Raw genomic sequence first — 64,195 nt, 5'->3', positions numbered from 1 at the left:
CACAGATTTCTTAGGGCCTCTTTCAGCTGTGAGCCACAATTTAGCAATAAAATCTCAATGCAAAATGCAGAAACACTACAAATCATGAATATTGTAGATGTAAAGCGGTTCACTCGTACCAGGCCAATGAAAAAGTTTTAATAGGCCTGGTAAAATGGAAAATTACTTCTTCTTTTTTTCTTTGTTTTGTTTTGAGTGGTAAAACGTGGTATCAGGGAGGGTCTCTGAGCCAGCCAAACGCGTTCTCTCAACGTTAGGAGGTGTTGGTGGGGAGGGGGAGGGGAAGGGATATCATGACATTATTAACTTTTAATATTATTTGTACCCCACTGGTGCACTGTGATGTAGTCAAAAGGTTTTAGAGTTAGGCAAAAAAAATTGCGGGAATTTTGTCTTTTAAATGATATGAAAATGGTGATATGAAAAAGTTTTCCTGCTGAAACCTGGATAACAAAAAAAAAACTTGCATTTTTTTTCTCTTTGAGGTCCAATTTGACATTTGTGTAGTTTCATGAACCAAAAACAGTCGCCATCTTCTCTTCATCCCTTAAAATTAAACAGGCTGTGTTTGTTACTGTGCCTCATTCAAAAAGCACTCTGGGCTGAAACACTCCTTACAACTTCAGCGTAAGTGGGCCGGGCTAAACTGCTGTAGGCTGAATAGATGGATACATGCAAATGTGTTGGTTTTCGTGACATCGCAAAAACAGTAAGTTCAAAGCAGGCTGTTCTACGCCTTAGTTTCCATATATGGACTACATGGACTGAGGAGTGAATGATACATTTTGAAACTTTAACAGTGTTTACATACTACATGAAACACCTTTATTGAAAAAAAAAAGTGAGGAAAATGGTTTTTCCATGATGTGGGTCCTTCAAGAAAAAAAAATGATGTGCAGTATATTTAGAATATGCTTCCTCTGCTCACTACTGCTATTCATGATTTCAGAATTGTGGGTTTTTTTGTTTTACAACACATACAAGAATGTGATATTGATTTGAAAGAAATATACATGTCAGTTGAAAGATTAATCATACACAGAAAGAGAGAGACGTCACGTGTGGTTTGGAGTGACTAGATTCAGAGATTGAATTACCCACAGAGAAAAGTTTTCCTTTGACTGTTCATGTCAAAGCAACATATTTCCATTCCATGCTAAGGCAGTCGCTTCTCTGTGTACAGCTCAACCAACAACATTTCTCAGAAAGTTCAGAGACAATTTCTGAGATTTGAAGCTGAAACGTTAGTGTGGTTAGGTAATTTCTTTAAGTACAACATAGAGATTGCTAGATTTACAGGCCTGGCTTTTTCCCTTGCACATGTATTCCCATGTAGGGTGCACGCAAAAATGGAACCTTTCGGAAGAGACATGTACTTTTGGCGAATCGAAAGCTAAGCCGGACTTGAGCTCGGGCCAAATTCCGCTGATTCCATCCCCAGACGCCAACCCGAGAAAAGCCTGCAGTTCTGCTCAGCTTTTGCGGAAGTGAAGCGATATTTTCCGTCAAGACGTTTCTTAGTTCCCTTTTCAATATAAAGTTTATATTGTGCTAAAATTTCAGCATGACCCCTGCGTACGGCGCTGACTTTACAGCTTCCTCGTGATCTAAAAGAAGAACATGTTTTACAGAAGTGAGAATAACTATGCTGTAGTCAGGGGATATTGGACTTCAAGATAGATGTGGCGATATTCACCACATGCCCAGAAGAATACAGGCACCCTTTCAGCTCCAGCTACTTTGAGGTGCACCAGTTGCTGATACAGCCCTGTATAATCTCCATAGAACAGCACTGCCAGAATGGGACGCCTTGGAACAGCTGAACATTGAACTGTGGAGCAACTGCGATCTCCAAAGTGATGGAGCTCCATCCAATAACGTCAGGATGAGTGTCCAGAACTGATCATCCAACATCAGTACCAGACCTCACTAATGCTCTTGTGGCTGAATGCAGTCAGATCCTCACAGCAATGTTCCAGCATCTACTGAAAACAAATTGGACAGAGTGACAAGATGGGCAGACAAGTGTAAAATATTTCTGTTAAATTTCTGTGAGATGATGATTCTGATCTCAGAAGATAGGGGAAAATGTACCATGTTTTTTCTGCTGAAACTGAAACTTGGGGTGATAAAACAAAAAAAAAATCCCCAAACGGTCATGTTGATTTCTCTTATTCCAGGAAATGGAGTTTGACACACAGCGTTACTGTTGAGGTCAGAGTTCACCAGAGAACCATGCCCAGAATTTCTCCCTTTTTATAAGAAAGGCATAATATCTAGTTTGCAATGTTGGAATTTTTTTGAAAATACAAAAACCAGGAATATCAAGCGATTTTCTCGGATCATGACAAACTGAACTTAAGATGCATTTCATTACTCTTAAAGCAGATTATGCAAAGTTTCTTCCTTTAAAGTGTGCATAAGTTCTTCGCACTCATACGTCATTTACAAACCGTTTCCTACAAAACCATCTGTTGAAAGCTTTCAGAGAACCAAAGGTGGTTCTTTTGTGGAATTGCACAAAGAACCCTTTTTGACACCTGATTTTTGAGTGTACAGCTGAGTAGCTCTCATTTAAATTGAGCCACCAGAGAGCCAGAAATTGCAGTCGTGTGTCATCTTCCCATGGTAGGATTGAGATAAGTCGAACCACATCCTCGGGTCCTTGAAGTAACCCAGCTCAACTCAAGATGAAACTCAAGATTACTGGTTTTCGAGATTTTTTTTTATGATGCTAAATGAATATTGAGCATGATATAGCAGAGGAAACACGAATATCAGAATGGTTTTGGTGTCATGTTTTGACCCATGTGCTAACCACAAGCACTGCTGCGTGTCACAGTGGTATGCTGCCCCCACACGTCTCTCAGAATAAACATCTGTGGACCAACTACACTCATTTCACTTTTTTTGTACACCAATCTCTACATTGGGCAGTTCCCACCGATTTCTATTAATATTCAAAACCATCGAAATTCTTGTTTGAGACAACCTCAAATAGTTTGCCACAGTAAGTCACACTTCCTGTATTCACGATTGTCTCTGCTCACCTCTCTCCAGGTTCAGAAATGAAATAGCCGTTTTGTAAATTTTTTTGACTGTAGTACATTTTGCATTTTTGCAATTTTGTTATTTCAAGTTTTTGTAAAGTTTTGTGGCATTTTGTAGATTGTTTGTAAAAAGTTTTGTTTTATTTATTTTTAAAGTAGTTTTTTAAAGGTTTTCTGACAAATGAAAGAGCCGTTTTGTAAAGTTTTATATTTATGTAAATTGTATAAAAATGTAAAGTTTTTTGCCATTTTCTATCTCTCATAACTTTTTTGTCAATTTGTAGTGTTTTGCCATTTTAAGAGGTTTTGTTTTTTTTCCCTAAATTAACTGGCCACTTTGTGAATGTTCTATAATGTAGAATGTCTTTTCAAACGCTGTTAGTTCACACGCTGAAATGTCAGTGGGAGTCACACCTCTGAGCGAAATAATCTATTGATTTTTATCTTTGCAACTTAATTTTTTCCACTGAACGTACTTTCATCTGTTAATCAGGTTCCCCAGAATGAGGCAAAAAAAAACCACACACTGCTTTCTCGTTTAAGTTCCTTTATTTCAGATTTCTAATTAAAGTTACAATTTTCCACACACTGATTTAAGCTATTCACAATGATCTGCTTAAAGAACCGGGCTCCTGCTGGCAGGCAGATTAACTCCGTCCACATAAGCTAAGGTAAAATTACATCCTATTCACTCAGTTAGCCTCCTATTGGCACAGCCCTGGCAGCTCGTTGTTGTTGGTGTGTGTGTGTTATCCTTAAAAGCTGTGCAAAAATATGGCAAAATTGAGTCTAAATCTGTTGTGTCTCAATCTAAAAACAAGCAATGTTGAGGGAAGCCTCCCTTTTGGACCCAAAGGCAGAGGAAGAATAACAGAATTATGGTTCCCTGAAACTTAAAGACAAAAAAAGAAAGAAAATCACAGTTTTTTAAATTGGCAGGAGGCTACAGCACTGAGGACCTCCAGAAGTCCTCAGGAATGCTTAGAAACACAGTAAGATCACAGATTACTCGTATTGTTCCCTAGGTTTCTAAAATTCCTGCCACGTATCAACGCACCAAATTGGAATAATTCAAATCCAGCCGCACATTTCACACCACAGCACAGCAAAGCATCCATGTTCAGGCCGAAATGCTCGTGGCACTTCAGCTCAGGCTCCTTGGAGAGGCAGAAAAGGCAGAAAAACAAGGCAAAAAACAGGACCATAATGATTCTGTAGGTGGTGGCAGCACCAAACCTCTCTACTCCAAATCATCAGTCACACTGCTTTAAGGTACACTACGTTAGTAAAACCTGAAAATCTCAACTGCTCAAACAGGAATGGTTCCAGAAAGATTGGGAAACGCAAAAACGTGTTGAAGACACAAGTGCTAATTTGCTTTATGGAATATTCAAGGTGGAAATGATTAAACATGAACAGTTTACTGCATATACACACAATAAAAAATGTTCTGGGGTCCTCTTTTTAGAGTTTTCTTTTGGGCCAGTGCGGGTCTTAAATTTTTAGGTAATGTCTGATAAATCGTTAATATCTTGAAATGAAATCTTAAAAAAAGAACATTAATTCATGGAATATCTTTAAGTGAGGGTTCAAATGCCTCCCCCTGGTTCCAGGAGGAACGTCTCTTTCAGTGGTCCATGATTTCAGTCTATCCAATCTACTATAATGGACTCATCCCCCAACCCCCAATGAAAATACTGCCTGGGTGGGGCAAGTCGATGTTGTCCGGATGTGTTTGAGGGATCCGCTGTTGTTAGATGAGCTCGACGTAATTGGCTGGAAACATTCCAAAATGGCCATCAGGACCGTAACCTCGCCACCAGCCTTCATCGATCATTTCTATGCCGGTGATAATGTCGTCAGGGTCAAAAGAGATCTCTGTGTCATCAGCTACGGAGAAAAACACAGAATCAAACATGGAGCACGTTTATAACTTGTAAGATGAAGACTTTCAATAAGTCACGTATTCACAGATTTTCTTATCGTAACTGATATCAAGCAGTTCTGTACAGACCCAGTGACCAAGAGCTTATTCATATCTGTCCTCTCATATTTTGCTTTTTTTCTTCCATTACATGAAACGGACTCCAGCCAGTCAGAGTGAAAGCACTGCTGTAAGGTTAGCATTTGCACCGAGTCGCTTCCAATTCCAACTCCTGACCGCTATGATGGCATTTGGGGGAAAGTTACCTGTCCAGAGTAGAAGCGTTTTCAGAGTTGTACAATATAGTTTTAACGTTTTAGCCAATGTAATTATCTTCTGCTGAATGTTATTCTACTACTTTTTAAACGCTTTTTTTCCTTCAACTATTGTAATTATCAATCCTTTGTACAAATATTGACTCTGTTTAAAACTGAGTGCATTTACATGCAGAACAACAAAACATCAATATCTAATTTCGCCTGTTGTCTGATTACTCAAGTGATCCAAAATATCAATTTTCTTAGATCGGATTAAATACGCCTAAAAAACAAGATGTCGCTTGATGAACATGTCTCTATTATTTATCTTAAGAATTTACAGCTGGAAATTTACATCTGCATTTTGCAAACTGTAAAATTAGGGTCTGAAATTCAATTCACAATTACAGATTTTTTGTATTTAAACCATTTAAACATTTTATGCAGCTCATTTATGGTAAAGGGAAAATTAAGGCCAGAATTCACTTTTTATGCAACTGGATGCGACCTGTGTGCTACATAAAGAACAGTGGCCAACGAAATATTAATTAAACAAATAGACTTTCCAGGAACTTGCAATCTTGGCATCACAAAAATTCACGCAAATTCAACCAATCCTCGCGGTATTTCCCAGAGCTCACAATTTTACCCAATCGCAGCATTATTACCGTTCTAAACACGTAACGCTTTCAAAATGAAACGTACAGCTTCTATGCTATGTGCTGGGAAGCTGCAGTCTCAGTGTGTGATAATTATGCTAAACTGGCCACAGCTTTCGAGATTTTGTCAGTTCCATTTTGACTGCCTGTCTTCATGTCCGTGTGAAAACTCTTCCATGTCTTTTGTGAGCCGCTCACTGTGTGTTGTGACTAAGACATTCGTAAAAATTATGAAAATTAAAAATAATGTGGCAAGGAGTTTAAATTTTGCATCACATGCTGCTTTTTTGTGAGTTTATTGGCACGTTGCTATGCAACAGTAGTGGTGAACAATGAATATTTTGAAAGAAATCTGGTTATTAAGACAGTTATTGTCAGTTTTCTAAAGTGCCTCTAAATGTGTTGAATGCATTACTGTGATTTTAAAGGGGAATTCCACTGATTTAAATTTTTTTTTTGCATATTTCAGTTGTTGAGATGTAAACAAAGTCATTCAGAGTGGTTTGATGTAAAATGGTTAATTGTAGAGAAACTTACAGACTACTTACTAATTTACTGTTGTTTTTTTTAAACAGTGGTGGTGATAGGAACCAGGGGTCTATAACACAAGTATAACCATTTTATTTATCATCCAAAACGACCAGTGAACCTACGTCTTATTACATGTAATGTTAATAACGGTATAATAGTCATAAATGTGAAAAAAAATAGTTTTCTTTGGGGACTATGTTGCTTTATCTCTGCCAGGAATGTATTTTAAAAACATGTTTTGGACCAACATCTATCATTAAAACAACCCCAAAACATCAGGCACTGTATTCATAACTATTTCATATAATAACTTTCTCTGATGCAGCTTTCAGAGACAAACACTTTAGATGTCTGATTCAGTATGTTTCTCTAGAATTAAGCATTTTGCATCAAACCATTTACTGTTTACACCTTAATGATTCAATTATGCAGATATTCTGGTGGAATACCCCTTAAAGTCTGCTTTGCAGTGCCTAACAACACCTTAACCGTGACAAATCCTGCAACACAAGTGGCTTTACACTTCAGTAAGGCACTCAAACATCACCTTGCTAAACAGCTCTACTCGCTGTGGTACTCACCAGCCTGGTAGTCATAAAGCGCTCGAGCGCAGGTGCCGCGATCGCCTGCATCCTCATACGTGTTAGGCTGCTCCACCTAACAGGGAAACACCACGTTCATCTACTGAATGTCCTCACAATGCAGAATTACAAAAACGCAACACTTCTACTACATAAAAAACATGCTATTTGGAACTGTTTATTAGCCAAGCTTAGTATTGGAGTACTAAATATACCAAATGCAGGAGGTGGACTGATTAGCTGCTGTGTACTTCTGTTTTCACTGATTTTTGCTGTTCACACACAGTTCTGGTCACTTTTGGTTTTAAGCAAAGCCAAACTCAGTGCAGATGCAGAGTGACAGATTAAATAGCTTTTACAAGGATGTGTACTTTCTAAGAATTTCCGATTTTGGTGTTTTCAACTGCTTGTTTTCTGAAAAAGGCTTTTACCAACCACATTCATCTGTTTGTAGGTCACACCACTGAGGCATTTGTAAGCATTAATACATATTAACCCACCCATGTTCAGCAACTAAATGTTTACAGAACTTGATCTGAGGCCTAAGGTGATGAAATTTTGGACCAACAGCTAACAGCTTTATTTTTGATTGTTTTGATAAAACTCAGTAGCCCCATGTGACCAAAAGGGGCCAGATTTACTAAAAGAGGCGCTAAATACCGACAGTCTACCAACACTTAGCACTGGTGGGGGTGGCTAATTTAGTGGCTTATCTAATAAGAACATCCATCCAAATGAACACAGGCGCAACTTCGTAATCAACATATGAGCAGCGCAATATAACCGCGAGTTTGACTTGAGTGCTTTTTCTACAGATGTCTCTTTCCACCGGGCTGCGTTCCAAACCGCATACTACACCCCTAAACAGTGTGTAAAACCTGTACATCACCATTTGAACTGCACTCATTAATGTAATATATGAAGTATAAAAATGTTTTTATTCTCCGATTCTGGTTCAAATAGTAACTCATTACTTTGAAAATGTCTCAAGATTATTTTGACCGACTAAATCAAAATGACATATCGTTATTTTAAGAAAATAAAATATTTTGATATAATATAAAATTGAGACAATGAGTAATTATTTTGACTGTCATTTGGTGGTTTTTGGCACATTTACAATTTGTGTGAAATTGTAATATCTCTGTTTAATTTGACAGAGTTTCCTGCTCTTATGATTTGATTGCAGTGATGCTTCCTCTCAGCTCTCTGCTGTTTACATATCTGAATGCAAAATTACAGCGTTGCCCCTTTGTCTAATTAAATGAGCTAAAGAGCCAATGTGCCTTTAGTAAATCGTGACAGCCACTTTCTGATGCCAAAACAAGGTTTGAGATGGTGCAACATGCCAGTAAATCTGCCCCTAGAATGAATATGAAAACTGATGTAGTTAAAGACTAGAGAGCTGGAGTGAATGTTTGTGTGCTGGTAGTGTTTGCTGGACCTGCGGCGGCTCCTCGTAAATGTTGTCCGGCTCTTCTACTGCTTCATACTGCGACTGCTGCTCAACATGAGAGTTATACTGAGCACTGACCACATCTGAAAGAGAGAGAAAAGAAGAGAGGGGACAAAAAGACAGAAAAAGAGAGGGAGAGTGAAAGAAGAAACAAAGAAACACAGAAAGAGAGAAAAAAAAGGCAAACGGAGAGTGAGTGAGAAATATACAGAGAGAGGGAGAGGAGAGAAACGAGAAACAGAAATAGAAAGAGAAAAAAAGAACAGAAAAAGGGAGACGACAAAGAAGAAATAGAGAAAAGCAGGAAGAGAAAATAAGCAAATAGAGAGAAAGAGAAGTGGCAAATAGAGAAAAATAACAGCGAGAGGAGGGGAGAGAAAAACAACACAGGAAGAGAGGAGATGGAGAAACAGAAAAAAAGACAGTGAGAAAAGAGAGAGAAAAAAAGGAATGGAGGAAGAGAGAAAAAAAGACAAGTCAGTCAATTATTCCGCACTGTTGTCTTTTGTCCACAAGGTGGCGCCTCAGCAGTTGTTACTGATGTATGAGGAGACACAATGAGGACGTAATAACAGAAATGAATGAAGCTTGAATGGCTGTTGTCAGGCAGTGCGTCTGTGTGTCCCACCTTCATACTCTTCGTCCTCTGCTGTCTCTGGTTCCTCATACTCAGACGCTGGAGGCTCCTCAACTTTGGGCTCTACTTACAACACACACACACACACGCATGCATAGAATCACACACTGTTTTCACTCAGGTTTGTGGACTCGTCGGTCAGGCCTCTGCGTCAGGGTGAACTCCGCCCAGCAGGGGATTGTGCAAAGCAAACAAATCCACTTTCTCTTTCACACAAACATGCGCAGCCCTATAATCTCACAAAGTAAAAGCCACACAGACTGGCCTGGTGATCAACACCCACCACATGCTTTCATTTTTACATTTACTCTGATTTTTTTGTATATGTGATGTTGCATATGAAGTGTTAGAGCCCATATAAACATGTAACATATTGTAAATAATTCGTTTTTTAATCAATCAGTGTTGGGGCGACGTTGGGGTGACGTAACGAAGTACTGCAACACATTACAGTATAAGTTCTTGTAATCGCATTACAATTACTGACTTCATAAGAATTACGTCACTTGCGTCATTCCTGTGTCTCTGTCACTGCGTGTCAACTGCGGAATTCCTCCTCCACTTCCTTTACCAGTGTCTCACTACTTGAGGGGCGTGTCTGTCTGCAATGCAGGACGCCCAGAGAAATAAATGGATTTCAAATACATTTCAAATAAATTCATATACTCATAAATAAATTCATTCTACTCATATCGGCTACTTTTCTTTTTATTTATTTATTTTTTTAATGATACACTTTGTTGGGAGTGAACTTTACACCCAGAAGAAATATCAAAGCTATATTGTGATTAATATCACCTTTATTAGAGAAATAACACTTTTTGTTTTTCATTATACGCCAGCTGTAACTCTTAAAAACTCTTCCTATCCAAAGCACTTCTAAATGGATATACGGCTTTTTTTATTAAACTCCTTAGTTAAATATTTCTGCAAAGTATGAGTTGTGTAGTTAAAATATTCTGTGTTTGTTATTTTTTACTCAACTGCAAATACGGAGACTAAATGCTCTCAATTAGCTACACTGTGCAATGGAAAAAGAAGGGGTGTGTCCCACAGTCCCTCACACGTTTTTTTTCTCTATTCCTTGTTGAAATGAATGGGGATAATGAATCATCACATACTGCAAGAGAATAATATTAATTACACACAATGTATTTCAATCACTGTATTTCAATGTCCTCTATATAGACTGTGTGACTCAAACCTAACAATCTGTCAAAGCATCTAATCACGCTAATATGAAACTGATGAAGATCCCAGTGATAAAGAGAGAAGCCCAATCTCAACTAAACCAGTAACAGCTCCATAAGCTTTACATTTTATTCATAAATATTTTACACTGAAGCAGGTTTTATTAAGCCATTACTGGCTTGTTTCAAGGATTTTCAATAGCAGTTCCTAATTTTACTCAAGCATAACTGGCTGTATCTTGTTCCAGTGCAGGGACAGTGACCTGCTTTTTGAATGCCGTTTACTCTGGTTGGCGATTTCTTTCTAAATAAAGCTCTGAAAGGACTGTTGGGTTTTCCCTTGTACTTTCCAGTTGGTACAGATTTGTGTGGGTTTTAGACTTAAAAGGAACTCTAACTAACTTAAAAGGAAAGAATGGTAAGATTTCTCTTTTCCAATACGTAATGAGTAAAGCAATCCTATTACAGTTTGAGTAGTAAGAAAAAGGCGGGAGGTTCAGAAACCAAAGCCCTGTAGTGGAGCCTGGCAGAGAAAACTAACATACAGGGTAACTGCTGTGGAAGTATTTAGTTCATTGAGCTCAAAACTATGCAAATCATATCAAGTCATGTCCGAATGTTGTACTGTTTTCTAGTTATTCTGGTTTGTTTGTTAAAATCTGTGGCTTAGTCTGTGGCAGAGATCTTCTTTTGAGACTCCACATCTGTTACAAATTGAGCCCGTTCTAAAAACGTCACCCGTCCTTTGTGTTCTGCTGGCTTTAGAATGGTGCATAGTGCTTGGAACCCTGATGATTGCTATTTGCGATGTTATTCGTAGACGCTGTTTAGGTCTCATAGCGGTTACAGTCCAAAAAGTAAACGTTTTACATTAATTACAGACAAAAATTACACAGAAGCGGATTGTCTTGGTGGATAACGATAGTTTAATATGTTGAAACTTTTTTTGCCCATCTGCTGTCTCACTTTTGACTGGCTCATAGAAAGTAATACTATCTGTGGGTTGGCTAAATAATGACTAATCTGCTGCTGTGCTGTGTTTGTGGGAGTGGAGTTCTACCTCAGAATTGCGGAAAATAAAAAACCCTTCAAATCTACACAAAGTACATGAAACGGCACTCAAAATGGTGGATTCCACTGAAAGGGAACGAGTTTGCATGTATGTAATCAGTAATTTGTAATGGATTACTTTTTAAGTAACTTCCCAACACTGTTCTGACGTACAGACTACGTTCTCCAATCTATCACATATTTATATGGGTGGAAGCGCAGTTATGATTTGGCTCATAGAAAAGCAGAAGCCAGCAGGAGAGACAAAGGGAGGGAGGGAGGGAGAGGGAGAGAGAGAGAGAGTGTGTATGTGTGTGGAGATGGAAAGAATGATGCGTTCTATGATTATAGAATAAAAGACACTCCACACAGGCTACATTCCTCACACTGCACACAAAGCACACTGTGTGATATGTAATGGTGGGTCATGCCAATTAACTGCTCATGTGTAAATGCTGAGAGAGCTAATTCACCTACATTATTACTGTATATTTAATGCATTCGGGTATATTACTACACTCAATGCTGGCTGAGTCAAAACAATATTTACATCAGAGGCATTAAATCAGAGCTGTCACTGTCTTTTAAAGTCATATGCAAAGGTCTGAACACTCCCGGTCAACTGGCGCCCAAACTTTGGAATACAACTATAAAAATGTAAACACTACGTGGTAAAGAAAATGCATATTAATACACGCGTCTATCAGCCTCTGTAAAAATATCCAGTATTATCATGCAAACTGCCGACTAATCACTGCAGATTTACTGAACAGATAAAATCTTATTTGATGTAAATCAAGTTTTTTTAAAACTAGGAGCTCTCTTGGCTTTACAAAGTGTGCTGTGTTTAGATGTGTGCTCGATGTGTGTGTGTGTGTGTGTGTGTGTGTGTGTGTGTGTGTGTATTAGTGTGTACCTGCGGCTGGTACAGGTGAAATCTGGCGCACGGGAGAGCGAGAAGGCTCTGGCTCACAAGGTTGCTTAGACAGAAAAGGGCTTTTCAACCGCCCTGAGACACAAAGACACCAAGAATGAAAAGATCTCCAAGCTGACATTTGACACGGGCGTCATACATAGTTGGACAAAATGAGGGTTGAGTGAGGTTTAGTAACAACATAGAGAGACAGAGAGAGACAGTACTGTACGCAACAGTAGGCAGAGATAAATAGGGCTGCTGTGATAACCGTAACGCTGCAGTGGTGGCATGTTTACCACAGTGTTTGACACTTTTTTCCTCTTCTTTTTTGGAGAAATACCTTTTTAATGTTCCAACAGAGATGCACAGTTCAGGGCTTGTGAAATGACACAGTGCACAGTAGGCTAGCTACATTAGCCTAACGTAAAATGATTATAGACCTATCTTTGCTTAATACAAATTTTTCTATGCCAGCCAAGGGTCAAATTTTCAAGGGATGGGGTGAGTTCAGCCAATTCTGTGAGGGAGGGTTTGAGACAGTGGTGCTGCTTATGAGCTGTACCTATACTACAGCATTTTATTTCCCCTAACAGGATTTTCTATAGCAATTGTGAACTGCCACATTCAGAATATCAGCCGTTTGTCTACCCATATCCATTACCATAGCACTACCATTAGCAACACTAACAGTAGCAAAATCCCAGTTAGAATGTCCAATATGTCCAATATCTTTAGAGAATTAAACCGATTTTCCAACACTTCTGTATAATTAAACATTTAAAGTGTAAACAAAGTGGTGGTGATGGGAGCCAGATATATGAATACTGTAATGCTTCTAAAAGCTGCCTTACTGGAAGCCATCACACAAAATGTCTACAAATACACTGACGTATGTCTGAGACTTTGTTCTACGATAGCTCTGGGATACATTTTCAGTCTAAAACGTACTTTTAAAATCCTTTAATGATGTTTGTTTTTTTTTAGAATTTTTTTTTTTACTATTTTACCATCATTAATATTTACATACAAAATTAGAAAACATGTGAAGGTTCACATGGCTATATTTGTGTTGCAACCCCTGGTTCACATCACCACCACTGTAAAGAAATCAGAGTTGGTAAGTTTCTCTACAATGAACCACATCATAACAAACTACTTTGAATGACTTTATTTACATCTCAGCAAGAGCATAATGCATAAATTTTGTAAAATTAGTGGAATTCCCCTCTAAGTGATGCTGTATTATGACAATGATATTCTCTTGAACATGTGACCTTGGTGAGTAACTGTAACTATAGCAGGTAAGGAAGCTCTTTCAGCTTGTTTGGACTTGTGCTGCAAACTGGAGTGAACTTCGTACTTCAACCACTCCACCACCCCTCCACCCCACCCACGGCCTAACACCACATGCAAATTAAACGCTACTGAAATAAACGTCTCCTTTTAATATAGTGGGACAGATTGTATCTGACCAGGACGCTTCAGTGGTTCCTCGTCAGATATATGCATGCTTAACACAAACTGCTGTGTGGGTTTGTGTATCTACTAATGGAACCTCTTGAGATTCAAAAATATCTTCACTAACATAGCAACATGCAAAAACACACTGTATGAGCGATGTTCTGTGATGGCAGACGGCATGTGTTTAACCCTTAAAGGTCTACAGTTGTTATACTATTCAAACTGTGGCTAACCACAAAATAAAACTTACATAACTTTTTATAATAAGAGTTTTCGCACTTTTGACTATTTAACCACTAGTCTGAATGAGTGCGTTTACATGCACTTATTAAACCGATCATAATCAGATTTCTGCAGATATCCAATTATTCAAACGGTCATGTAAACACCATACTCTGGTCTAGAAATCCTATGAGAAATCAGATAAAGAGAGCTTGATTTTAGCTCAGTAGTCAGATTCTCAGTGCATGTAAATTCTTACTCTGATTCTTTTGGATTTCTCAGTCTGCACATGCGCGAGAACAGACAGCAGTACCAGCGTGAGTTTTATGTTACATTTACATCATGTCCTCTGTGAATTTATTGGCTGGTTGCAGAGCAGAAATCCGATTATTGTCTGACTCATGTAGACCTGGAGTTTTCCCATTATCTGATTACTTAGAAGCATGTAAACATGTTGATTGGATTACTGACAAAATCTGATTTTCTGCAGTTCTGCGGATTATTAAGTACATGTAAACACACTTTTTGTACTAAAAAAAAAGTTGTACTTCAATTTTTGTACTAAAAATTTCACACAACTATTTTCCAATCTCTTTATATCCCTCAGTGTTAACCTCTAAGAATCCAAGGCTTATTAAATCCACAGGCTTATTATTCAGTAACTACACGGCATACAGTGCAAACTAGCTGAGTTTTTCTTAGGTTACAGAAATGAGTAATAAACATTTGGGAAAAGTAGGTCCTGGCCATTTAAGGCTGCACTTTGTGAGCTCTGTTCCTTTTGGCTTCCTATGTATTGTGACTGATTCAAAAGGCAGTCCAGGCTGAAACACTCCTTAAATTTCAGCATTAGTGGGCAGCGCTAAATGTTTAAACGTAAATGTGTTGGTTTTCATTACATCACAACAAAAAATGAATTTAAAATTGGGCTGTTTTTGCCATCTAGTTCCCAAAAATGGACTGTATGGAGTGAGGAGTGAGTGGTACAGTTTGAAACTTAAATAATGTTTACATACAACATTACACTTTTTTTTAATGAGCAAAATTAGGTTTGCCAAAAGCAAAAACGGTGACTTCTAAGGGTTAAGCTAAAGTCTGTTTGGGTCCAGAACAAGTCCCCACAAGTATAATGATACAAGATTAGTGGCATGTGTGTGCACGACTAACCTGGCTGTGGGCTGGACGGAGTGTCTGTGCTGCTGGGGGTGATGCCTTTCTCTCTCTGTTGGAACATTTCTCTGGGGTTAACAGAACGCTGAGAGATAAGAGACACAGCCTCCTGTTGAGAACGAACACACACACACACACATATACATACACACACACACACACACACACATTTATTTATTCCATGATTACAGTGCAATAAGAGTCATAAAGGAAGAAAAACATGCCACCGTTCAAAGGTTTGGAATCATCACTGTTCTCGACAATATGATGCAATTTTGTTGCAAATAAATGTACAATACGATGTTGCAACAACTTCAGGTTTAGAGAGAAAGCTGTGACAAATGAACAAATGTTAGACGTGTCCAGAATGATACACAGAACAAGTGTAGATGATGCAGATGAGGTTTCTGAAAAGGCTGCCATCTTGCCTAACTCGCTCACGTCGGTAGCTGTTTTCATTTGTTCAGCAGGCAGAAGTCTGCCTGAAATATGACTGACGAATGGGTTTCTGTTCTGGGTTTGTTTCGTTGTGCTCAGCAGTTTGGGGTTGGTTTTCAAGTTTACAACTGAACTTGGCTTCTCTTTTTTTTTATTAAGCTGTAGCACAGAATGTACAACACTCAGTTCTTTCACTTGAGTGCAAATATCAAAAATACCTCTGAATACCTCTGAAATACCGCTGAATATATTTGACTTGATGATCATTAACCAAAGGCAGATTTGAAGAAAAGCTAAAAAAACTCAGCTTCTCCGCCTGATCAGTACTGTGTGGATGTTTCAGAGACGGTGACGTAGCAATGGCAACATAAACAACCACACAGCAGCATGTGGAAGGCTTTCTTATGCTTTTTAAGCTTTTATTTTCTGTCAGAAATCGGACTTTGAATCTGTTCGAGGTATCAAATTATGGAGGTCTGCTGATCAATGCCTACTGCTTTTACAAAGCCACTGACACTTTATTCTTCTTGATGGGCTTGACATCAAATTGTGTAAGATACAGTCACCTCTACTGATCTGGCACGACTCATTTGTGTTCTCATGTGGACAAAGATTTTTGTGAAAACACCTTCATTTTTAAAAATATTCAGACATTACAGTGTATTGTACTATATTGTTCAATATGAGGTTCTTAATTCAAGATGCTCAGGAATAAAACATTTAGACTGGAGCAAATAAAGCAGTTAGTTTAGTGCTAATTATATTGTATAAATGATAATAAAAATTAAACAAGCAGACCCTCCCTACTCTGAAAATATCGCTTCCTCTTTAGCTCATTATCGAGAGGAGAGAGTGGAAAAAAAATAAAAACTCATTACGGAAAGTAGAAGGCAGATTTTTAGGCACTACTTATTTTTGCTCTATTAAACTGAAACAACATTGTGTCGTATTGAACTGAACTCTGCAAATTGTTACTCTCCTAAGAATTACAAGCACAATGTTTATCATTTAAAAACTTCTTCTTGGTCATAAAACACTGAAAAATGAATAAAATATCTACACATACAGTCGGGTGTCTGGTTGTTATCAAATTAAATATATGCCAAGAGTGATTCCAAACTTTTGAATGATAGAATATAAACAGACGAGACATTTTACACGTCGAGATAAAGACTGAAAGAAAGAAAGAATGTAACAGTTCTGCTGAGGCACACTGAAGAAACGCACCAAGCTTAAAGAAAGTGAAAGTAAGACAGACTGAAAAGAAGGAAGGCTCAGGAGCTGTACACAGTGAAAGAAAGGTCATTAGTGGACAGGAGAGTTCTGGTGTCCAGAGGCCAGGCTGGATACTGCCCAAACACACTCACATTGGCTTTCTCCACGGACTGTGCACGCTTAAAGCTTTTGGGTTGTGCTGCCGGCTCCTCCTCCTGTCAGACATGAACACATCCTTTAAACAAATCTCCTCCACACAAACATTAATGATGCAACAAACTGAAAGGTAAGATGAATGCTGGTACATAAAATGTGATCTCCCCTACAGTCACATCATCATTAAACATCACAGTGCATATATAATAAACCTGTTCAAGTCCAACAACTCAATTTACTCCTAAATGCCAAAGAACTTCTACTGATTGGTATAAAGCAGGGGACTCAGACTCACATAACAGGGAGGCCACTATCAAGGTGGTCTTCTCCAAGAGAGGTGGTTATTAGCAATTCTTCTGTCATCACAAACATCAACTAGTACTACTACTAATCATAATAATAATATTTATACTACTAATGTGTTGTATAATACAATGTAATAAATTTTATATGGGCATTCCTGCTTATTGTGAAAGGCCGTTCCTGATACAAGCATGCAACTGGGTTAATTCTTTGTTCTCGATGGAATCGTTTGATTATTCCATTCATTTCTTAGTTCTGGTGTGCTGTATTTACCACATGACATATGAATGAATCAACAAAGGCCGACTCAACTATCAGTCTAAATCAGAATCATAGCCGAGTTAGTTAGTCATTAGATTCATCTTGCTCGTTTATTTATTTGTTTATTTTGACTACATATAATGCTAATACTTTTATCCTCAGTCAAACTTGGTTTTTCCTGTTTTGTTAAAAATCAGTAGTGCCATGGGACCAAATGATAAATTAAGTGATATACATTTTGTTTTTTTTCTATTTTTTTCCCAATTTTCTCCCCAATTTAGTCATATTCAATTCCACCCATTAGTTAGGACCCTAATCACACGATACCACCAGCACTAAGTGGGCGAAGGATAACGCAGGCTTCCTCTGAGACCTGTGAAGCGCCACTGCATCTTTTCAAACTGCCGCTCACGCAACATCAGTGGACAGCTGAATGCGCTCGGAGGAAAGCGCCAACCACCAGATCTGTTATGTAAACTAACAGACGCTTGCACTGAATATCATCGCGCTGGTTGATGGGGGGAGAGGGAGGGGCTATCCTACCCACCCAGAGAGCGAGGCCAGTTGTGCTCTCTTGGACTCCCGGCCAAGGATGGCTGCAGCATCACCAGGGATCGAACTCGCGATCTTTTATGTCAAGGTCTTGCAAACAAAGCTAGTTTGCTCTATTATTTAAAATTTCATCTTGAAAAGCCAGGTGCCTCCAAACGTTTCAGGGTGGGTTTGATGTCACTAGGCCACTGGGACCGTCTGATATAAGGGGGTTTGAACATTACTGTCTTCCTACTGTGGATGTAGTACTTAGTAGATGTGTTATAGAGATTATCTGATGTGGTGATAGAGGTGAGGAACTGTAAAAGAGGCCCTGAGAGAGAGAGAGAGAGATTAAGATAACAGTGTCTCAAAACAAACACAGCTGAAAGAAGAAGTAGAATGTAGTGAAATGCCTCATTCCACCACCGACCTGTCTAAGCTTTTTCCATTGTCCACTGATGTTGGTCTGATCTTAACAGAAACTGTAGTGCCTACACCACATTCTTAAAGAGTCCATATACTACATTTATTTTGCATTTTATTTTTCCATTGAGGTCCATTATAACATTAGTGTGGTTTTATGTGCCAAAAATGATCATAATTAATTTTAACATGATCGTTTTCCAACCTCTCCACGTTCCTTAGGATTAAACAGGCTGCTCTTGTTACTGTACCTTTAAGACTGATGTAAGATACAGGACTGATATGAGATAAATGAGCTCTGTTCTGATTGGCTGATCTTTGTTGTGTCTCATTAAGCACTTAGAGCTGAAACACGCTTTAGAAGCTAAACTGCTGTAGGCTTTAGGTGGATGTGTGTAAATGAGTGGGTTCCTGCGACATTACAGAAACAGTGAATCCAAACGGGGTGTTTTTGCAGTTTAGCTTTAATCTGACTTCTAGAATTTTCATTAAACCACAATGAGTTTGTGTTTTATTTGTAACAGACCGCAAGTCCTTAAAATAAACAGCACATTTCCGAACATCTTCTCAAATCTGTTTCTCGGTCTAAACTTGTCTGACCGAAACTGAGACACTGACGTCACAACTCAAGCTTTCCTTAAAAGGTGCTAGGAGTTAGGAGTTTTCTAATATAAATGCAGTACCCTGCTTATGATCAGTGCAAACACTGCACTCTTAATTACTGCAGCTTTAGTTGTTTATTGTTCTGTTCAGAAAAATTCAACCCCAAAAATGTTTGTTTGTACAGATTACGACTGCTTACATCACCCCATCTTAAAAAAAATATTGTGGTTGGATGCAGGGAAACTAAGTAAGTTACTAAAAATACTAAAATTAAATAAAATATTACATTTCTTTTGTTTACATTACTGTTACATGCATTTCTCCGTTGAAATTAATCTACTACAATACTATGGAATGAAAAAAACAACAACAATCTGCTCAATCAAAAGTATGATGGAAAACAAGAAATTATGGATTTAAAAAGGAAGCTTTTAATTGTTTATTAAGTCTCCAAACAGTATAAATACATATTATTTTTCTACATTACTTTTTCATGTGTCATTTACTGGATATTTTCATTTTTCAACTTAGTTCTTCAAACTCAGTTTTCATAATTCTAGCACGTTTAACCATTTATTCCACTTTTGTCACTGTTTATATGATTTTGAGTGCCTGTGCGACACCTAATACATTGTTGGCAAAAGGTTTCTGCATTAAACATTACTGTGTTTATGGCTGGCATGAATAACTGGTTCTCTGACTTGTATATTAAACAGATTTTAAATGTTAAAACGTGTCATTTCATTCCAAAAGCTTCCTAAAACAGATTTACACTACTTTCTTCTCCCTTGGACGGCTGGATGACATTAATTAGCAGTTCACTGAAATGTTCCTTTCTTCAACGATACGTTCTGTTCAATATGTAGCCCAAAGTTACCTTTACATGATGTTAGACATTTAGGCGAGAGAGCTAAAGTACATTCACACTAACAGCAGGTGAAAATCACACCACCATGCTCTCATGTGCTACCTTCTATGCAATCTTCTATGCAACTGTAATGAGATGTCTGACAGCTAAAACAGGTTGTAAGGCTTTCATACATCTCAACAATTAGCTGGAATTCATTTCAGTGCTATCAGTGCACTACTTTGCCATTTATATGCACAACAAATCCTGTCATTCTTCCTGGAGCCTAAAAAAAAAGGGTAACACCTGTAGTTTTATCATCTCCTGAATGGAATTCAATTTGCATCAGGCGGATGAAAATAGGTGCAAAGGAGAACAAGCTTGGCGAGCGATTAGTCATTATGCCAAATTCAATAGAGCTCTCCGAGGTCCTCAGGAAAAAGAAACGGGAACAGATTACAGAGCACTTTTAAGGGAGATGCAACTCAATTACTTCACAGTATGATGAAAAAAAAATGAGCATGAAAAAACGAAACAAACACACAACAAACAGGCTGTTCCATAAAATTCAGCCCAACCAAAAGATGTTCAACGAACCCCAGTAGGTGTCTCCTGACACAATTAATGTCAGTGCGCATGAGTCGGCTGTCAAAAAGACATTTCACAACAGTCTACTTATGAGATCAGGAAGGAGGAAGAAAAAATCAACTGGGCGTGGAACAAGACAAGATTAGTCAGTGGTTTAACACTAGGCATCATGAACGATGTCTTTAAAAACTGACAGAAATGATGGAAATGGAAAGTTTTGGTCTGGCCAAATTAAGTTGACTTTAGCTAAGGTCTTACTTCTAGATTAGGTTACTTCTATCTGCTCACAGCGCTAAAATGATGCTCAGATGTACACATATACTACGCTAACATATGTCAGTATGTGGATATTTGTTCATCATTTATGAACAAATACAGTTAGAAGGTATATGATACAGTTGTATGCATATCCATTATAGGGAACAAACTTAAATACGGCATTTTCTGCAAATTGTGGTGCACAGTTTCTGTGTATTTGCAACTTTTGCACAGGCCATATTTCATGTTTTATTTTTTCTAATATGTTAAATTTTGCAAATAAACGGTGTTTGTGCATCAACATGTGCAGAAAGGTGTTCTCTGTAGAGGACTTGTGAAAACTTTTGCATACAACTGAAAATTATCTTCTTCCTAAATTTTAAACTTTAAGCTTCAGACTGGAATTCCTTTATGAAATCCTGTTTTGGTTCCCACTTCATTGAAATTCGCAAGGATTTACATTTAATATTAAACATCTCAATGCAATGATTTTTTGTTTGTATAAAACACGTCAGATACAACATGGTCACTGTCTGGGACAAAATGTTTTACCTCAATTTTTATTGTTTCAAATAATTTAAAAGCACTTTCTGCTCTTGAGTGAACATCTAACCATGAACAGATCAATATGGTCCAAAATTACATTAAGAATGTTTTTTCCTTCTCTTGAAAACTTACTGTTTTGGGTATATGAGGTTTTGCTCCGACAGCGACAATATACAACACGTATGCTTTTTAAAATGTTGTATACTAAAATTTTGGAGAACAAGTGTATGTTTAAAAAAGAAAGAGAGAACGAAAGAAAGAACGAGGGCACCGAGGGTTTAGAACTGTACACAGGTGAGTCTTATTCTTTCAGAACAAAACTGCTGACCTGGAATCGGCTGTTCTTGATTGTGTGCGTGTCTCACTCACCCACTGCTGTTTCTGCTGACTCTGACTCTCTGTCTCCAGCTGGTACCTCCTGCAATGCAAACACACCTTTATCAACCTGCACGTACACATGCACACAAATACCCATAGTGACCAAAACAGCCTGTCTGCTACAGTCACGCTCTCAGCTCTCAGGTGTGTGTATGGAGGCCTAAAGGAACTCACTTCTGCTCGTCGATCTGTGCGGCTCGCTCTTTGGCCTTCTTCTCTCTCAGAGCTGCTTCTTTGGCATCTCGCTCCTTAATTTCTCTCTCCAATTGCTGCCGCTCCTCCTCCGCTTTCTTCTTCTCCTCCTGGCGACGTTTCTCCTCGTCTTTCTGGAGACAGAGAGAAAACACAGCAGAAAGATAAACATCTAGTAAAAGCCAATGTTATAAAAATGTAACACAATTTGGAATAGTTTTGTTGTCTTTTTTAAAAATTAAACAAAATGAAATCTTAAACAATATTATAAGCATTAAAGTTAAAATCAGTACCAATACCAGTTTAGACGATGTATCAGCCGACACTGCTTAAAACAGTGATCTAGGATAAAGTCGTTGCTACCCGAAAAGTATAAATGCAAAGAATTTTCCGTTTCATGTACTGCACAACATTACATCCAATTAGACAAGACCAATTCTACTCCAAATCGACGTGGCTAAGAAAACAACACATCTTCTTTCCGTACCGTGATGTATTTCTAAGTGAAAAGTGTCATCAGGGATACAGGGTCTCCTGAGCTTTGCTCGATGATAAATTTTATTTTAAGTGATGGGAGGGAGAGCTGAAACTAGTGGTGGGCTATATGATATTTATGAGACTATATGAGAAAGATATCATCTGTACTTAAAGAACACTGACCAACTGTATATTTCACTATAAAGAGAGCATAATTAGTCCCTTCTAATTGGATTTAGTGCAGTATGATATGTAATATGTAGAGTAACTGTTTCAACTTAGGAATATAAAAATAAATACAATGATACTGATCATATATCATAAAAATGTCATGTAGTGATAGCATATTTTTCCAATATTACCCTCCCTTAGGTAAAACCTAATTCTATTGTTTAATATTAGTTTTCCCGGCCCTGCTGATGCACGATAAAGTAATCAACACTTTGTCAGAAGATTACAAAAACCAAGAACTTCGTCTCTGAAATGGTATGATATGACGGATCATGCTAAATATGACCAGGGACATATAAGGGGAAAAAATGGCCTTGATAAACAGAGTGAAATCTTGAATTGTGACACCACTAAGAGCTCTTCTGATTTTTTTTAACCTCTTATTCTCCAGGGTATATTTTGGTTTGTTCATCTGAATTTACATGACCAAATCATAAGGCAAATTATTCAGTAACTGCATGAAATAAATTTTTTTTTATTTATTTATTTTTGTAAAAGCTCCCCTCAAATTAACAGAACATGTGTTTTTCTTGAAGAAGTTAATGAAACATGGAGCTGTTCAGTGTTCTTTAAGTACTGATGATACCCATGATATACTCTGAAAAGTTTATCACAGAAGCGTTTATCATGATAACAGTGGCAAATCATAATATCGCCCACCCCAATCCACAACACTTGCATAACTGGTACAAGCTTAATTTTGCTGTCATCGCAGTTAAGACCACTGCTCCTCAGCTCTACCTCAGTATGTGTCTTACCTCAGCCTGAGCCCAAAAGGTGTCTTTGTTGGTCCTTTTGATCTCCGACATGGCATTGGTCTTCTGATACACAGAGCCCTGTGGAAAAACAAGACGTTTTCAGCTGTAAAGAAAAGACATACATAAATAGAAATCCAGTCATGTCTGAATATATACTCATTATATTCTTTTCTTTCCTGTTTTAATGTTTGGTCACAGACAGTCCCTCAAAATCTTGAAAATGTAATCACATGAGGGCCTGACTAGATGGCAACTAAAAAGACTCCAACAGTTTTAAACAGTGCTTTTCTGACTGATATGATTGCCAGTTACTGGCTTTTAAATGGTTATTTTAACAGTGATGTTATTTTATGTTCAGATTTACCAGTTCAGTATATTGCTGTGAAAAAAAAATGATGAATATCGCCTTAAAAGACTGCGAAATCATCAGAAATTAGCATTTTCCTCATATCACAGATCCATAAGGTAATAAAACAAGCAGTGCTTTACTTGCAGGATGACAGCCGATACCGATAAATTCGCTGGAGCAAAACATCGCCCAGTATGATCAACCAACTGATATATCTAGTACACAATAGTGCTTATGTATGCAAAATCCTTTGGGAGAAAAAAAAAAGCAGACTGTGGTTTTAGGTGACAAACACACTTTTAGTGTTTAGGAATGCATTTGGAAGAGGTAAACATGCTTCACATGCCACCATTTCCACATTCCTTATCCATTCCAGAACATTCCCTGTCTAAATCCTGACACAGTGCAGTGTCAGTGCGTTTCAGATAAACAAGCTGCAGGCTGGCACCGGCCCTGGCATTAACAAGCCATCACAAGGCCTTTCTGGCCGCTGCTGCTGCTGCCCACTTTAGTCTCTTCACCATTAGGACATTACCAAGATACACTGTTCTACATTTACTACCATTAAATTCACAAAATAAACAAGAGCCAGCCCAGTATCGGTTTAGTAACATGTCAGAGCAGATATCTCAGTATCACTGACTTGAACTAACCCTTCTAGACTCCCCCCATGATTTACACACGTTGAATTGCCTCCCTTCACTTTGTTCAATTCATTTTCATTTGCAGCTCATTAAAGCAAGTGGAAAAATTCTATGGAAAGTGGGACTGTAAGCTTTCAATCCACAGCACATTTATGTTTGTAGGAGATTTTGAGGAAAAACTGAGCAAAAAGTTGCATGTCATGCTTTACTGAAAGAAAATACACATTAGTTACATTAGCTTAGCTTTAGCTTTTGCCAGACCAAATCATGAGCGAAAGCGCATTCATTTCAATGAAATATGCTATGCTAAGCCGTTTCATGTTGCAGACTTAATGACCAAATTAATTTTTAATTGGAGTTCAATTCTGGTAAACTTGGACATGCAAAGTCGCACCCTTGACCAATAGTGCTGCTGCTTTGGCTCCTTTGACCTCTGAAGGGGCAGGGCTTCGTACAGCAGCACTAAAGATCCAGAGTTTACCAGTATCTAAGCACATGACCCTTTAACATTTCTTCCCGTCTATAAATAAACTCATAAAAAAGAGGCCACAAGATACACAATATGTCAGGAGACTGTATTAGATGATGAAACTATAGCGCTATTTGGACAAGATTAGGTAACTTCCTCTTTTACAGGCGCTCCTCTATGATTTTATTGCCGTCCGGATCGGCCAAGTCTGTGTTTTTCTCCCTCCTCCTGTGAGATACTTACAGGCCAAAGTACCTACTGTTTTTCCACCAAGCTCAGCTGCCAAAAAATGTATTCCAGTCCAGATACAAATCTCTGATTTTGGTAGATTTTTAGGCAGTCGCACTACATTGAAGAAAAGGTTTTTCTGACTGCCGTATTTGCTCTTCTAGGGGTGCGTATCAATATTAAACATTATCCAAATCGTGATACGGTTAATGTTTTAGACGTCGTTCAGCCATCGTTTGGTTGGTAGAACTTTTAGTAAAACTAGTAACTTCTAGTAAAACTAGAAGTTTTTATCCTCTCTACACTGGAAGAGTATTAGCAGGAGGAGAAACAAAAAAGAGAAAGTCTATCAGAAAAGGGAGATCTCGCAGATTGATTAATGGTAGCTACGCGTAGTAAGCTTTTTATAATCACATACGGCTACATAATATCAAAAGCACTTGTTTATGCACAATTATGAACCTTTTACGCTAACAAAACGTGATCATACGACCATGTGTGACGCAAACATCCAGGTTCGTAGAAACTGCAGCCCAAAACTCATGCTTGTGCCTCCAGTAGTAATTTTACTGCCATCTGAATGCGCAAGATCTGCAAAGTGCTGGTGTGGCTGCAAGCAGAATCACCCTGATTCCAATCCTTTAATCAACTGATTTCAGTCAAAAAGGTGATCATGTGATCTCCTGATTTGTTGGAATGAAAACCTGCAGCCACACCAGCCCTTTGCGAATAAGAATGGACACTCCTGAACTAATCCAATCCGAACAGGGCTAAACTTTTGTGTTTTTATCGTTTATAATAGGCAAGTTGTTCAGCCTGCTGACTGCTAGGTTAGTTGCTTGGCTAAGCACTGCTGCACACATCATTCACACTACTGCGGTCAACCATGACACTTATTTACACTCTCTTACTACAGCTGTGCTCTCGCAAATGTACAATTAATGAGACAATTATGTTTATCTTTGTTGTTTTTACTGTTTATGGTTGGCCAGCTAAGTGCATCAAAATTCTGTATTTTTTTTGTGTTCTTCCAATATTCCAGTCCAGCCTTGATCATCTAGTTTCCAATACAACATGAACTGCAAATACCTTGTGTGACTTAAAAAAAATTGGGTTAAAAAAAAAAAACCTTAACAATTTTGCTATTTGTTTGATTCTGAAACAAATGTAAGACCGAAACCTGCAGACCCCAACATGTTGGTGCAGAATGTAAATGAACTGTAAAAGTAAGTCATTATGTTACTATGTGATTCATTATATAACTACATATGAATGTTTATGTGAAGTATTTTGAATGTAAATCAATATTAATTATACATACAACTAAATAATTCTACGCAATAACAACTCCAGGGTTAAACAGTATAAAGGAGGGGTGGGGCTAATCACATGATAATCACAACTAAAATATCACTTACCGACTCATTTTTAGAATCACAACAAACACACATATTCTAATAATAATTTTTTTTTTTAACTCTAATAATTGCCTACTGTCAGTTCTGTGAACTCTGTACCTGTATAGAGTTGTGTTAAAAACTGCACAAAGCCACAAACTTCGAAACGGCACGTATCAAAACTGCAGTAGGTTTACAACACTCACCACAGGCCCCTGAGGCCCCGTGTCTCTGAAGCGGTTTGTCTCTTTGTGGAAGCTGTAGTTGGCTCCTGAAGCTTTGGCCACTTTCTGCATGATGCTCTCAGGTTCAACGTCCTCCTCTGCACGAGCGTTGATGGTCACGTGAGCTCCCTGTACAAAACAACATCAAACACACAAACGCAATGCACAAAAGAATGAACTAATGCACAACACAAAACATGCATCACAGTACACACCATACTGTATACTATACATACTGGCCGATATAAATCACTACACTGATACCAGATTAAAGGAGCTAAACTATATTTTTTGATAAGGTAAAATTCAACTCTCTAATAGTTGTAGTTTAATAGTGTCTTACTTACTCATGTTATTGTCACTTCTCAATTATCATACTTCTTCAAGTCAAATAAATAGAAATGCACCAAGTCGGAAATAATATAAATATAATAGTGTGGAGACAGAGTTTCCAGAATTCCTAGGATTTTCAGTTTCTGTTATTTAGCTCTTCATCACTTTATCACTTTTCTTCACATAAAGGTAATTTTTCCTGATATTTGTTATATGTTATCCTCAGACTTAAGGAACAGGCTTGGATGCATTTTAAATATTTTTGCTATTTTGCCATATATTGCTAAAAAAAAAGGTGAGTAATCATATTGTAGTCTCTCACAAATCCTCACATTAGTGAAGTTCAATTCATTACAATAAAAAAAAAACCACCATTTATAAATATCTGTGTTTTATCAGCCACATTATGAGCTGCACTGATAATTTCCTATAGTCCTGTGCCAGTAACAGAATCCTCTTATTCAGGTAACCATGTTGTAGATAACTACGATAAACAGCTAAACTGGTCTTTTTTTATTTCCCCTAAAGCGTTTGCACACATAGTAACTTTGAGATGGTTCCTAATTCTAAAGCAGACGCTGAAACAAACACAATGACAGTGAGCTGAAGCTCAGTACTAATAGTTGACACTAAAAATGTGTCCAATAAAAGAACAAAATAAAAGTGCAGTTCAGTAAAAGTGGTCATCTTTCATTTGGCCACAAAACTGTTACTAATCTGGTAAATAACAACATAATTGTGAATATCGCATGATCTTTACTGTCAAAGGCCACTTTCACTGTAGCTGCTTAGCTTAGCCTGATGCCTGTTGGTCAGAGGCCATTTTGCCTGATGTCCAACTGTCTGAGAGCAGAGATCTAACTGTTTTCCACGAGGCCTGGAGCTGTTTTGTCTAATGTCTGAAACCTGACTCTGTGGTCTGAGAATGTCCTTTAACGTACATCATAACATAAGCTTTGTTTGTGATATCTGCCAGCCGTAGCGGCACACAGTGTCCCTTCCCTCCGAGCACGTTCAGCCAGCACTGCTCAATGTTCAGCCATGTTTCTAGAACAATGTTACGTACATTAAATATGGTACTAATATAGGATATCACATCACCCTACATGTTTAATTGTATTCATGTGTGGGGACACTAGTGTCATTCATGTATGCAGACACAGTAACCAAAGTCACAGTAGACACAGTAACCAAAGCTGTCATCTAAATAAACAGGTTTTTGATCTGTGGGTGGAGTATCCACTCATTTCCCTGTTTACACTAATCTGACTGATCTGCTGGAAAGATCAGATGGAGGTGTACGACTACACTAAACTCATTAGTCCAACGCTCCAACAACACAGAGTCAGACTCAGTGTGTCACTGCAGAAGAGAACAGTTACCTTCAGAAAGTTAGCTATGGAGCTAACGTGGTTCGCACAGAGTCCTTTCCGAGCATCTTTCACCCCCTCACCAGTCTGAAAAACATGAATGCAGAGAATGAGAAGAGTGATCATACCAGCCAGTAATAAGAGTAATAAGTAGAAATAGGTGAATCGTTCAATTCAAATCGTTCATTCAAATAAACAGAAAACCATTAGTACTTGTTCACAAATTACACATTTGCACATGGCATGTGTAGTTTACAATACAATGAAATAAACTGTGCATTATAATTGTGCTTTTACAATTTGAGAGGCCACATAATTCTGAGAACAAAAAAAAAGGAAAAATGAAAGAAAAGCACTGACCCAGTTGATGAGGACGTATTTGGGGAGGCCAGAGTTGGGGTCTTTGACTCTGCAGAAAGCGTACATCACCTTCCCACTGTTCAGCTCCTCCACCAGCTCCTCCAATCCCCCATCTGAATGCATAAATACACTGAGAACACCAGCAAACACCAAAGGCTTCTCCTAACAGCCAGCTGTATTAGATGAGGACAGTTCTGTACAGATTAAACTGTTCTCCAAAAACATGACCAAAAACATGTCCATCTCCAAAGTCTGCCTCTTGTTAAGTTAGCTTCCAAGACTTGGCTCGCACACTCATCATAGAACCGACCCAGAAAACACTTGCAGAAAACAAGAAGAGGAATACAAACCAAAAACACTGAAGACTGGACAGTAAAGTGTGGCAAGAAAAGGAATGTAGATGTACGGGTGGGATATTTTGGACTAAACATTTCAGCGTCTGTTAGCCGTGACTTCAGAAGGATGCTCTGTATACTGTTAGAAATAAAGGTACTGCGCAGGTACATTTTTCATTCATCAAGGTACAAGCAGTGTCAATGTACCCTCAAAGGGACAATATTGGTTTTAAGGTCTGATTGTGAACCTTAAATAAGTTTTTCCTAATGGAAAAGTATAAATTCGTAACCTAATGTTTTAAAACAGAACAGTAAAATAAAAAGCCTGGAGACAGGACAGGGGTGAGTGGAGTCAGTACAACTTAGAAAATATCATTTCAATGGATTATGGTACGGTTATGTTCCCTAACTAAAGGTACTGAGATTGTCACCCCAGTGACAATGACAGTTTAGTACCTTTATTTCTGAGAGTGTTCGACATCTGTTATATGCAGATTTTTATGTGTGTGAACTGAAGAGCTGTGCTTTTTCTCCCATTTCTGTTTTTTTCTCCTGATTTAGAAGCTTGAAAAGCAAGAAAAGCAATAAATATTTGAATTACAAAAATATATATTTGGGCATCTCAGAAACACTTACCTCCTTTGTCAGCCAGGCGGATATCGTTGGTGTTTCCCTCATAGGTGAACAAGGCCCTACAAGAAGAACACAACCCAATTACAACACTGCATCCTGATTACATAACACACTTGTGCTTCACTTATAAAGAAGAAAAATGCATTACAATATAAGAATCTATTCATTATAGATGTAAATTTCTGACCTTATGACAGTTTGCTTTCACAACAATTCCTGAGGCTGGCTTTTCTTTTTATTTATTATTTCAATACTGCACTAAATGTAACTAAACATTGTGCTCTGTCTGTAATGAAACATGCAGTAGTTCAATGTTGTGCAAGTACTGATTATATCAAGGGTCAGAGGTGGGCAGTTCAGGTCCAGAAAGTAAAAATCATCCTCAGGATTTTGTTCCAGCTGCCTGCCTTCTATAATTAAACCAAACCAGCCTCAGGCAGTACAAAATTCTGGGGAGGACTTTTACTTTCTGGACCTGAACTGCCCACCTCTGACCTTAATTTGATGTACTGTGATGTAACATGATGTAATTTATCACAATAATAAAAAGCAATGTCATATTGCCCACCTCTCCTTTCATGCAACTTTAGCTACTTGAAACTAAATTAAATTTCACTTGGGTTGCATCCTGCAACTCATCTGAAACTCAGCTGAACTAGTTGCAGCTGTCAACAGCCAATCAAAATGGCAATAACGCATCACGTCATGTCGAACAACAATTTCAAATGACTGAAAATGAAATGAAACTTGAATTTCATCATGTGAATATGGTATCCTGTCAAGTAAAATTATCTTAAATATAGTCAATAAGTCTAATATTTCTCCTGTTGACATTGTAAGCTTAATTTAAGATTATTTTAACTTAGTTCTAGACATTTTTTACTTGTTTTAAGTGGTTTTATTGAGTAAACTTATCTCACTGTATTGGCAGATAAATTTTAAGAAATGCTTGAAACCAGCAACTTTATCTGCCAGTATAGTGGGATAACTTTACTTTATTAAGTAAAATTATCTTACTATACTGGCCAGAAAGTAAAAGTCCTCCCCAGACGTTTGTACTGCCTGAAGCTGGTTTGGGTTAATTATAGAAGGCAGGCAGCCAGAACAAAATCCTGAGGATGATTTTTACTTTCTGGACCTGAACTACCCACCTCTGACCCTTGATATAATCAGTACTTGCACAACATTGACCTACTGCATGGTTCATTACTGACAAATCAAGTAAATAATGTGTAGAAATAAGTTAGATAATATTATAATAAGCGCAGAACAATTTCAAAAAGGGAAATATTAGATGTATCGACTAAATATAAGATAATTTCATTTGACGAGATCCCATTTTTTGCAGTGTTCAATTAGAATTACTTTTTAAAATGCATTAAATACACAACCGTGAGGCATTATTTACATAGTACTGGAATATAAACAATAAAAACAACAAAGAGTATTTTTGTAGTTTTTACATTTACGAACAGCCCAAGAATGTTATTCTGGTCAACAAAATGTCCACATAGCCTATTTACTGAATATTACTACAATCAATTGTAACTAATTCATTTTTATCCCCTTAATTTTTAATGCCTTATACTCCATTACACTCAGCAGGCTCTCTTAACTGCAGCTCTGCGGTGAAGCAAACCCGATAAAGCATTAGCCATCACCTCCACACTGCACAATGAACGACAGCATGAATGAACAAATCCATGACACCTTCAAGCAGGTTAGTGTTGACACTAGATATTGAGGTCTGAACCACACTGTTTGACCACACTGGGGTCAGCGTTAACGTCAACGCTAAAAGAGCTAATTGGACGGACACTGAGACAATGGATACACAAGATAAGCAACTGCCCTTCATAACACAGCTTCTGATTTGTACCCAGTCCACTGAGGTCCCAGAACGGGTCAACTTGCCATGAATTTGAGCATTTGAGCCCTCAGCTTTGGTTCACTCACACTAAACAAAGCCACTTGTGTACGGAGGAAGCTGTGTCAACTTCCTCTCTGAAACCTGGGGCTGCCGAGCCCATGCTCACTGTCAACTCAAGATAGAGGAAGTGCGGTGGAGAAGAAAGAGAAAAGAACATTACACAATCTTGAAGTGAAAATTCTTTAAGACAACTTTGGTCTCCTTAAAGAGCCAGACATTGCTGTAGCTTGTGTATATAGAAGTGGCATTAAAAGGTGGTGCTATGTTACCAAAAGTCATAAATATCTGAATAAAGCAGGATTTCCTGAGTTAGCCACATAATTTTAGCCCAAGGTCAAACCTGTCAAATAGGAGGAGAGCTAAGGGACATTTCTACTGGACAGTGCTCATTTTGGGCTTCACTTATCCAGCTTTGAGATGTTCTGTAATGTGAAATTACTAGGAATGCACTGATTGGGAAATTAAGGGCTGATGCTGATATCAAATATTTTTCATGTACATACCACACATCATTTACTTACTCCAGCTATTACAAGTTTTTAGTGTCAGGGAATAAAAGCAGAAAACATATTTAACAGAATGTTACACAGAAGCCTCAACCACTAACAATAATACACTTTTTTTAGTATGTAATGTGTCCACTCGTTCATTCTTTCACTGCCTTCTGCTCTTTCAGGAGACTCACTGTCAGTTTCCCAAAAAAATCTATAGGGATATTTTTCCACACCTCCAAAGTTTAGTCTTAGAAGCTGGTTGCATTTTCTGCTTCTCATGACCCAAACACATTCATGTGATGGTCAGTTAAGGTCTGGTCAGTCCGTTGTTCTGAGAACACCAGCAGCTTCTTTGTTTGACTTGAATTTTTTTTCTTTTCAGATCTGAAGCAGCTTGATTTTCTCCTCTCTATCAAAGATGAAGCATTAAGTGCCATTTTTCTGATTCGGTCAGTGTTGGTGGTCTACCAGGTCTTGCATGGCTGTTGAGAGTCCAATACTCCCTGTAGCTTTTAATCGTTTTTTGGAAACACCCATTTTTTCCACTTTTTTTGACTTTCCTCTTCCTCTTGCACATGTATGGCAATATATCACATCTCCTCAGATATACCTCTTTAGAAAGAGTAACATACTTAATGGCTGTTTTGAATAGAAATAAATAAAAAAATCTACCCAGATTAACATCACAAAAAAAATGCAACATTTATTACATGTTAACTTTAAATCATTGAAATCTAAACATCTGCACAATGTCATTTTTTTTCTTAAGCAGTTATCTAGAGATGTCGATATAAATCCAATATCATTGTGCACCCCTAGAAATTCTTCTGTGCTGGTTTGACTGTGGCTGACTTTGGCCATCTAAAATGTCCCATCCTCCTCTGCTCAGTACACTTGGAAGACAGTGAGTGGTAGATTCCTAAAGGACGGGAGTAGCTCAATGAAAACAACTCTAAGCACTAACCGCCCTAAGACTTAAAAACCTCCAGTCAGGACCTGCCAAAGCACAGCCACAGCCGCCCCGGGCCTGGCTCAGTGTTTATAACAAAGAGCACAGTCGAAGCGCACATTGTAGAAGTCCTTCTGGTGAAGCTGTCGCAGAATCACAAAAGCGTCTGCGATCTTCAGTCATTCCTCATTGAGCATTTCAAAAGAAAACAAGTGTAAAAAAAAAAAAAAAAAAACCACAATATCAAGACTGAAACGCAAAACTGGTTGAGCAGAGGTAACACGATACAGCTACTTATAATTAGAGCTAATGGCTGCCACGGAGAGGGTGCTACAGGCCTTTTCACTTCAGGAGAAGTATGTCTTGCATGGCCTTTTTTAAGCTGCATAGCCTGAGGTACCTTCTGTCAAACGCTTTTGCCAAATCACTAAGATAGCACCTCTTCTTTTAACAACACTCTGTAAGTGTTTAGGAAGGAACTGAGGAGACCAATTGCTGTAGTTCTGAAAGTGATATGTTTTTACATTCTTGTTTTATATATGATTTCAGCTCCTTTGTCGTATTTTTCATTTCATAATGCGGCAAATGTTATCAGAGGGTGACAGGTCTGGACTGCAGGCAGGCCAGTTCAGCACCTGGACTCTTTTATTACAAAGCAATGCTGTTGTAATACAAGCAGAATGTGGTTTAACATTGTCTTGCTGAAATAATCGAAGCCTTCCCTGAAAAAGACGTCGTCTGGATGGCAGCATATGTTGCCAAAACATGTATATATCGTTCAGCATTAATGGTGCCTTCACAGATGTGCAAGTCACCCATGCCATGTGCACTAATGCCCCCCTATACCATCATGAATACTGGCTTTTGAACTGTGCACTGATAACAAGCTGAGTGGTCTTTAGCACGGAGGACACAGTGTCCATGATTTCCAAAAAAATGTTAAATTTTCATTTGTCAAACCACAGGACACTTTTCCACAGTCCATCTTAAGTGAGCTCAGGCCCAGAGAAGGCGGCAACATTTCTGAATCCTGTTTATATGTGGTTTCTTCTTTGCATTTTAGAGTTTTAACTTACATTTGTTGATGCAGCGACAAACTGTTTTCACAGTGTTTTTCAGAAATGTTCCTGAGCCCATGCAGTGATTTCCTCTACAGGATCATGTCTGTTTTTAATGCAGTGCTGCCTCAGGGCCCAAAGATCACAGCCAGCAAATACTGGTTTTTGGCCTTGTCCCTTGTATACAGAAATTTCTCCAGATTCTCTGAATCTTTTAATGATATTATGTACTGTAGATGATGAAAAGCAAAAGTTCTTTACTATTTTATGTTGAGAAACGTTATTCTTGAATTTTTGCACTATTTGCCTGCGCAGTATTTCACAGAGTGGTGAACCCCTCCTCATCTTTACTTCTGAAAGACTCAGCCTCTCTGGGATGCTTTTTTATACCCAATCATGTCACTGACCTGTTGTCAATCAACCACCAGGTGTTTTTTTTTACCATTACACAACTTTACCAGCCTTTTGTTGCCCCTGTTCCAACTTTTTTGGAATGTGTTATTGGCATCAAAATGGGCATACATTTTTCAAAAAACAATAAAAGTTCTCAGTTTCAATATTTGATATGTTGTCTTTGTACTATTTTCAATGAACTATAGGGTTTAAATGATTTGCACATCATTGCATTTTGTTTTTATTTACATTTTGCACAACATCCCAACTTTTTTGGAAATGGGGTTGTAATCAACAGTGCTATTGTGTAAGACAGCATTTCAGCAACAGCATGATGAGCTCCCTTATAGCCATGCTGATCTTACTGATATCTACACTACACTGAACTGCACTTCAAATAGGTGTTACATAAAGTCAACAACTAAACCTTTATGAACTACCACCTACATTTCAACAAATAAACAATCAAGACATCAGTTTTTAGTTAAACCAGAACGTGTGCATATATGTATAAATCTTTTTTGTGAATCCCACCGCATAATTCAGTGATTAAGATAGAAACAAAGTCATTCAGAGTGGCATGAAGTGAAATGCAGCCAGTATTGTTTACAGCGGTGGTGATAAGAATCAAACGTCTGAAGCTTATAATACCCCTTAAAGTGCTACCACAAAAGTTATCACATAAAATGCGCGTTACAAATACACTTCCTGATGACTGAGACACTGTTTTACCACAGGTGTGAAAAAAATGATTTGGCCTAAAATGTATTTTTAAAAGCACTTCATGCGAATTTTTCAAGTGGGGTATTCAAAATGTTCATATATTTGTACAGGTACCACTTTGGAGAGCAATGCTATCTCCAGTGTCTTCTTCTTAAGCCAGAAATAAGTGGGAGATGCAACTGACTGCAACTGATTACAGACTAATTAAGAAGCTCTGAGGTTATTAACATGCATGCAGATATAATTGCATGCAGATGTGATTTAGACAGCCAATCAGCAGTCAGTATTTTGAAGCAAGAGTGCTTATTGGCTCACTGATGATAACACTGACTACTTACGTAATGAATGTTGGTATTTTGATACTTGGTAGTTCTGGAGTAATTTGGTCAGTACCATATAGTAGTAAAGAAAATGGTTCTATATAGAACCATTAACACTCAAGGAACCCTTTGCATGAATAAATGGTTCTTTGCATCATTAAGTTGTTCTTCAGACTGATGGAGAATGTGATGTAGATGGTTCTATATAGCACCTAAAAGGGTGCTTGACATCATAACAATAGAAGAACCCATCTACAGCACACTCTCCATCAATCTGAAGAACGCTTTAATGATGCAAAGAACCCTTTAATGGCGCAAAGAACCCTTTAATCACACAAAGAGTTCTTTGAGTGTTCATGGTTCAATATTGAACCATTTTCTTTACTAAAGAACCCTTGAAGAATCCTTTTTAAGTGTGTACAAGCACTGAATTTTAATACTCAACAGTAATCTTAATATATTAATACATCATTATGTTCTGCTTAGACAACAAGACCACGTCTTGAAAGAACCACCAGTGTCATACAAAACTAAGATGGCTATCGCTACAAACCTTGAGTTTCAGCTGTCAGCCATCATGCTGGATGTCAAAGCACCCCAAAAGGAAAGAGAATGTAATTAAATATGGGTTCATTTTAATTACTCTTCATTTCTAGTCCATTCAGGCATCTGGGCTCACAGCCACGTCTCCTGAGCACGAGGCTACATTAACCATCTTCAGCTTCTTCTGTGTGACCCAGTTTCAACGCAAAAGCAACAGCCAGTCACTTCCTGGATGTACAACCTGTGCTGTAGGTCACACCATGAACTAAAGCACCACGCCTCCAGGTCACAACCAGGGCAACTAGGAAGTTTAACTTGGTACACAATATAAATTCAAAAAGACCAACTCCCATATCAGCCCACTGGTTGACTCTAGTTTCTGTGAATAAACATCTACCAAAGAAATCCTGAGCGGTGAAAGTTAATGTACATGTCTTGCATTGTGCAAAGTACAGGGCTTTTTATTGTACATGGTGGCACTTCCACAGCACTGACTAAAGGGTTGAGTCAGTGTTGCTGGAAAATCAAGAGAAGTGCCTTTGTAGTAAATTCTGACTCAGGCTACTGAGACACTGGAGGTTCCCCAGGTATACTGAACTTTATCTCCTTACATAGTTACTTTAAAATAAAGGGTATTAAATAGGACGTCCGTCCACCAACTGTTGGAGATGTGGTACATTGCTGTGAGGATTTGATTGTGTTCAGCCACAAAAGCACCAGGTACTGATGTTGGATGACTAGTTCTGGACCACAAAAACCACCGCAACTTCCAAAGGTATTGGATGGAGCTCCATCCCGCCAAAGAGCGCAGTTCCTCTGATTCACCGCCCAATGCTGGGTGGCTTTATACCCCACAAGCTAACGTTCGGCTTTGTGCCTGGTGACCTTAAGCTCATGTATAGCTGTTCTAATGGCAGTGCTTTTCAAAGCACTTTACAGTAGCAGAATTCACTAATTAGAAGGGGTGTCTGGATACTTCTGGATGACGCTGATGACAAAACAGCACACAAAGCCACCACAGTAGATTAGAGCTGGCTGAAAGCGAGGGAGTGTTCAGCTGCTTGGAAAACAGACACAGATAAATCTCACTGGTTCTTACTGAGCAACAGATTCAATGATTACTTCTCAATCAAGTCTGCCTCAAACGCTAATACAAACAGGATGTAGTGGTAGTATTGAGGTCAGGCATATGCAAAAGCAATCAACTTTCAGCTTAGCTCAAAGAGAAAGCAAGGCCAGTCCATTCATCCAGGGAGGTTTTAATTCAGCTGTAAAACAGGTTTCCTCCAGAGTCTCTGCACAGAGTAAGTTCAGACCGTTGAAGCCTCCTGACATTTACAGGGCGAAACACGACGGAAACACACAGTTCACACAGATAAAACGCGCTAATATACATTTTTAACTTTATAAGACGGGTAAAATTGACACGGTCTCACTAAATAGCCAGGCAAACTGACGACTGTTTACAGTATTTCCAGTAAATGTAGCTAGTGTTGTTTTACATTAGGCAGCCGAAGCCCCATACAGTAGCAGCTAGCAGGCTAGCCTGGCTAAGCTAAGCTGAGGATGTCAGTTAAGCTCTCAGCCTCGCTGATGTTCATTCTGCCTAACTTACCAGTTGGTGTCGGATTTCTCGTCCACCACCTCCTTGTAGGCCGCCGTGAGGGCAGGGCCGTTCTTGCTCAGGTTCACAGACATTTCTGGGTGAAGGACAGGACCGCAAAATACGACCGTCCGGATCCGGGGGGGCGAACTTCAGTTGTGCGGCGGGGAGGAAAGCGCGTCCCCCGCCTGCCACGTTACGTCTAACGGCCACTCCTCCAGAGACGCTGCGTCTCCAATCAGTGAGATCAGTGAAGGTATGAACGATATTACCGATTTTCTGTTCAGAGCGATACCAAATGATACCGGGACTAGAATCCCGATACCAACACCGATAACGATACTTTTAAAAGGTGACGGTAACAAACAATAGTATACTAAATTTGCTAACAGAAAATAAAAAAAAGGAAAAAATAAAATTGGAATTGATAAGTGTACAGAACATTAAAAATAACTCCATTACACACACACACACACACACACACACATGCGTTTGAGCTTTTGGTCACAAACTGATGAGTGGACATTCTCCTTAACTAAGGCACCTCACAAGCCTTTAGATGTTCATCTGGCTTCTTTTATGACCTCTCTGGATGAGTTGTCGCTGCGCTCTTGGTGAAATTTTGGTAGGCCAGACACTCCTGGAAAGGTTCACCACTGTTCCAAGTTTTCTCCATTTATGGCTCTCACTGTGGTTTGCTGGAGTGCTGGAGCTTTAGCAAATGGCCTTGTAACCCTTTCCAGACTGGAAGATTTCAGTGACTTTGTTTGGCATCTGTATTTTAATCTCTTTAGAACGTGGCATCATGTACTGCTTTTTAAGACCTTCTAGCCTGCTACACATTGCCATACAGGTTCTATTTAAATGATGCTTAGATTCAACAGGTCTGGCAGTAATCATGCCTGGGTGTGGCTGATGAAATTGAACCTAGTAGTCAATTGAATTTGGCTGGTTGTTTTAGTAGCTAGGGGGGCAATTACTTTTTTACATAGGGCCAGGTAGGGTTGAACAGCATTTTCCATAATTTAAAACAGCATGTTTTGTTTTATATATATATATATATATATATATATATATATATATATATATATAGTTTTACCTTGTTCTTCAGTGGTCAGGACCCCCATGGACCCTCACAGAGCAGGTACTATTTGGGTGGTGGGTCATTCTCAGCACTGCAGTAACACTGACGTGGTGGTGGTGTGTTAGTGTGTGTTGTGCTGGTACGAGTGGATCAGACACAGCAGTGCTGCTGGAGTTTCAAGAACACCTTGTTTCTCCAATTTTTTCATTTTTCGGTTTTTGACATAATTTGAAAATAGCTGTTGCCCTTTGCATTGTGTGTAGATTTCATGATGAATGGACCAAGAAAGTGGCCCAAAATTACTTGGACAAAAAGTCTGGTTCCATTGACTTACATTAAAAGTAGAATATGTTTTTTCCCTCTCCTGTAAATTTACCACTTTGGAGATATGAGGTTTTGTTCCACAGCGATGTATATAAATATATGTGTGAATATATATATATATATATATATATATATGTGTGTGTGTATATATATATATATATGTGAACTAGAGGAAGCTGCAGAGGGGTGGTCAATCTCCCCTATACATCAATGGAGCCAAAGTGGAGAGAGTTCCTCGGTGGACACCTCACTGGTCCCTCCACACCAACACAATTGTGAGATCTGCCCGTCAGTGGCTCTTCTTCCTGCGCAGGCTCAGGAGATCCTCACCAACTTGTAAACATGCAGCATAGAGAGCAACCTCACTGGCTGCGTCACTGTCTGCGACCAGGATGCCCTAAAGGGAGTGGTGAGGACAGCAGAATCGATCATTGGCAACAAACTACCAGCCCTGCAGGACATCTATCAGTCCTGCTGCCTGAGGAAAATTCAAAACATCCGGTTAGACAGCAGTTACCCAGCACACGGCCTGTTCACCATACTGCCATCAGGCAGGAGATCCTGCAGCATCCAGGCCAGAACTACCCGCCTAATGAACAGTTTCTATCCACAGGCTGTCAGGCTACTGAACAAGCTGTGAAGCTGTGGGTCCTTCCCCAGTTACCATTTCACTAGGCCACTTTGTTAGTATTATTTATTATATCACTGCGGATAATGATACTAAGTTGCTTTAAAATGTATACATATTCTTCTCAGACTATCCTTTGTTTTACATATTTGTACATAGCAGAGAGTTTTTCTTACATAGGTTCCTCCTGTCTCTGTATTTTGTGTGTATTTTGTGTATATTTCATATATTTCAGCTTTAGTATTTTCTTTTTTTGTCTGCACTGTTTTTAATATGTATATAATGCTGCCTTGCTGTAAAGTGATTACCCGCATTGCAAAGGCTCACAGCTTTGAAACTATTTACTATGAAACTATATATATATATGTATATATATAGTTGTTGTCGGAAGAAAGCCTCGTATTTCCAAAATGGTAACTTTACAGGAGAAGGAAAAAAACCTACTATACTTTTAATGTAAGTCAAAGGAAACCAGACTTTTTGGGTCATTTCTTTTAGTCTATTCGTCATGAAATTTACACCCAATGTAAAGGGTAACAGGCATTTTCAGATTATGTAAAAAACTGAAAAACAAGAAAAATGGACATACAAGGTTTTCTTCCGACAACAGCGATATTTATATATAAAGATAAATAGATAGACTGGCTGTGAAGCTGTGAGAGGCTCAGGAGGTGTTGCATTGCAAAGGCTCACTTTAAAAGAGGCATTTAACATTGCTAATGTTGTCCATTAGTTTGTGTATGTGTGATCTTTGTGTTATTCTGTGTCAGGATTGTGGGTGTTTTGTGTTGGTCACCATGGAGCTCATGCATAGCAGCTACTGTTATTGTTATTGGTTGCCACAGCTGGCGGTGATCCCACACACATATATATATATATATATATATATATATATATATATATATATATATATATATATATATATATATATATATATTGATTGCTGTTGTCAGAAGAAAACCTCATATCTCCAAAATCATAACTTTACCGGAAAAGGAAAAAACTTACTTTACTTTTAATGTAAGTCAATGGAACCAGACTTTTTTCCCCAAGTAATTTTCAGTCATTTCTTTTAGTTCATTCATCATGAAATTTACATACAATGTAAAGGGCAATGGGTACTTTCAAATTATGTGAAAAACTCAAAAATGGAGATATAAGGTTTTCTTCTGACAACAGCAATTGATATATATATATATATATATATATATATATATATATATATATATATATATATATATATATATATATATATTTCAAAGCATTTCACCCATTTATAACCAAACAGAATTCCACTGATTTTCCAAACATTCTGTGTAACTAAAACATGGAAATGTACCAGAAGTCATTCAGAGTGGTTTGATGTGAAATCGTTTGTTGTAGTGAAACTTACAGAGACATATTTCTTTTTTCTTTTCTGATGTTTACCACATAAATATAGCCATTTAATTTACTATCCAAAACAATCAGTGAACCTACACATGTCTTTTGAGTTTTATATGTAATGTTGATGGTAAAATAGTGGTCAATCCAAGAAAATGTTTCCTGGGTACTATTTTGCTATTTAACACCCTGCATGTACCATGTATCTCCATTTTTATCTCTTTTTTTTCAGTTTTTGACATAATTCGAAAATGCCTGTTGTCCTTTACGTTGTGTATACATTTCATGGTGAATGGACCAAAAGAAATGACCCAAAATGACTTGGAAAAAAATTCTGGTTCCATTGACCTTCATTAAAAGTAAAGTAGTTTTTTTCCTTCTCCTGTAAAGTTACCATTTTGGAGATTCAAGGTTTTCTTCTGACAACATTAATATATTTAGCCACTGGTGAACCTAACTTTGTAATAAAACACCAGTTGCTTCAAAATGTCTGTATGAACGTTAAAATAAATATTAGTAAATATTTTTTAACATCTGCTGCATTATGGAAATGATGTTGCGCTTGTAGTATGTTAATGTTGTCCTTTCTCGGGTTTATGTTCCAGTATATTCTAGTCCCTTTGACTTAATTAGATCAGTCAGCATTGCTCTGTTTCAGAGTGTCTGCATTACAGAGATGAAGGGCGCCATCTTGTGGATAAATGAAACATGTACATGGATTTGGAGTGGTTCTGCAGCTGCACACATTTAAAAAAGATGGTTCTTCAAAGGTTCTTTAGTAAAGGCAATGGACCTATTTATACCTATGAGTTCTGTGTAGAACCATTTCATGCTTAAATGGTTCTTTGCATGGTGAAATAGTTCTATAGAGGGATGGAGAATGTGTTGTATAGGGTTTTGTAAATGGTGCTGTACAGCACCAAAAATAAAACTTATTGACTTTAGCTGTGGTGACCTGTTTAAGACCACTGAATACGACAGATATGCAAGTTAGATTTCAACACTCCCCCTTGTGGAGAATCTTCAGCTAAAGGTGAGTGAGTGTCCCAAAGCCACTTAGCTGTTAAATGAATCACTGTGCTTAACTGTGCTCCTTCTCTTTGTCATGCTCTTAGGCCCGATTCAGTACTGCCCTCCTGAGTTTCTTGTTAGGGGGAAGTATCACGCTGTCCCTGCAACAGTTTGGTCACTTGGTATCCTGCTGTTCAGGATCGTTTGTAGATACCACAGCCAATCCGAGGGTGAGATGAATGAGAGGGTCCGGGTAAACGAGGTATACCTTTAACCTTGTAACTAAGTACAGAGGAAGGAAAACTGATCACATAATGGCTAGTTAGAAGAAGAATTTGCAGTGAAGGCCAGATGGTCCTGAATGTATACGTTGTTAATAGTGTACTTTTCATGATATAGTTACACCTCGTCCTTTTACGGGTAGCCCTTCTGAAATGTAATGGTTAAGGATCTCTCTCTCTTATCCAACCCTGTCACACTGCACAGAATGCTGTAATCTGATTGGCTGGTGCCTGGAGTGGTACCCATCCCAGCAGCCTAGTTTGCAGCAGATTACACAGCATGAGTGGTTCCAGGGCACCACCCAGGCCTAGGATCAGGTTGGCCAGGGAGGCTAGGAGAAGAAGCAGTAAGCCTAAAATATCTAGTGACAATTGAGGAGAGAGTGTGGTGCACATACATGCCTTAAGGCAACTGGGAATGAAGATTAAGATTAAAAATCTTTCTAAGCTTTAGAGTCTAGTGCATAACTTTCATATCTTTTGGTGTATGTTTCAGGTTAAGAAGGGCTGTTAGGGAGAGGTAATGAAAACAACAACAGCAACAACAACAAAAAAACACCTTTCTATGTGATCACAGACTACTGGATAAAGAACAGTGACACATGACTGAGTACAACGGCAATAGAAAAAGAACAACAGCAGTGGAAGAAGGAAAACAGCCATGGAAGAAGGACAAGAGCAACATCATTGGATGAAGGAAAACGACAATAGGACAACAGCAGATAAAAGACAATTACAATGAGAAAAGGACAGCAACAGTGGAAAAAGGACATCAGTGAAAAAAGGACAATATCAGTAAAGCCTTTGGTTAAATTTGAAATAAAAGCACTGCTTGATTCCAAACTTTTAGCCTGAACTGTATTAAAGGCCGTATATCCAACATTTTTCTTGTAGTTTTGTTTCCTTGAGGTCCTCTGATGATTTTGATGTTTAATATACCACAGTCTTAATTCATTTCTACATGACCAGTTTAGCCCTTAGAATTCAATAGGATGTTGTTCTTACTGTACCTTTAAAACTGATATATGCAAATGAGCTATGTTCTAGTTGGCTGTCCTGCATTGTGTATTGCTTTATCCCCCTCAGTATTATTTAGCCCTCCCCAAATGAATGTACAGTATTTTGCATTATATATTTTGCAGCAGGAGATGGAGACTGGGGAAAACTGTAAAGCTGACTCGGCCAATCATGTCCGACTTCGTAGGTTGTAAGCCAATAATATCAGACCTTGTGAGTTGTATGCCAATAATATCAGACCTGGAGGCGGGCTTTGGCCGCTACTCACTCTGCAAAGCAACTGCTGAAGTTGTTCCAGGAATTAAGCTGAAATAAAGATTAGGCCTTATTCAAAAAACATAACATACAGTCTGAATCAGTAATTAGTTACAGAGTGAAGATCTACCTACAGTATGGATTTGTGCAAATTGTGGTCAGTATCGCTGGCTATTGAGTTTTTAGCCGGTTTCTTGATAGCTAGCTAACTTTAACTTCACGTGAGGTAAAGAAAAGGGGATTCATTTAACCCTGTATGACATGATGAGCGATCAAATCAAATGTACTCAATTTTCCCTTTACCCCAAATGTAGCTGTTCAGCCAAGACATATTTGGTGTCCAAAGCTGGCTTCATCTGTTTTGCACAGGAGCTATGAGGCTAATGTAGGTTAGCTAGCTAAGTGATTAAAGAGCACACCCCACATATTAGCACTGCGCTAACTGCAGGCCTAAATCACCACACGTTTACCTCAAACCACAATCAGCCAGTAAGTAATCTCAAACAGACTTTCTGAGGTCTGAGTGTGTATGACACACTGTTTTCTGTAAACACAGACAAAAATACATCATGTCTAAAAATGCAGTAGCAGTGTTGAAGCCTTAAGTGGTCAGAAACCACATAACATGATGGAGGAGTTAGCACAATGCTAATTAGCAGCTCTATTTCCATTACTTGTTAGTTACATTGAGACGAAGTGAGTATTTAAGTATTTACATTATAGCACAGACTGTTTCACATTCAAATTTATACAACAGTTAGTTCCGGCCACGCAAGCTGATTGGTTGAGAAGCGTTCTAACCGTGCTGTTATTTCACCATAACATCACTCCGCTGAGACGCCGTTGCTAAGCAACGACTTTGACAGCTATAGGAGACGCTCGAGCCATTTGAACGTTTATACTTCTTACTTTGCCACAAACAGAAAATGGACACTTTTAAGATCACGTTTGACCGACCAGCCGATTTGGTCAGACTCTGAAGATGAGACGACACTAAATTCCCAAACTGTCATCACCACTGAGCAGCTTTTCAGTCGGCAGCTGTGACAGAAGAACAGCTAAACAACCTGGAATCTGCCAGAAATGAACCGAATACCATTCGCCAAACTAAATGGGCTGTAAGACGCTTTACAGACTGGCTGGAACAAAACAACATTAATACTGATCTGGCAAAAAGTGACAAAACTGAGCTAAACTTGATATTGCGGCAGTTTTATGGCTGACTGTACTTCAAAAGGCGAGGCTTACAGCAGACTGTGCAGCGAGTGGGCGGAGCTCGTTACTCTGACGTAGCAACAAGCTGCTTGTTAAGGAACTATAATTTGGTGAAGGAACTGCGAACATTAAAACATATTAAACGGCCCAGTTTATTAATTTAATACTTTATTTATTTAACTGTTGTATAAAAGCAACAGAACACTCAAGGTTGGGTGTTATCGCTATAACATCACGGCTGTGATGATCTACTGTGACCAAATCACAGCCGTGATGTTATTTCACGATAACACACTCCCTCTCCTGCTCTATTGCTTAAGTATGTTCTATCATATTGTGTACAGTCCGTATACTGAAGCTAATCTGGAAAAACAAAGCAAGTCATTGATTTTGTGACGTCACAAAAACAAACTCACATTTTTTCATGCTGTCCTGTTTTACCAAATTTGACTGCTAAATTTCGTGACAAAATGACAAAATAAAATCCAGTTATTATAATAACATTAAAATTAAGACTTTTTTTTCCTTCTTCTATAAAGGAAACTTTTTTGGAGACGATACGGTTTTGCTCATTTATTCAGACTATAGGGGTTTAGCCCCTCCCACTCACGCTGAGTGTTTCAGCTCTGACTACTTTTTAAACAAGGCTCAATACAGAGCAACCAATCAGAACAGAGGTTATTTACATATATTAGTCTTAAAGGCACAGCAACAAAAAAACTACCTGTGAATTCTAAATAATAAAGGTTGGAAAATGGTTATGTAGACAGGAATAACTACCGTTTTTTGGTACTTCAAACCACACAAACGTCATAAGTAGACCTTATAAATACAAGAAAAATATAAAATAAGGGCCTTTAATAGCTAAATGACCACTTAAATGCTTGAAATTGCCTGGAATCCGCACATATCAGTTATCTTTACATCACATTCCACAGGTATGAAATAAATCCAGGAGAAAGTATAAAACAAAAGGAGCTTTATTCACTAATGCCAACACCTCCAAGGTTAGTTCAACAGTTCTGAGAGCATGAGGAGAACGCCGAGTCTTCAGCACAAACTACAGAACAGTAGACGATAATTAGCAAGGAGAGGTCACCATGGCTGTGAGAGTGTGGGCGTACACATAGGAGGTACAGTAGCAGTCCAGTGCGCTGCTCTCCTTGCAGAAATAAAACATTCAACCCTTCTAGAGGGCAAAAAGAAACAAATAAAAGAACATCTAAATGAGATTATTTTTTTTACAGTACAGCTCTGGTTGGTTATACATTGACGGTTAAGGCTAAGATTCTTTATTGAGGACGCTGGGAGAGGCGAGAGAATGGAAAACGAGAGAGAAATCCCTGATATCTTGCAAAATGGCTGTGGAAAAGGTTGTGTAGAGAGTGCAAAGCAATGCCGTGTACTGCTGTGTGTGACCTGTTCCAGCACTACTTCTGTTTTTCTCTCCCAGAGCCACTTCCAACCCCACCGAACACCTCGTCAGAGAGGAACGTACAACTGCCACTGACTGCATTCCAGCTTGAATTGGTTGGAAGACGACAAATAAATAGCAAATAAATAAATACATAAAAAAAAATAAAAAAAAAACGCTACAAGGGGCACAACTTAGAAGCTTTAAAGGAATAGTTTGGGGGGCCATTTACACAATTCAACTCTTACCCCAAATGTAGTCAAATCAGTCAAGACAAGTTTGCTTATTAAGTTTTGCACTGGAGCCACAGGCTAATACAGCTAATAAGTAATGAAAGTTCATGGCTGACTTATTAAAGGGGAATTCCACCCATTTTTTACAATTCCTGCATAAATAAAGCATCATAAATGTAAACAGTCATTCAGAGAGGTTTGATCTGAAATGCTCTGTTCTAGAGAAACCTAACTAGGTCAGAATTGCTCACAGTGGTGGTGTCAGGAACCAGACGTCTGAAGAGTTTAATGCCTCTTAAAGCTCCCTTCACAGAAAGTATTACAATGAACGGATATGAAAATGCAGCCTGAGGCCTGAATGACTTTGTTTACATCTTAAGGACCGAATCATACAGAAACTGTGGAAAATCGACTGAATTTTCCTAAATAGTCACACATTTGCCTCAAAGTGCGTCAATTTAAGTCACCTTAACTACATTTATATCTGTGCTTTCTGATATACTTACACTTAAAAAAGATGGCTCTTCAATGGTTCTTTAGCAAAGAAAATGAAACCATGAAAGGGCTCATCACATTAAAAAGGGCTCTATATAGCACCAAAAAGAGATCTTCCATTGTAACAAACTTGACATCATAACAATAAGAACCCTTTTTGGTGCTACATAGAGCCCTTTTCAAGAAGGTTCTATATATAACCATATAAAACACATTTTGCATCACTCTGAAGAACCATTTTGCAATGCAAAGAACCATTTAATCATAAAAAGGGTTCTTGGAGTGTTCAAGGTGACCTAACATCAGACACTGTCATGCAGTGCGTCACTGCTGTGTTTTACTGTTATTAGAATCTAGAATGTTCTAACGGAGCCCTGCTGGTGACATCCTGTATAAATAAAAATAATGCGTGGCCACGACTTAGTAAGGAGTGGGAATGAGATAATTAAGTCGTGGCCACGAGATCCTAATGTGAGGCCAGGACTTAGAAAGGTGTAGAAATTAGGTACTTAAGCCTTAACCACAGCTTAAGAAGGCATGATTTAATTCCCATGCCCTACTAAGTAGTGGCTACCACTTAACTATCTCATTCCCATGCCTTACTAAACTGTGGTCACGCATTAGGATCTCGTTCCCACACCTTACAAAGTCATAGCCACGACTCAATTACCTCATGCCCATGCCTTCCCACACCTTACTAAGTAGTGGCTACCACTTAATTATCTCATTCCCACGCCTTACTAAGCTGTGGCCATGCATTAGGATCTCATTCCTACTCCTTACTAAGTCGTAGCAAGGACTTATTATCTTATTCCCACGCCTTACTAAGCTGTGGCCACGCATTAGAATCTCGTTCCCACGCCTTACAAAGTCATAGCCACGATTTAATTACCTCATGCCCATGCCTTACCAAGCTGTGGCCATGCATTAGGATCCCGTCCCCATGCCTTACTAAGACGTGGCCACGCATTAGGATCTTGTTCCTACTCCTTACTAAGTTGTAGCCATGACTTAATTATCTTGTTTCCATGCCTTACTAAACATGTTATTTTTATTTATTCAGGATGTCACCAGCAGCTCCGTATGTTCTCCTTCCATTCACTCTGGTTCCTTTCTGCTCTTTTTCCGGACATCATAAGGTCAACTGTTGACATTCCGATGTATTCCGGCTTTTAGGACAGCACAAACCAGATGCTAAAACCAGTGCAAAAGCAAAGAAGCAAACTTCAGTCTGCATTTACAGCAACTGCATAAATGTGATTTTTCATGAACTATTCCTTCAATACTGCCACAGTGATGACAAAACGCTTTCGTCAGCGCTGGCAAAATGTCATCGCGAGCAAAGAAAAAGCAGCAAACGTCGGAGTTGCTCCGCCGCTGAGACAGGAGCTTCATTCACATCATACATTCAAAAGCACTCCAGGACACCGTACAGCAAGTGCACTGAACATCCACTAATCAGTTAACAGACACTTCCCCCAGCTGTGATAACTGAAAAGGCCTGTCTAGCGTCGGAAACCGATGACATCTGATGAACTATTCCACATAACGACACTATGTGCTGCTAAACCTTCGAGTATAGTTTGACGAAAATGTAGTCAATCAGCCAAGATGGTCTGGAGTCGCAAGTTTGCTTTAGTCTTGCACTGAAGCTACAAGGCTAATGCAGCTATATAATGGAAGTTTATAGCATCAGTAAGTTCAAACAGATTTGCTTTTTTTGACACTGTATGCCACACATGGCTATGTAATGGTATGACATAATGACATAAGTTATGTCATACAGTGTAAGAAACCACATACGCACGTCTATTTGAGACTATTTAACCCAACCGAAAGAGCAGGCCTTCAAGCATTTCATGGCTGATGGACTAAATCTGGGATACATTTGAGTTCTCGCTAAACTATTCCTTCCATCAGAGGGATGAAAACAATCAGCCTTTCACTGGGAGAATAGAGTTGGGGGGGAAATGTGGCACGAGCAGCACGTGAGGGTAAGAGTGAGGATAACTGCTAAAACAGCCTTTAACCAAATCCCTGGCTTTGTGCAGGTGGATCAGGTTCAGAAACCCAACATTTCTGCAGTTCTATTCATTTTCCCCTTGGCTGTCCAGTCATCCACCATCTGCTTCAGAGATTCTTGTGGGTTTGATGTGTTTCTAGAAACCAATAAAGTAAAATACCTCAGTCCAGAACATGTGTTGGTCATTACATCAAATATACCATCTACGGTCAGTCACAAATCTAGTATATAGTATTAGTGGCTCTAGAAACAAGAGCATCTAAGGGTTACTAAAGATTACACTCTTTCTCACAGATTTAGTAGTAGAAGAAAAGTAAATGTCAAAAGTATACTGCGGCATTCATGCGGCCCAGAGACAGTAACACGTTTTTTTTTTCTCGTTTTGTGGAAATGGTGGAGTTTCCATACAGATTTCGTCCCACTTTTCAATATCTTCAGATACAATATTGCTTTGACAATTTTTCCACAAGCTGAATTAAGAAACACGCATGGAAAATTGGCCTCGATTCCTAAAGCGAAATTACAATACTCACCTAAACGAATACTTATACACGTCTCCGATAAACATGCACATGCAGACGATGTGGTTTTAAGCTTAGAAAATCTGGCATGGAAACTCCAATCCTATCACACATGGGAGGTGAGATTAAAAAATAAAACCTTTTTCTTCCCCTTTGTGGCCAGAAAACGTGAGGTTGAAGACGAATAGACTACTATTTTATGATTTTCCCCTCTGATTAGTAATACGATAGGGGGGGGGTTCTTGGTTAAGGGTGCTACCTACGGTCACCTGTGAACATTCAAAGCATGAGAAAACATGGTGCTAGAGAGAGGAACAAAAGTAAGGCCTTGCCTCATATGAACCGATATTTGAAAACAAAATAATCATAAACTGTCCATATAAGCTCATGAAAAGGGCAACCAGGCAGTGCCACCTGAATGACTGAAGTATTTTTACTCCTGGGACTGCAGTCATCTTGAGTCAAAGGGAAGGGCCATCAAACACACAAACACCCACTCAAGACATGTAACAAAATATGCTCGTGTTGTGCGAATGTAAATAGGGCTGCGCAATATATTGTTTCTTAATCGTAGTGACATCGTCAAGCCTTGCAATGTAAATAAGCCCTTAAAGAGGCACTCAGGCAAGACTAGGGGGAAAAACTCCCTTCTGATGATGCATCTTGAAGGAGGGAACTATAACTGTCCCTTTAAACGAATCACTAAATATTTTGCTGTGAGTGTCGTGACCAAAGTTCCAGATGTTTCTAGGGTTTTCTGGTGGATATTTTGATGAATTAACCTGTATGTGTAATTCAAGTAAGATCGTTTCTGCAGGCCAGTCTTTAACTGTGCAAAAGTGAGAGACCACCCTTCATTTATTAGTCCGCGTTATTCACTTTTCAGGAGATATTTCTGATAGACAGAAGATAATCCACATGCATAAAGAAGAGGAAAGTAAGGGTAACAAGCAAAAAACTGTTTTTCCAAACTGGATATAAAAAATGATTAAAACTCCAGAGAAAATTGGGGCCCCTAACAACTGTGCACAACCTGGAAGACCACCAAAACTGAGCCCATCAGATAAACAGCGCTTAAGGCTTTCATCTTTGAGAGAGAGGAGAAAATCAAGCTGCTTCAGATCTGAAAACATCCACAGGTGTTTCTGTCCATCCTTCCACTGTGAGAAGACGACGCAGCGCTATGGGTCTGAAAGGATGTGTAGCTGACAAGAAGCTCTTACTGAAAGAAGGAAGTAGACAAAACAAAACAAAGAAGCTGCTGGTGTTCTTTGGGTATTCTGAATGGGAGATTGCTCGAATCGTGAGAAGCAGAAAGTGCAACCAACTTCTAAGACTGAACATTGGAGGTGTGGAAAAATATCCCCGCAGATTTCTCTGAAAAACTGAAAGCGAGTCTCCTGAAAAGAACGGAAGTAGTAGTCGTTGAGGCTACTGTGTATTTTTCTGTTAATAAATGTGAGGGGTGGACTTTTGCACAGTGCTGTATATCACATTAAAGGTTCACTAATATATATCACATATATTGTGCAGCCCTAGTAACAGATTGTTACATATATATTATGTGTTGTATAATTATATAATTATATGACTGTGATTTCACATGTTTGACAAAGTGTTTTTGTGTATAGATATATTTTAACATAATAAACGAGAGAGAAATTTAACTTAAAAATGATGAAAAGTGGAGTTTAACTGTTTCGTGCCCTGAGTGTATAGCGTTACATGTCCAACACACGCACACATACACAAAACCAAAGGGTATCCACAGAAACTCAAAGGAGATGATGTATCTATCAGAGAGGCCAAGCCCTTCACCTTCATCCAGGAAGTGGTGGCATGGGCGCATCAACGAATCCGAATGAGAAAAACAGTGGCAACAGGAACACTGAGAAAGAGTCAATCACAATAACAGCAGTAGTAGTAGTACTAATAGTCAAAGAAGTCTAATTTCCTGGGTTTGTGGTAGCCTGGTGTCCCGTTTTCCAGAGAAGTTTCCTGTTTTTTTTCCAGGCTCTTTTCAGGCTTATGTTATCCAGGCACCGGTCCGGCAGCGGCTCGCGGCACGCGGCGGCCGACGTCCAAGGGTGGTCTCCGGTCTCTTCCCCTCCGCTCTCTGCTTCCTCCCAGCCAAAGGTTTGGTGTTGATCTGTCCTCCACCTTGTTCTTTCTCCCCGTGTTAAAAACGTTAAAACAGGTTCCTCTGTCCGTTTTGCTCGCTGCGGGTGTTCCAGCAGATGTAGGCACTCTCACATGGCGTACTTTTGCGTCCATTCTCTCGCTAGTCTGTTGTACCTGGAAAAAAAAAGAGGAGAAACAGATGCCATCACATACACAGCTCAGTCTGTATGATGCAAAACAACTGTAAAGACTAGTGGTGAAATAATCAATACCACTTTCAAAATTTCATGAAATAATCAATAATACTTTTTCGAGCATTTTTCTAGTTTGACCTTTCAAATCATTCATAGCCCAGCTGCTCACGTGCTGTATGTCGCTATAATAGAATCCATGACTGTGGTCCTGTTGTGCAAATACAGATTTTAAAGCAAATAATATCTTCAGTATAGGTGTGACGTGCGCATCTATATGGCTGTCGACACAAAACCTTGTATCTCCAAATGGGTAACTTTACAGGAGAAGGAAAAAACCAACCTCATTTTCAATGTAAGTCAATGGAACCAGACTTTTTGTCCAAGTAACTCTGGGCCACTTTCTTGATCCATTCATCATGAAATTGACACACAATATAAAGGGCAACAGGCATTTTTAAATAATGTCAAAAACTGAAAAACGACAAAAATAGACATTCAAGGTTTTTTTTCTGACAGTAGCAATAAACAATGTGTATATATGCCTTAACTGATTCCATAACACATTTAAATCATTTTATATTAGTTTATAGTAACGCTGTCAAACAATTCATCACATTTATCTAACTACCACAAATTTGACTCTAAGCAGAAAGATTATTTCTATTATGTAATAACCGCAATCATAACGTATTCATTACTTTTAGTAATTTAATAACATCATTTTTATTCACATTAACCTGAAAAAAGTTTCCAATTTCTAGCACCACGTCCAGTGAGAGCAGCAGTGGCTGCATGTTCCAACCAATGAGTGTATATATCATATAAATCACATATACAGAGAAGGCTCTTGAGGGGAAGTGCGCTTCAGCTGGGATTAGGGTAACTGGGCTGCAACTGGGTTTCAGTCTGCACTACTACAGTTTGAATGGTCAAATGAGGAAAATGTGCTGAAAGTTTTTAGCGTAAATAATTTATTGTGTTATTAAGATGTTAACTTTGACATCCCTACTTTACATCATGGTACTGAAATCTGATTGGTCTAATGTGTAGATATTTTACAAATTCTTGATTCTGACTGGTCAAAAAGTGTGCTTTAAATCTATAGTGCCACGGCGTTGAGTAGCAGTGTGGACTGCAGGGCATCACAGGTTTGTATTAAAGTGCTTGTTCTCATCTACAGTTGTAATATATTATTTATTAAAATGAAAACATTCAACAACATTTAAACATAACAGCAACTATATACAGAGTGCCACTTAATATCAACAAACAGCTGATAAACTTGGCATATTAAGCCACCTACATGGGTTATTCCGTGTGTTGCTATGACTGTTTACAGTTGCTCTGTAAACAAAATCATTCAAATGGACTAAATTAACTGCTCCACAATATTAAACATACATTGTATGTCCAAAAGTTTGTGGACACCCCTTCTTATTAGTGAATTCAGCTGAATTATGGTGTACTTGCTGCTGACACAGGAGTTCAAATGCACACACAGCTCGTATAGTATCCATAAAAGAGCACTGACAATAGAAAAGGATGCTCTGGAGCTGCCGCACATGAGCCTAAAGTCACCTTGTCCCATGCCAAGCGTAGGCAAGAGGGGTATTAAGCCCCCCAGCACTGGGCTGTGGAGTATTGGAACTGCATTCTCTAGAGTGATGGAGCACCAACCAATACCTTGACGATGAGTTGGAGTGGCGTTTGTGATCCAGAGCGAATCATCCAACATAAATACCTGATCTCACTAGTGCTCCCGGTGCCGAGTGCAATCAAATCCTCACAGCAATGTTCCAACATTTATTGTAAAGCCTTCTCCTAAGAGCAGAGACAGTTACTGTAGCAGTGGGGGACAAAGTCCTTTTTAATACTCTTGATTTTGGGATGAACATTGGCTGAGCAGGTGTCCACAAACTTTTGGCCATATAGTGTAACAAAGAACAGATTACAGTGTGTTGTCCTTGCATAATCGTTGGCAAGATGGTATAAGCAGGGTAAACTGATTCAGGATGTGCGGTTATACAAAATGAATCCACTCCAGGGAGGTTACCCATCACACAAGCCTGTTGCGGATTATTTTCATTTAACCGTGCACTCCATCACAGCTTATCCCTTACTTAAGTGTTCTCATAAACAGCTTAAGATTTACTGGTCCTACATCCATTGTAACAGGTAATCTGAGAAGCCCTCCGCTATTATGTTGGATGTATTACTGGCGTCTCACTCACTTTTCTCTGTCAGCTTTGTACGTGTGTGCGATCTCAGGCACTAGTGGGTCATCTGGGTTCGGATCACATAACAGCGAACAGATTGAGAGGAGAACTGCAAGACAAGAACAGCATTACCTCAATACACGTTTACACTGTCACACTTATTTACTTCACTGCCAAAGGTGTTACAGCAACAGTTTGGCATCACATTCACAACATTTTCTTCCTACCCTAAAGTTACAGTCATGTGAAGAAGTAGGTACATGTCATGAAACGTTTTTGATCTTCAGTTACATAGTATGTAAAGATAAACATTATGTAATAGAACAAAAATATATAGAGAGAAATTTAACTCTTGATTTAAAACAAATAACTGTCATTTTGTTTTTGTTAAAAGCACCCCTGGCTTCAGTATCTAGTATTGCCCCCTTTGATAACTCTTCCATACAGAATTCTTTCAGCTGTGTTTGAGGGGTTTTCAGTGGTATTCAGATCTGGACTTTGACTGGGACACTCCATAACCCTCCATTTCTTCCCTTTAAGCCGTTGCTTGGTGGATTTGAGATCGTTAATCTGTTTGACAGAAGGCCCCATATTCTCCTCAAGCAATTCCTGGTATGAAAGAGAATTCATAGTCGATTCTATGACTCCAAGTTGGCCAGGCTCTGAGGCAGCCCCAAACCATAACATTTCCGCCACCATGCTTCACACTGTGAGAAATAAAGGTACTGTGTACATTTTTTGTTCATCAAGGTACAAACACTGTAAATGTTCCCTCAAAGGTACAACAGTGGATTTGAGGTCCAACTGTGTGCCTTAAATAAGTTTGTCCAGGTGAAAAGTACATTTTTGTACCTTTTCATAACCTAATGATTTAAAACAGAACAGTAAAATAAAAAGCCTGTAGACGAGACGGGGTGTGTGCAGTCAGTACAACTTAGAAAATATCATTTCAATGGATTATGGTACAGTTATGTTCCCTGACTAAAGGTACTGAGATGTACACTTGAGGGAACCACCCCAGTGACAAGTTGTGTATCTTTTTCTGAGAGTGTATGGGGTTCTTCTGAGGAAATGCTGTCTTTGGTTTAGGGTACAGGGTTACAGGGTTACAGGGGCTCCTGGGCGGGAAGATGGGATCCCTTAATTATTGTACTTTATCTTCAAGTTACAGGATTTGAAGGTACAGTCTTATGAAATTGGGCATCATAAAGAGTTTCTAAAGTCTCACTTTAACATTCTTTATATTGAAAGGCCAATGTTGATAACCATAATCATTCACTGTAAAACTAGTTTCAGACTCTGTGCTCATCACTCAAACAACAAACTCAATCAACAGACAGGTCATCCTGCCTAGTTCTTTATCCACAGACGACGAAGATCCATCAACACTGGCAAAATCTTCACCCGCTGAAAGATCTCATCTGGACATGAGAGCTCTTAAGACCTCTTCATTGCATACAAATCACAAGCAGGCTCTAAGAAAGTGCACAAACCACACTGCGATTGTGTGCTAACCTAGTAAACATGCTTTTCATGTACGTACAGCACTTCAATTTCATTGTTCAGTCTGCTGTCCAAAGAACTAAACTACAGTTATTTGTCTCATTTCTTTTGCTTTTGTTGTTTTGGCGTGAAAAAGCTTTTGAGGCACAAATATTTCCTTCCAACTCCATTGCTAAGACAACAACTCCTTCTGACCACCTCAGTCAGCAGACTGGTGGTCAGTTCAACGTTGATGCATGTTCGAAAAGGGTTATGGTGATAACCACTAGGTTTGGGTTTATGAAATTTCAGATTCTAGTTTCACTGACTGAAGGTTCCTTGAAATGTTATTCATAAACAAAACCAAATTCAATTTGAACAATTCTTATTCAAAACACATCAAATACAGAGTGAAATAGTATGATATATATATATATATATATATACATAGCTATCAAGTTTTCACCTTATTGTTACCTGCCTGGTTAGCAAGTTAACCTTAAATTTAAAGGGGTAAAGAAAAGGAGATCTTTAGAAATTTTAATGTGGTACTAAAAATGAGAAATAGTGATTAAAGATGCTGTTGGTTCCCCTCACTCTCCTGTGCCATTCAGCGCAGACGCCTTCACTTTGGGCAACAGCTGGATAAGGTCAGCCGCGTGGAGCTATTTCACGGTTTCTATGTGGGACGTCAGACAAGCGATTTACAATCTCTGTTCGTGTGAAATATCAAGGAGGTCATGGCGCTTAAGAACGACTCCACTACAGGTCTGACAGCACTTGAAAACAAGACACCCAACTCAATAAGCAGAATACGGCAAAACAACTAAAGCAAAAATGAAAGTATCTTCAAGCATGCTAGCCTGAGTTTTTGAAATGCTGAAAAATTCACAACCGACTAAGCAAAAGTGCATCCCGAAATTCAGTTTTGTTAAAGCCAGGAAATCTCATTTTGGTGCACAACTAATGAAAATACATAACCTTGAATGTTTGTTATCACAAATAACACCATGCCTGTGATGAACTCCGACCAGCTGTGATGTTATTTGTGATGTTACACGCTTTCTTTTGTGCTATTGCAGGGGTCGGCAACATGCGGCTCTTTTACTGCCCTGTTGCGGCTCCACAGCAGAATTAGATTTTTAGGTAAAAATAAAATAATCCTCCTTTGCAGAAAAATAAAGTTCTGATCATTCAAACACAGTTTTAACAATAAATGGTCTTAAATGCTGGAGTTAATGTAGAACTGCTAATTCATCCTTTAACCCTGAAGGTTGGCATGCAGACACCATAGAATCTGGCCTAGCTAGTAGCTAACGGAAAAAATGTAGAGACTTTTAGAGAGATTTAGAGACGAATGGACCTTTTTTGCATTTATAAGCACTCCAGCTGGTTTCCTGATACGTTTAATCTGCACTGAGAAACTGTCCAACACTAAAAAGTCACAAAGCTTATGTCTCCTTCGCCAACTTCTCAGCAGGCATCATTTAAGGTGGAACGGGAAAATTAGAACGAGAAGCTGGAGAATGAGAAGCTTTATCTTCAGCCACGTACAAAATCAAACGTTGAGAGACATTTTACAAGAAATTATTACACTTTTAGAAAAGTTTCCTGCCGGAGATGCGAGAAAACCGGCTGAGCTAAAGCTTAAAGCAGAGCAAAGTAAATCTGCGTTTTTATTTATGATATATTTTTTAGTCTATACTAACACTTTAACACACACTGAGACATGATTTTTGCTGAAAGGATAAAATGACTCTTCTTAATATTTGGGTTGCCAACCCCTGTGTTACTGTTTAAGTGTCAAACGTTTATATACATCACGATTCGAAACTTAATGCGGCAAATGAAATTTCAACTCTTTCTCCTTGTTTTCCTTCATTTGTTAGCTGTGCATCCTCAACTGAAGCCTTACCTTTCGATACAGTGAGGGCAGGAGACCACTGGGACCGCAGGATGTCGAGACAGATGCTTCCGTTACTGTTGATGTTGGGGTGGTAGATCTTTGTTGTGAATGCAACCTGTAAACAACACACACAGATTAAAAATCTTAAAAATGCCAGCTGTGCTGGAGATTCAGAACACTTGGCTGAGCTTTGTGATTTACCTTAGGAGGTTTGAAGGGGTAATCTGTAGGGAAGTGGATTGTGAGGAAGAAGACGCCGCCTTGATACGGACTGTCGTTCTAAAAACATTCCAAAGAAGCAACCATCAGTTTACCCTTAGATGTCGGTTCTTGCCAGAGGCAACAAAAGCATGTTGTAATTTTATGTAAATTATAAATTGACAAAGTCACGACTGTTGCAGCCAGATTATCTTGTTGAGAATACATGACATGTTACAGTATCTTTACAGCTGTATGCAACAGTTTTGGCTCCCCTGGTTAAATGACATGTTTTGTCATTCTATTTGAAAATAACACAATCTCAGAATGGAACAAACTTAAATAATACATGTTACTTATCTATTTATGTACATTTTAGTGCACAATTAATATTTTTTGCTGAATTTAACACTTTGAATAGACTTTCTAAGCACCTAGTAAGACCCCTGTGGCTGAAATCACAGCCTCCACATGATTTTTGTGGTCTTTTTATTCATGATGTAAGATTTTTTTCCAACTTTTCCTACTTCTAATTCTGAAATACTCATAGGTCTTGCACGTACATCATGTCTGAGATCTAACCACAGATTTTCAATAATCAAGTCAGGGCAGTGAGGACAATTTCAAAACCTTAATCTTTCGTTTCTTGGTATATTTCAAGATGGTTAATTTTGAGGTATGTTTTGAATATTTTTTTTTGTAATATCCAACGGCATTTCTCCTTCAGTTTCTTCACTGGCTGTGGGACATTAGCTTCCAGGATTTGTTGATATTTAGTAGAAATGTTTGCTTCTTTCTTTCCCTACAACATTTTCTATGCCACTGGCTGCCTTCCAACCCCATAGTATTATAGATCCACCCCCACGCTTTACAGTTGGCAAGGTGTTCTTTTCATCAAATGCTTATCCTTTTTTCTCCAAACATACCTTTGGTGACAGCAGCCAAAGAGTTCGGTTTTTGTTTCAACAAAACATGTAATTTGATGAAGGGTGCCTAAACCTTTGCATACAACATTTATGAGCCACAGCAGTAAAAATAATGCAGCATGTCTACAATAAACCTCAAGTGTGCAAACAGTATGAGACGGGGAAAGAAAGAAAAAAGAAAACTGAGCAAAGAAAATTGAGGAAAGAAAAAGCAAAACATCTGCAAGGAAAAAAAAAATTGTACTTACCGGCCCCATTATTGTTGCCTGCCAGTGAAACACTGAAAAACATAACAGTATCATTATACTTCATGAAATAACAGAGTTACTACATTACAGTATCTCAGTGATGTCAGTGGTGGTGGTATTGGCTGCTGTTGCATCATCTGAGTACAAAATAAAGGGTAATGGCTGGAAAGACTGGATGCTAAGTTGCATTTTCATGCAATAATTAGTACAAACATTAATTTAGTCACTGATCTGTTCATTTTTGCAGTTCTTACAGTCTTCTCCCACTGGTCCTGCTGAACACTGGGCAGGTGGGTCCCTCTGTAGGTCTGTCAACTCCTAAAGAGGAACAAAAAAGCCAATTTCAGTAAGGAAGCAAACATCTCAGTGTCTTGTGCCTTCAGCAACTTCACATCTTATTTTCTATACAGCTTTTAACCAACAGATTTCTATGTGAAACAAAAAAAGAAGAATCTGTCTCAAAGAAATCATTACAAAAACTCGAAACTGCAGAAGAATCCACCAAGGCCCGACTGATATTTTAGTTGACCGATAATATTGCTTGATACTGACAACCTGAATTTTTATTAATATTGCTGAGAATGCGCGATTATTTATTCAACTTCTTTCCAATCAGGAAGACTGCTTAAAAGATTAGACAAAGATTAAACCGGCCGACAACGACATGTCAAAATCTAAAACTTTACAAATCATTTAAATGGTAATGAAAATAAGAAATAGTGATTTAAAACACAGTTTCCTTCACTCTCCATTGAGCTGATAACTTCTGGCTCGTCAGCTTTCTATTCAAATTTTAAGTTCCACCTTAAATGGCATGGCAGCTAAATTCTGGCACCTGTATGTAGGTGGAACATTTAAATGAAAGCTGGCGAATACAAAGCTTGGATCACTTCCTTGCGCCGTTCTTGACAGACGTGTTCAAACAGTTTGAGCAGCAGCGGATCAACACTGAAAATGACGGCTATGTTGAAATATTTTACAGTTTCTATGAGGAACATTAGACAAGTGATTCATAATCAATGTTGATACTGAGTATCAAGAGGAAACACAATACCCAGTAATTTCTCCATTACAAGTTTGAGACCACTTGCTCGATATGCAGACTACAACAGCCAGTGTAAATAAAAACCTAAGAAACAGTGGAACTGCCGTGAACGACCAACAGTTCTCCATTGTCAGTTTCTTCGCTGACCGTGGAACATTAGCTTCCAGGAACTGATATTTATTGGAAACTTTTGCTTCTTTCTTTCCCTACAACATTTTCTATGCCACTGTCTGCCACCCATCCCCATGGCATTATAGATTCACCCCCATGCTTAACAGTTGGCAAGGTGTTCTTTTCATCAAATGCTGAACATTTTTGTCCAAACATTCCTTTGGTGACAGCAGCCAAAGAGTTCGATTTTTGTTTTAACAACACATGTAATTTGCCCGAGGGTGCCTAAACATTTGCATACAACTGTATTTGAGCCACAGCAGTAAAAATAATATAGCATGTCTATAGTAAACCTCAAATATGATAGAGTAAAAAAAAAAAAAAGAAAACTGAGCAAAGAAAACTGAGGAAAGAAGAAGAGGATGTAGGACTTCATGGCACATACTGCACCCTAACTACTGTAATAATTTTAGTTGGTTTATTTTATGCAAACTGTTTTTATTTACTTTTATTTATTTATTTTTTTTCAGTTTTCAGCCCAGCATGTCCTGAATTTCAGTTTCGGCCAAGAATTTTCATTTCAGTGCATCACTAGTGAAAATACAACTGTGAGACTGGACTGGGTATCAGCTGATGCTAAATATTAGAGGACGTATCTCAGGACTGGGGTGAAAACACTTGATTAGGACTTCAGTCCAAACAAAAGTGTAGAAAAATATGATGTATGAACATGTAACAGGATGCTTTTGGCAGAACTGTACCAAACTGACATTCTGGTCAATATGTAAACTGGTCATTTGCACACAAAATACCATCTAAAGAATACCAGGCCTACACTGGGTGGGGCTTCGCTGGCCTCCTTTTGACGACAGGAGACGCAGCACAGAAAACTCAAGAAGCAGAGAATCCCATTTCAAAAAGAATTTTCTAAAGAGATTGTCTCTGGACCTTTCAGAGGATTAAAACAACCCCAGATACATAACACAAACAATACCACAGTGGCCAGAGAGCACAACAGTAAATACTTCGGAGTGGCCTACTTAGAGTCTGACCTAATTCCTAATAAAAACATGATGCATGATGTTAAAGGCAAACAGTAGGAGATCATCAACAGGACTGGTTTTATAGAGAAACAAGGATCAGAACCACCAAATTAAATGGCAGTCTGGAAACATTCAGTCACTTTCCAACAGATTCAACACTGTTATAACTCAAAATGCAAATGCTTACATGTTCTACTTTTTAGCTCTTTTACAAAACAAGCTGTGACGGTTGGCTAGCTTGTGTGTTTATTTGCAAAAGCATAGTTTCTACAACTGGCATTTGGCCCGGTCTCACAGCACTGAGTTACGATGAAAGACGTGAAATGCTCGCCAACTCCCACCCTCTATTCTCTGGCTCTACGTGGTGCATTTCTAAACGGAGTGGTATTGGAGCGAGAGCCGGGAGCACTGCCAAAAAACACAACCATTACAGCCATTTGATAGTATTTTACAAACAATCCACAGAACCATATACACAGTAGTGCGAGCAAGACATCACACATACCACAAGCATATTACACTGCATAAACAATGTCAGATTTGTTTTCATGAAGCTTATGGAATGTCTTTTTCCATCCTTTCTCCTTTCTGAATTCCTTTGCAGTTTAACACACATTTAACATATTATATATCTGTTACACTGTGTCTAATCTAATCTAATCTAATCTAATCTAATCCTAAACAGTCGATCAGCTAAAACATATCTGGCATCCAAAGTTTTTTAGTTTTGCACAGAAGCTATGAGGCAAATATAGCTAACAGGTAACTGAAGGATACTGTGCAAAAGTCCAAGATCACTTTTCATGTATCTAATTTCCAGTCAAAACATCTATTCAGGACTGGTTATTCATTCTTCAGGAGATATTTCTGAGGAAACAATCCACTTAAAGGAGCTTCCAAAAAATTATTCAACGGACCAAAACTGTTCCCGTCAGATAAACAGCACTTAAAGCTTTCATCTGTGAGAGAGAGAGGAGAAAATCAAGCTGCTTCAGATCTGAAAACATCCACAGGTGTTTCTGTCCATCCTTCCACTGTGAGAAGACGACTCAGCGCTATGGGTCTGAAAGGATGTGTAGCTGTTCAAGAAGAACCTCACTGAGAAAAGATAATATATGAAAGCTTGCAAATCAAATAAAGAGCAATAGACCACTGCAGAGAAAATTGCTGGGGATTACTGGGATTGTGAGAAACACAAAATGCAACCAACTTCTAAGAGAGAATTTTGGAGGTGTGGAAAAAACATGCCTGCAGATTTCATAAAAAACCTGAAAGTGAGTCTCCTGAAAAGAACGAAAGCTCAGTGTTTCCACCATTTATAATCCAAAATTATTGCCGCCGCTGCTTCAGCCTGTTATAAAATGTCATGAAGTTGCAAATACAACACGACAGGAGGTGGACGAACATTGCGCGAACAGTCGGAGCAGAGTTGAGCCAAAATGCTGAATGAAACAGTCAAATGTAAGGGATTGTAGTTGGGTTGACCTTATTTTGCAAAGTTATTAAGTTCAGTTTTACATCTTGTGGACTTTTGTGGACAGTGGTGGTCTGACATATGAATAAAGTGGGTCAAAAAAAACTGTTTATCTGTTTTATTCTGTGTTTTATTCTGTTTTATTCTGTGGCTACTGGCTCGTTGTGATGCGCGTTGTCATGAACAGCGAGGGCGAGCTGCTGTTCAGGACAGTGTATCTTGTTTGTTTATAGCGAGAAAATGTACTGAATGATACGGCTAAGACTGACGGCCTGAGCCTGATCTTCAGTGGCTGGACAGTAAAGAAAAGAAGATGACGGAGTGGGAGTGGTGCCGGAGGGGGGTTGGCCTTCACCCCGTCTGGGGTGGGGACGGCCTGCCACCGCTGCTGAAAAGAATCCTAGAGGAAACACTGAAAGCTGTAATAAAGGTAAAGCGTAGACACGTTAAAAATGCATACTTACTGAGGAGGTTTCTGTTAAATAGGTTTTCTGCTTTGTTTCCTGACACCAAAAAATAAACCTAATTCCATTTTGACTGTACATTTAATGAATGAATGGCAGTCTTTGACTAAATCATAACATTTATCTCACGGTAATCTGAAATAGGCCTGCTAACGTGGTTTCTGACACTGCATGACACACTGTTGTTTATAAAAACAGACAAAAGCACAGACAAAATTACAGTCCACTGTTTTTAGCTATGCTAAGCTTCCATTACTTGTTAGCTACATTAGCCTTGTAGCTCCAGTGTAAAACTACAGAATGAAATTCTGGCCACCTGATTTTTGCGGACTACTGTTTGTGAAAACTGTGCGCACGTTTTAAGCCATGGCGGCCTGGTTTACTCTCATACGCTGCCTGGTGTGGTATGCAAGCAGCCTGACTCACACCTCCAGAAAAGGCCCCTCTAAAGTTAGCTGCTGGAGTTCAGCTGTCAGCTACGAGCACTTTCAATAACTCCAGCACGCTGGTGTAGGTTTCTCACTCAGATACAATAATCAGCTCCAGCAGGGCTGCTTACACACCCTCAGCCAGACTACAGCGCACAAAAAGACCCCAACTACAGCCAAATTATCAAATAATTAAGCCTGTATAAATGATACGAACATGTAAACTAACTAAATGTTATTCTCATCGTCTCTGCCGTTTCTAAACCTTGCAAGTTCTTTTTCACTCATTTTCACACCAACTTAAAATTGCAGCTGCCCCACTGTGTAAATAACAAATGGGCCAAAATAAATGGTTCAAAATGACTCTGAATAAAACTCTATGAATAAAACACTGGCATACATTAAAGTTAAGAGCGCTTTTTTCTTTCTCTGATAAAGTTACTGTTTCTGAGGTATGTATAAAATATATCTACAGATAGAGAAATAACACAGGACCTAAATAAAGGCCACAATCATATAATACATATCCTAACATTGAACACATTTTTAAATGCCAAATACAAAGATTTACAGGGTCAAAACCCTCTGAGATTTTTTTTGGAGTCAAAAAAGAGGCAGATCATGTTTCTGGTGGTTTCTGCGAGAGCGACTGTGGACACGTTGCTATTTACAGCTTCAGTGTCCTTGCCTCCCTTCAGCTTTTAACATTTTAAATGACCCATACATGCTACAGGCCACAGCTCGCCCAGCCCCCAGAGGACAACTCACACAGACCATATAGTTCACAC

The 64,195-nt window shown here is 38.7% G+C and overlaps 2 protein-coding genes across 3 annotated transcripts in view; both read right to left on the bottom strand.

Annotated features, from left to right (window-relative positions):
- Nucleotides 1-3,580: 3,580 nt before the first annotated feature.
- dbnlb (drebrin-like b) lies at nucleotides 3,581-37,857 on the bottom strand. 2 transcript variants are annotated; one of them, XM_036578305.1, is made up of 15 exons: nucleotides 37,680-37,857; nucleotides 29,658-29,713; nucleotides 28,687-28,799; nucleotides 28,339-28,413; nucleotides 26,606-26,752; nucleotides 23,313-23,390; nucleotides 21,829-21,980; nucleotides 21,646-21,694; nucleotides 16,910-16,972; nucleotides 15,102-15,213; nucleotides 12,252-12,344; nucleotides 9,087-9,158; nucleotides 8,447-8,541; nucleotides 7,003-7,078; nucleotides 3,581-4,940 (listed from the first exon to the last, which is right to left on the bottom strand). In XM_036578305.1, the coding sequence occupies exons 1-15, from the start codon at nucleotides 37,760-37,762 to the stop codon at nucleotides 4,804-4,806; spliced, it is 1,401 nt and encodes a 466-aa protein (XP_036434198.1). In that variant the 5' UTR covers nucleotides 37,763-37,857; the 3' UTR covers nucleotides 3,581-4,803. The 2 variants fall into 2 exon arrangements, with proteins under 2 accessions (XP_036434198.1, XP_036434199.1); XM_036578306.1 differs by lacking the exon at nucleotides 12,252-12,344 and having other exon boundaries at nucleotides 37,680-37,856.
- A 13,160-nt stretch (nucleotides 37,858-51,017) lies between these two features.
- The window catches only part of ube2d4 (ubiquitin-conjugating enzyme E2D 4 (putative)), a 21,538-nt gene continuing 8,360 nt past the window's right edge, over nucleotides 51,018-64,195 (bottom strand). The window contains exons 2-7 of the mRNA XM_036578304.1: nucleotides 59,097-59,160; nucleotides 58,843-58,874; nucleotides 57,672-57,749; nucleotides 57,480-57,585; nucleotides 54,098-54,191; nucleotides 51,018-51,846 (exon numbers count right to left, since the gene is read on the bottom strand). Of these exons, the coding sequence (XP_036434197.1) occupies nucleotides 51,801-51,846; nucleotides 54,098-54,191; nucleotides 57,480-57,585; nucleotides 57,672-57,749; nucleotides 58,843-58,874; nucleotides 59,097-59,160 (420 nt within the window). The 3' untranslated portion in view covers nucleotides 51,018-51,800. The remainder of the gene's footprint in view (nucleotides 51,847-54,097; nucleotides 54,192-57,479; nucleotides 57,586-57,671; nucleotides 57,750-58,842; nucleotides 58,875-59,096; nucleotides 59,161-64,195) is intronic.

This window comes from Colossoma macropomum, unplaced genomic scaffold (assembly GCF_904425465.1).
Source record: "Colossoma macropomum unplaced genomic scaffold, Colossoma_macropomum, whole genome shotgun sequence".
NCBI classification, from domain to species: Eukaryota; Metazoa; Chordata; class Actinopteri; order Characiformes; family Serrasalmidae; genus Colossoma; species Colossoma macropomum.
This window is presented reverse-complemented; position numbering and strand designations above follow the sequence as displayed.

Coding starts and splice junctions, on each gene's coding strand:
- dbnlb (XM_036578305.1), bottom strand. CDS start 37,762: ATGTCTGTGAACCTGAGCAAGAACGGCCCTGCCCTCACGGCGGCCTAC. Junction 21,695..21,828: donor GCACAGATCGACGAGCAGAA/GTGAGTTCCTTT, acceptor TTTGCATTGCAG/GAGGTACCAGCTGGAGACAG. Junction 9,159..12,251: donor TTCACCTGTACCAGCCGCAG/GTACACACTAAT, acceptor TGTTGTAAGTAG/AGCCCAAAGTTGAGGAGCCT.